Source organism: Cornus florida, unplaced genomic scaffold, assembly GCF_030987335.1.
Source record: "Cornus florida cultivar Cherokee Brave unplaced genomic scaffold, ASM3098733v1 CherokeeBrave_3.0.0_Hap2_Chr07, whole genome shotgun sequence".
In the NCBI taxonomy this organism is placed as follows: Eukaryota; Viridiplantae; Streptophyta; class Magnoliopsida; order Cornales; family Cornaceae; genus Cornus; species Cornus florida.
Window position 1 is genome coordinate 51163772 of NW_026775577.1, and position 72089 is coordinate 51235860.

Below are 72089 nucleotides of genomic sequence, written 5' to 3' on the forward strand. Positions count from 1 at the left end.
TAATCCTTCTACAAATGGTTTACACATATCATACATGCTTAAATCAATAAACCCTAAGTCAAGATGTGAGGGTTTCCTAAAATATGCAAGACTATCATATTAAAAGCATGTATACAATATATATTAAACCCCAAGGATTATAAAACACTTAAAATATAAACATACTACTACCCCTACCTCAATAAAGAATCGAATCTCTATAATCCAAGCAACCGAGCTCAAAATGTAAAACAAGTTTAGGGTTATTGAAGAGGAGAGTGAGAGGAATCTTTTCTCGCCCAAGGTTTTTACTCTAAGGTGAATGGAAGTGAGCCAAATTGAAGGGATAAGCTATAATCTAAGTTTTCCTCCAATGGTGAATTGGCTAGAGTTCATGAGAGACAATGAAATGAAAAAGGTAAAGTGTAAAATGGTGAGTGGAAGGGCTAGAAATCCTCCACTCACTACGTGCTCTTGCACTACCTCTCTCTCACACATAATGCAAGACTAAATCTTGATCCTACACTTGTCACTAATCTAATGCTCCACCCTAGGCTTAATCTTAAGCCTACCCTTGTTACAAATCATTGGCTACATGTGCACTAATCTAAGGCCAACAAGTGGGTGAATCTCCACCCTCCAAATGTCAAGAGTTATGGTGCCAAGTCTCTTCACCCAAATGCCAACAAATGGCTCCATGAGAGTGTGACACTTGTCACACTTTCCAAAAATTACAAAATCGTCATTTTTTAAAATATCTTCCAAAATAAATTACAAAATTGTCCCTAAGACGAAAAATAATTATTTTACATAATTATACTAAAACCCCAAAAGTTATGAATAATTATACTAAAGTATGCATTCATGCCCTTTATGAATAAAGTAAGCAACTAGCATGCTTTTCAACAAAAGTAAAAATACCAATGTCATGGAAATCAAATATCATGAATGCATGCAAAACCGGAATCAAATCCGAACACTAGAAGTGAGGTTATGTAAGGAAAAACGATAAACGGGAAAAAGATGAAAAAAAAGAAAAGACAAAATAGGAAAAAGACGAAAAAAGAAAATCACCGAAAATGGAAAAGGAGGAAAAAGACCGGGTCATTACAACCTACCCTCCTTAAAAGGATTTCATCCCCGAAATCGAGTCGTACCTGAAAGAGAAAACAAATGGGGATACCTAGAGCGAACCTCCTGTTCGAGCTCTGAGGTAGCCTCCTTAACGTCGTGATGTCTCCACAAGACCTTAATCAATGTAATGGTCTTAGTCCGCAAAACCTGTTCCCGTGCATCAAGAATCTGGACCGGACCCTCCTCGTAGGTCGTGTCCTCATCAGCAACAACATTTGTCCACCGTAAAACATATGATGGATCTGGCTCGTACTTCCTCAGCATAGATACATAGAAAATGTCGTGAACCCTATCCAGGTCTGGCGGCAATGCTAAACGATAAGCAACTTCACCGACGCACTCCAAAATCTGAAATGGTCCAATGAACCTAGGAGACAACTTGCCTGTCTGCCAAAATCTCAGAAGTCCCTTCCGTGGAGAAATCTTGAGAAAGACGTGGTCCCTTACCTCAAAAGACAAGGATCTCATCCTCTTATCAGTATAACTCTTCTGCCTGCTCTGAGCTGTAGCCAACCGCTGCCGAATCAACTTAATCTTCTCTATAGTCTCAAAGACAATGTCAGGACCTAACGTAACTGTATCACCTACTTCGGTCCAACAAACTGGAGATCTACAAAGTCTGCCATACAACGCCTCAAAAGGTGCCATGCCAATACTGGTTTGGTAATTGTTGTTGTAGGAAAACTCAACCAAGGGTAAGTAGTCCTCCCAACTACCCCCAAAATCCAAAATGCAAGCCCGTAGCATATCCTCCAACATCTAAATGGTACGCTTCGACTGACCATCAGTATGAGGATGGAATGCTGTGCTGAAATGAAGCCCCATGTCAAGAGCCTCCTGAAAACTCTGCCAAAAGTGAGATGTGAACCTGGGATCCCTATCCGAAACAATGGACACTAGAACCCCGTGAAGCCTGACAATCTGCCCCACATACAGTCCACTAAGTCTCTCTGCATCATCTATCACTGCCATAGGCAAAAAGTGAATCGTCTTAGTCAATCTATCAACAATGACCTAAACGACATCATTCCCTGCCTTGGATCTCAGAAGCCCGTCACGAAATCCATAGAGATGTGCTCCCACTTCCACTCTACCACTGGTAGTGGTTGCAACAAACCTACCAGTCTCTGATGCTCTGCCTTCACTTGTTGACAAGTAAGGCATTTAGCCACGAACTAGGAAACATCCCGTTTCATGCCTTTCCACCAAAATTGTCTCCACAAATTATGATACATCTTCGTACCACCAGTACGAACTACAAGTCGAGAATGGTGAAAATCCCGAAGAACAACGTCACGACAAGACAAAGGAACAACCATCTTCCCTCTGTACCTGAGACCACCGTTCGAATGCAAGGTCTAACCCTCTACATTCTCGCCGCCTAAAATTCAATCGTGGATGGACTTCATCTCCCTATCCTCCTATTGTGCCTCAAAAACTCTAATAACAAGAGCCGGTTGAGCCACAAGGCTAAACAAAATGGCCGGTGAAACATCCTCATACAACTGCAAACCAAGGTCTGCAAGCTCTTCTAGCATTTTCCATCTGTGAATGCAAATGCTAGCAGAGTACCCCGTGACTTCCTACTCAATGCATCAGCCACCACATTCGCCTTCCCTAGATGATACTGTAACACAAAGTCATAGTCTTCCATGAACTCAACCCATCTGCGCTGTCTCAAGTTCAAATCCTTCTGAGAGAAGAGATACTTGAGACTCTTGTGATCGGAGAAAACTTCGAACTTCTCCCCGTACAAATAATGTCTCCACCCTTTCAGGGCAAAGATAACTACTGCCAACTCCAAGTCATGTGTCGGATTGTTTAACTCATGAGTCTTCAACTGTCGAGACCCATAAGCAACTACTCATTCTGTCTGCATCAAGACACAACCTAAACCTTCTCGCGAAACATCACAATAGACCACGTAACCCAAACCACGTTCAGGTATGATCAAAACTGGAGCCGATGTCAATCTAACCTTCAACTCCTAGAAAGCAAAATCACAAGCCTCATTCCATATGAACATGACACCCTTACGAGTAAGTCGAGTCATAGGTGCCGCTAAACGAGAGAAATCCCGAACAAACCTCCTGTAACAGCCGGCTAGGCCAAGAAAGCTCCGAATCTCAAACACTATATTTAGACGTTCCCAATCCATCACAGACTCAATCTTTGACGGATCCACTGTAACACCACCCCCTGACACAACGTATCTAAGGAATTTCACCTCTGGTAGCCAAAATTCGCATTTCTCGAACTTGGCATATAATTAGTTCTCCCTAAGGATCTTCAAAACTGCTCTCAAGTGATACTCATGCTCCTCCCTTGAAGCTGAGTACACGAGAATGTCATCAACGAACACCATCACAAACTTATCAAGATAGTCATTGAATACATGGTTCATCAAATCCATGAAAGCTACTGGAGCATTGGTCAAACCAAATGGCATCACCAGAAACTCATAATGGCCATACCGTGTACGAAAAGCGGTCTTAGATATATCCTCATCCTTAACCCTCAACTGATAGTAACCTGATCTTAAATCAATCTTTGAAAAGCATGTCGCTCCCTTCAACTGATCAAACAAGTCATCAATCCTAGGCAAATGATATCTGTTCTTGATCATAGCATGATTCAACTTACGATAATCGATGCAAAGTCTCAAAGACCCATCCTTCTTCTTCACAAAAAGAACCAGTGCTCCCTATAGTGAAGCACTACGATGAATAAAGCCCTTAGCTTTCATATCATCCAACTGACTTTTCAGCTCATCAAGCTCTGCCGGTGTCATATGGTACGGTGCCATAGAGATGGGCGCTGTACCATGAATGACATCAATGGCAAAAATAACTTCCCTTAAAGGAGGTAACTCTGTCAGTTCCTCTGGAAAAACATCAACAAAATCCTCAATAACTGCCGGAAAAACAAGGCCCAAACTGCTATCCTCTTCAACTAGCAAACTAGCCAAGTAGGATCTGTGGCGACTCCAGTCACCAATACTGAAAACCATCGTTGGGTGGGAACCACTCCGATCTCCCACAAAATGGAAATAATCTCCCTTGGGAGTGCAAACGGACACCCTCCCGCAGAAGCAATCAATCGTAGCCCGAAAGAATGACAACCAATCTATCCCGAGAATGACGTCAAAACCCGTCATGTTGAGAAAAAACAAAATCAAACTCTAAGGTCTGCCTAACTATCTCAATAGCACAACCCCGACAAACATAATCCAAAGACACTGGACCCCCAACTGGTGTGTCAACACAAAGAAGACTATCTCAAAGTGTGACCTCCAAACCCAATGAACATGCAAATGATGAAGAAATGAAAGAATGTGATGGACCCATGTCAACAAGAACTCGTGCCCAAGAACTAAAAACCGAAAAGATACATCGAACTGAAGAGGTGCTTGTGAAAGCATTCGCCTGTGGAAGAGCATAGGATCGTCCCTGAGTCCTTGAGCCCTGCTGTGAACTGCCCTGATAGCCTGACTGATGTGTAAAAGTAGTAGGTGTAGAACCCCTGGCTGGATAAGTGCCAATTGGCGCCACTGGCTGTGGTGCCTGAGGAACTCTGAAACCAGACTAAACCACTGCAGACTGTCCCGATACCATCTGTGAATCTGTGCCACCACATGACTTATTCAAAAACCTTGGACAATCTTTCTTGAGATGACCTGGCCGCTTGCAATAGAAGCAAGCTCCCTGCCCTGTTTTTGTAGAAACTGAAGTCTGACTAGCCTGTGCCCGAAGCTGTGAGCAGCAGGGCTTGATGTGCCCCGGCTACTAACAATGGTAACAAACCACTCCCTGGGCTGATCCCAAAGATATAGGAACTGTAGGTGCAGAACGATTTTGCTGTGATGCCCCCTGTGAGTGAGTATTGTTCCCTGCCCTGGCCTTCTTCCACTGACCCCCGGAAGATGATGGGTTATCTCCACAAGGCTGCTTGTGTGAACCCCTAATCCGTAACTAATCCCGTTCCTCTGCTTCAACTAGCATAGCCCTCTGGACCACTTCTCTATAAGTCCTTAAATCAAGAATTGAGACCCGTAGCCTAATGTCAAGATGTAGCCCATCCTGAAACTTCATTGTCCTGGCCTCGTCTGTTGCTACCATATCCTCGGCATAACGAGAGAGAGAAGTAAATCGTGTCTCATACTCAATGACACTCATAGTGCCCTGATAAAGACCTGCGAACTGTGTCCTCATCTCCCGCCTTATAGCCCTAGGAAAGAAGCGCTCGAAAAATAAATCTCTGAACTCGTTCCAAGTCATCAACTCAACGTTGTGGACATTGGTCATAGACCTCCACCAAATATCTGTATCCCCCATGAACAAAGAAGCAGTCAAAGAAATCCTCAACCTATCCGTGGGTACCGCCATACTGTCTGACTTGCGAACCATAAGGTCCAACCAAGCTTCCGAGACTAGCGGATCTGAATTCCCCGTAAATGGATCAATCTTGACCCTCTGTAGTCGCATAAAGTGCTCTAGTGCCTCATTGACTATTGGTGCCGGTGCCGGTGCTGGAATCTATACCCTTGCCACCTGCTTGCGTATCAACTCCTGTAAGGATTCAGCGATTCCCTGATTGATTCCCTGAGCAACCCGCTCCTCATAAGTCGGTGCCCGCGGCGGATTAGCATCCATGCCACAAACTGAAATCCTGGGCCTTCCCAGATCCCATGTGAACTCGATGTTAGCCACCTACTCCTCAGTGCCCTAACGTAAAGACTCTCCACATGTGACAACCATGATGATAAACGTACAAAAGAAAGATAGCCAACAATAACACAAGTTATTATGACCAAGTGCAACTCACCCTATGAATGCACGAAACACAAAGCAAGACAAGGCATGTAACATGCTGTCATGCTAAAGCAACTAAAGAAAGCTCTTAAAACAATTAAGCACTTAAGCAATTAAGCATACATGTCAAATAAGGACACTCTTAACCACATAGGCATATAAGCATAAAGACATGTCATACTACCAAGTGTGTTATCAAGAAACACCTAAACATGTTATGATGCCAAAACATGTAATTAAAAGCATGTGAATGCATCAAAGTATATCAATAAAAGCATGATATGCACCCAAAACACGTCGTCCTAAGGTATTCAAACCTATGAGCTCTGATACCACTTGTGACGGCCCAAGTTTTATAAACTAGGTGCGTCTGTGATGACCGAAAGATGACCCGATGATAGATCCAAAATGCAGAAGCAAACTGTTAAACTGACCTCTAGAGATGTATGTCATCCCTAAGGCACCAAAATAACTCTCCATGAATTCATGGAACTCATATGGGCCAAGCAATGAAGCAAGAATGTCAAACTCCATAAGAAATGAACCAAGGATAAAATGGTCATTTAAACTAAAATGGATGCCACCGTGCATACCGGTGGAAAGATAACGAAAAATTAACAAAGATGGACTCAAGAATCACTTGATTCGGAGTCTAGACAGCAAAGATATCAAGTCTTGAAGTCGAAGGAAGAAAAATCATATCCCGGTTCGAGCCAAAAACTGACACACCTCCACTAAAATTTGAATATCTTAAGCTAAAAAAGGAATCTAAAACTCTAATTGGTACCATTGGAAAGCTTATTTCAATGCGGTCAGTTTAGACTTGAGAACGGACCAATTCGGAGTTAAAACAAGGAAGAAATGACAATTTGAAGTTAAAGCTGCAGTGCTGAAAAAGGGATGGACGAGCGCTCGTACAAGAACTACGAGCGCTCATACGGTGCACGCCCAGGGGCAAAAACCTACTATCCCAAATGCGAGCGTTCATCCCCATGCACGAGCGCTCATCCTGCAGACAAGCTTAGCAGCTTTTAGGACTTAAAATGTGATTTTAAGGACTTTCTGGGCCTTTTTTGGAAAAAATTTGTGAAGTAACCCCCTTAAAATCATGTTTTTTGGTTAACCATGTCAAGACCAACATTTATTTTTCAAGTAAAATACCAAAAATACCCTTGAGGTCTAATTTAGTAAAAATGTGAAAATGAATGCTACTCTAAGTGTTCATTTCATCAAAAATGGTGTTGTGTGCCAAAATGAACATGCACGCATATGTAAAATGAATAAATGCACGTGGTCCAATAGCCCATGGCCATATAGCATGTCATATACAAAATACAACCTATCAAACCTCGAATTCTCATAATTTCATAAGACAAACTATGGGATTAAACTAGCATACATGTGATATAAATGTACATGGCACTTGGCATCATGTTATGTATACAAAATAGACATCTTCAAGTATTCTTAGATATACATTACACATCAACGAAGCCATCTTAGCTTCTACAATACCATACATCCGTGGTATACAAAATTTAACATCCAAAAAGTAAAGTTTCAATATCATTGCAAGATCAATATAAACGAATATAAGGGAGCATTCCACTTAACGTCTATGTTCAAGGTATTCTAAGGGATCATCCTAAACTAACTTGAATGATTATTTAGCAATACATATCAATATCAATGTACTTAACAACATCAATTCGCCAATAATAAGAATTTCAAGCTACAATTAAGCATTGGTTGTCAACTTGAAATTTAATGCAAAATCAATTAGTGGAATACTTGGACATCATGTCTTGGACTAAACCAAGAACAAAATGGTTATTCAGGGCATTAACCCGCTGGGAAGACCACCCTAGTGTGCACTATCTCAATTAGGGAGAACTCATACCTCCCGTACTAAAGCCAAACTTTAGCCATGTCACTTAAACAATGTCCCAAGATAATCCAAAATACATCAAGTTCAAAACTCATATATATAGATAATAAAGCATATCAACCACCTTACAAGCACAAGTACTTTGAAACCACACAAACCATGTCTTAGGGTTCCAAGTCTAGAATGGCATGCTAAATGACAAGTACTCTTCATGATATTATGCACAATACAATACCACTAACTTATCAATTCAAGTCATGCCTCAACAATAAGCTTATATACTAATTATCAACATTTTAGCAATAAGTTTCTAAATTAATCACAATTTGTAATTGACAAGAATATAGAATTATTATCACAACAAATATAGCAATTCAAGTCAATAGAATTTGCATAAACATTTATAATTCTACAAGAGTTTTATATCACAACACATGTGAAATTATTAGAATTTGGCATATCACTAAATTATATAATCCTTCTACAAATGGTTTACACATATCATACATGCTTAAATCAATAAACCCTAAGTCAAGATGTGAGGGTTTCCTATAATATGCAAGACTATCATATTAAAAGCATGTATATAATATATATTAAACCCAAAGGATTATAAAACACTTAAAATATAAACATACTACCACCCCTACCTTAATAGAGAATCTAATCTCTATAATCCAAGCAACTAAGCTCAAAATGTAAAACAAGTTTAGGGTTATTGAAGAGGAGAGTGAGAGGAATCTTTTCTCTCCCAAGGTTTTTACTCTAAGGTGAATGGAAGTGAGCCAAATTGAAGGGATAAGATATGAACTAAGCTTTCCTCCAATGGTGGATTGGCTAGGGTTCATGAGAGACACTGAAATGAAAAATATAAAGTGTAAAATAGTGAGTGGAAGGGCTAGAAATCCTCCACTCACTATGTGCTCTTGCACTACCTCTCTCACACACACAATGCAAGACTAAATCTTGATCCTACACTTGTCACTAATCTAATGCTCCACCCTAGGCTTAATCTTAAGCCTACACTTGTCACTAATCTAATGCTCCACCCTAGGCTTAATCTTAAGCCTACACTTGTCACAAATCAATGGCTACATATGCACTAATCTAATGCCAACAAGTGGGTGAATCTCCACCCTTCAAATGTCAAGAAGTCATGGTGCCAAGTCTCTTCATCCAAATGCCAACAAATGGCTTCAGGAGAGTATGACACTTGTCACACTTTCCAAAAATTGCAAAATGGTCCTTTTTCAAAATATCTTCCAAAATAAATTGCAAAAAGGTCCCTAAGATGAAAAATAATTATTTTACATAATTATACTAAAACCCCAAAAGTTATGAATAATTACACTAAAGTATGCATTCATGCCCTTTATGAATAAAGTAAGCAACTAGCATGCTTTTCAACAAAAGTAAACATACCAATGTCATGGAAATCAAATATTATGAATGCATACAAAACCGGAATCAAATCCGAACACTAGAAGTGAGGTTACGCAAGGAAAAACGATAAATGGGAAAAAGACGAAAAAAAAAAAAAAAAAAAAAAAAAAAGACAAAATAGGAAAAAGACGAAAAAAGAAAATCGCCGAAAATGGAAAAGGAGGAAAAAGATCAGGTCATTACATGACCCTTTTGAACTATTTCATGTTAGTCTAAAAATTTGAAAGAAATCGAGTTGATGCATGCTCATTCTCTACCAGTAAACTTGTTTACTCACCCCGAAGTTACTAGGGGATTTGTTCAGGTACGAAGACTTGGTTCGTGATGCTTGTCGTTCATTGGGATGGCTTCTAGCTTTGAGTTTCCATTTCATGCAAGTGTTAGCATGAAGTGCCATTATTGTAGCCTTTTGTATCAAACTTGTATTCTTTGATTCCATTTGTGTAATATGTACATAAGTACACTCTTTTCATTGTATTCGACATGTATAACATGAGGCCAAGGGCCAAGCATGTTCATATTTGCACTTGAACTCATTTGGAACCACATTTTGTTTTGAAATGTATATTTTATCAACTTTGGAGGTTCGGCATGTCAAATCTTGTAAATGGAATATAATGAGGTCGTAGGTCATTGTAGCATGTTTAAAATGCCATATTACACTTGCGTGTATGTTCACATCATCACACATTAGCTTCTAATGCAAATTGATCATGCCATGGGGGATTCAAATAAGACTTAGAGTCTCTTATTCATTTTTGGTGCATAACAGGTTCATATGCACATTTTCGACCAGTTTCGGTCGACCGGTGGCTTGTTTCGGTCGACCAAACCCCTTTTGATTTCAATTGTTCAACAAAAACTCCAATTCCAGTAGCTATTTTCACTATCGAGGCCCATTTCGGTTGACCAGTTCTCTACATCGATCGAACGAAACTCATTTTTATCTCGAGCCTCAAACCGATCGACCGGTTTGTCACTTTGGTCGACCGAACTGGGAGCTCTTTCTTCTCTTTTCTCTTTACTCATTTCGGCAGACCGATGCTCCATTTCGGTGACCGAAATGGAGCTGCCTTGTGAGTTTGTTTGGTTTGTTGCCTAGACAGGTTAACCTTGTTTGATTCGTTCCCACTTGACCTTGTTGATCTTATTCAAGCCATTAATGAAGTACATGATCTAGTTTGAACTAGATCTTGTCCTCTTGGGTGTCATTGGTGCCATAAGGTATCATTTAACCTTTTTATCCTAGTTTTCGCTTTCGGTTATTTCCTTGAGTTCCGTGACTTCATGGAAAGTCACTTTTGTGTCCTAGGGATGGTTCATATCTCTAGAAGCCTAGGTTTATCCTTTGCTCCCACGTTTTAGTTTCCTTTGAGTTCTTTGACCTCATGGAAGGTCATCTTAGTGTCTTAGAGGTGTGTTATGCCTTGGGAGACCAATGTCTTGTTTCTTGCTTTCGCATCAGGATCCGTTATCAGGTCAATCTTCAGTTCATCACTGATCCACCAGATTGAATAAAAACCTGGGTCATTATATTAGTGGTGTCTCTATGCCCCAAGACCTCTTCTTATATCTTTTCCCTACTTTCTAGATTGCTTGTTACTTGTATTAATCTTTAATTGCATTGTAGTTTAACTAAACAACCATCAATCATCTTTGATCACTCGACCTACTAATTCGACATTAATTTCCATCACAAACACACCTCTGATCCCTTGGGACGATCCCTACTCACGCTAGCTATATTTTTTGTCATGACCCGGTCATTTTCCTTCCTTTCATTTTCTCAGATTTTCACGTGTATTTTTTTTTTTTTCCGTTGATCCTTTCTTTTCTGAGTTCGGTTTCTCACCACTTAGTGTCATCTTAAGTGCCTTGGGATGGTATTCGAGACTTTGTTCCTTGGATTGACAACTTCCTTTAAGGATCGAGTCATTTCCATATTTTCACTTTTTGGACACTATTCATTTTTCGTCCTTTTCCCTATTTTATCTTTTCCCCGTTTGTCACTTTGTTGGCATAACCACACTTTTTGTGTTCGGAGTTGGTTTTTAACTTTATATATCTTCATTCTAAGTGGTTTCCATGAAATACGTATCTTTACTTTTGCAGAAAAGTACTCTGGTTGCTCCCGGTGTCCATAGGGGCATGGATGCACAGTCCTTCAAAAACATTTTCCTTTCTTGGGGTGTTTTTCGTAAATATCTTTTGAAGATATTTTATTTCAGGAGTTTTTAAGAAAATATTTTTGGAAGATATTTTCATTCTGGGTTATTAGTGCAGCTTTCACTTTTTGAAAGGCCATTGTGTAATTAATGAAAGTTATTGCTATGCCTTGTTTTATGTCTGAATCCTCGTACGGGATTCATTTTCACATTTCGTCAAGTCGTGTACTCATAGAATTTTCTTCTTATTGTTTTTCTCCAGTTTCAGGGTTTTTGGCCCCAGTTGCCACCGAACTTGTTCAGGGCATATCTTTCTCCTCAGGACTCGATTTTTGACATCGTTTCTTCCATTATTCATCTTTTCTTATTTTTGTTCTTTTTCGTTCTACAAAGTTTCGCCGTTTGAGCGCGTCTGCTAAAATTTCACTTCTCCAAACCCGGCGGGGCCCGTTCGGGGCACTTTTTGAGTTTTTGTATAAATAGGGGGTTTCAGTTAGAAAAATCAGATTTTTTTTCTCTCTCTCCTCTCTCTTGGCCGGATTCCATGGCAGCCATGGGCCCACCCTCTCTCTCCTCTTTTGAGCTTCTTCCCTTCAATAAAACGTCGTAGTGCCTTAGTGTTTTATGTTCGTCTTGGCGAGGCCTTCGATTCCACCGATTGGAATCTCATTTTGGCCATTTCTTAAGTTCGGGCTTGAAGTCAAGTTGTGATTTTTATGGGGCTTCCTTGGGGTTCTTGTTCACCGTGTTGTCCCCGATGAAACCTCGAAGTATCGTCAAATTCGGAGCGGTTTCATTTTGGTGGCTTTTGAGATTTTCATCTCAAATTGAGGTAGGTAGTGTCTTAGGTTTATATTCATGTTGTATTGATGATTTTAGAAACTTTAATAACTTATATGCATGATTTGGTTTCAGTCCTAGAATTTAATTTAATTAATTTCTATGGTTAAGATTAATTTCTCATGATGATATATAACATAGAATTAAATTGTGGCATGCTAGAAAGTTTGGCTTTGGTATGTTAGTTAACATATATTAAATTGGAATTATTTGAATAAGAATTGCAATTTTTATTTAATAATTATCTTTGGTGAAAGTTTAATTCTCATGGACGCACTTTGCATGAAATTAACTTGTAATATGCTTTTAAATTGAGTTTGGACATGTTCTTTAACATACTTTAATTTGAAAGCATTTGGATGAGTATGAAAATTTAGAGATTTTAATTAAAAGGATTAATTAAAATCTATTTAATGGGTCCATTGGCTTAATTAAGTTTTTAACTTGATATTTGTGATGACTGGGACTTGTATACAACATATATATTAAATTGGGACCATTTAGAGTTGTTTTAGAAGTTAGAAATTTAATTATCATGTTTTAATTAAATTCTACTTTATTGTTCCATTAGTCTAATTAAGATTTTTAATGAATATATGAAATAAACATGCCATGTTGTTTGACATATATTAATTGTGAATTATTTAATTGAGAATTGAAACCTAGAGAAATTAATCAGTTTATTTAATTAATTTTCATTTCTATTGCATTAATGATTTAATCATGTATTTGACATTGGTTATATGTTTAAATCATGATTTTAGACTTATATTAGATTCTTCAGTTTATGTTTTCAATATTGAATGAAATTGTTATAGCATGTAACGAATCACATACTGAAGATTCGACATGTGATGTTATTATAGCGTGTAACGAATCGCACTCTGAAGATTCGACATTTGTTATCCTATAGTAGTTGTGGATTTAGAGCATGTATTGTGTGGTTCCAACCTACTTGTGCATGAAGGTAGTTTCTTGTATTATTTAATACGTATATAAGTTGTTAACTTATTTATTTTGGAGTCACTTGGGACATTGTTACAATGATATGGCTAGAGTTTGGCTCTAGTGCGGGAGGTATGAGTTCTCCCCATTTGAGATAGTGCGCACTAAGGTGGTCTTCCCAGCGGGTTAATGCCTAGAATAACCGTTATGATCTTGGTTTATTCTGAGACGTGATGTCCAAGTCTTTCACTATTTGTTTTCAAATTCAATTCCAAGTTGACAACCGATATCTAATTGTGACTTGTGGTTTTGGTTATTGGCGATTTAATGTTATTAAGTACATTTATGCATTATGTAAGGAATCATCGCATGCTTTTAATGTTGTTAAGTACATTTATGCATTATGATTTGTAAGGAATCATTGCATGTTATTAATGTTGTGAAGTACATTTATGCCTTTAATGTTCAAATGTAGCTTAGGAATGATCCTATAAATTCATTTGGAACATGGATGTTAGGTAGCATAACCCACTCTTGTTGCATTCGTATTTTAGATTTCAAGTTGATGGCTTTGAGAATCTATATCTTATTGCTTTGAATAGCACGCCCTTATATTGTTTGAAATTGTATGAATGATGTGATTATGCTAGAAATAATCTAAGGTAGCTTAGAATGCTCCTTGAGTCTCACCTTTGACATAGACGCTACGTGGAATGAACCACAATGATTAAATTATGCAAACTTGTAAAATGTTAGGTCTGCATGCTCATTTCCTACGAGTAGCTTTATGTTACTCACCCCGAAGTTACTGGGGATATTGTTTCAAGTATAGGAATCAAGGTTGAGATTCTCATTGTGCTTGGGCGATTAGTGGACTTGAAGGTTCCATTTTTGTAAAGGTTGGCTTGAAATGCCATTTGTAGTCTTATTTGTCAAAATGTGTATATTTGACTCTAAACATGTAATGTGTACATTAGTACACTCTTGGCAATGTATTTGATATATATGACATGAGGCCAAGGGCCACAAACTTTAAAGTTCAAGTGTATGTATTTAAATTTCAAGTTTAGCCTTTGAAATGTAATTTTCCTAACTTTGGAGGTTTGGCATGTCAAATGTTGTAAATAAATTGTAGTAAGGCCATAGGCCATTGTAGCATGTTTAAAATGCCATATTACACTTGCGTGTATGTTCACATCATCGCACAATAGCATATAATGCAATTTAATCATACTATGGGCGGATCTATTTGAGGCTTAGGAACTTCTCATCATTTTTGGTGCATAGCAAGTTCATTCTTCACCTTTTTGACCTATTTCAGTCGACCGGTAGCTTGTTTCGGTCGATCAGCACATATTTTAAATTTTAATTGAATAGTAAAGTCGAATTACAGTAGCCATTTTCCATTCTGGGCCATAAACCGGTCAACCGGTTTGTCATTTTGGTCGACTGAAATGAAGGCTCATTTCCTTTCTTTTCTTGGCTCACTTTGGTCGACTGAAGCATCATTTCGGACGACCGAAATGATGCTGCCTTGTGGGTTTTGTTTAGTTTGTTGCCTAGATAGGTTAACTCCATTTGTTTGTTCCCACAGGATCTTGTTTATCTTGTTTAAGCCATAGAATGGCATACGTGGTCTAGTTTGAACTAGATCTTGTTCCTTTGGTTGTCATTGGTGCCATAGGGTACCATTGACTCTTTCTATTCTAGCTTTCGCTTCCAGTTATTTCTTTGAGTTCCGTGACTTCATGGAAGGTCACACTGGTGTCATGAGGATGATCTATATCTCTAAAGACTTTGGTTTATCTTTCACTTCCGCATTTCGGATCCATTACCGGGTCAACTTTTGGGTCATCACTGACGCACCAGGTTGCAAAACTTGGGCTGTCACATTTTTAGTTGGAAGTGGTTATGGCATTTTACAAATTTAATCTTGGCCACATTTTATCGCGCATACGATGAGGCCACACCAAGTTTTGGCGCCGTTGCCGAGAATTAGCACCGTCGTGTTTGGAAATTAATTAAGAATTAGTACTCTTTTGATCTTGTTTTTATTTTTATTTTATTTTGGTTACTTATTGTGTTTGTTCTTGATTGGCTAGGTGCATTGAGCTAAGAAGGCGAAGCAAAGGGAATTAAAGAAGCAAAGAAGCCAAGTGAAGCTAAGCAAGAGCATAAAAAGCTCAAAAATAATAAAAAAATTGCAAAGCAAGCAAGGCAAAAAAAAAAAAAATTAAAAATCATTTGAAGTTGCTTAAGGACTCTTTGTGAGCTTTTCTAAACTCAATCTCTAGTTAAATCGTGAGCCCGCGTGAAGGCAAGTTTTTCATTTCTTAGATAGATCGTGAGCCCTCGTGGAGGCAATTTAATTTTCCTTGCATATTGTTGAAAGCATGGGAGTATGGGATCATTGTATGTAAAGGATTGTTGATTATTAATTTGTTGTGGAGGCGAAGTGATTGCTACTTGCTTGTTGCTTGTTTTTGTTTTGCTTGTGCATGCATAATCGTAAATCATTAAATCCTACTCTTGTCCCACTTAATTTGAATCTTGAATCCATTGTTCGTAATTCTAAGGGAAGGGGTAATTCTAGTCACTCTATTTCATCAATGGAGGAGCAAAATGAGGACCATGTGGAGGACCTTGGTCACATAGACCAATAAGGCATCCTCCACCCTAATGTGCATTATGACAATATTCAAGTACCATTAGGCATGCTGAGACCTTTCATTCCTCCACAACAACAAGGCCAAGTTCCATTGGAAATGTCTCGGCCAATTTTTGCTCCACAGGCTCCCATTATTCAAAGGAATCAAGGTGTTTATGTTGTACCCCCAATTGTGAATCATTTTCTTGCTTTGCGTGATCTTTATGTGCCAAATGAATATAATGTACCTACATGCATTCAATTGCCCCCTTTTAGAGCACATCACTATGAAATTAAACCGCAAACTATTCAAATGCTTCCTAACTACCATAGACTTCCAAGTGAAGAACCTTACAAGCATTTGGATGAGTTTCTTAAAGTATGCTCCACCGTGAAATACATGGACATGGCGGAAGAGGTTTTGAGATTAAAACTTTTTCCTTTCACCCTTAAGGACAAGGCAAAATATTAGTTCAATAATCTTAGGCCTTTTTCAATAACTTCTTGGGCGGAAATGCAACAAGAGTTCTTGAAAAAGTATTATCCGGTTTCCAAGACCAATGCTATGAGAACTTCCATTAGAGAATTTTCTCAAGGGGATGGGAAATTGTTTCATGAGGCATGGGAAAGATTTAATGACTTGCTTAGGAAGTGTCCACATCATGACATGCCTAAGTGGCAATTAGTTCAATACTTTTTTGAAAGTTTGTCGGATAATCACAAGGGTATGGTAGATGCATCTATGGGTGGTTCTTATCTTAATAAGCATGAAAATGAAGTTTGGCAATTGTATGAAAGTATGAGTGAGAATTCAATGCATAGATCCTTGTCTTCCAAGAATGGTAGAAACTTAGGTGGAAGGAAGAATGTTGGCTTGTATCAAGTTGAAAATTCCAATGACATAGCTGCCAAAATGAAATCATTGTCTCAAAGGTTTGATCAATTTTTTATCAACCAAAATTCGGTGAATCAAGTATCTTCTTCCCCTAGTCATATTCATCATGTTTCAAATGAATCTTGCACGACTTAATCTAGTGTTTTACATTCTACTTCCAATTGTCCCCATGGACATGTGCAAAATGAGCACCAAGAACAAGTAAATGCCACTTTTGTTCACCAAGGGAATAATCCCTATGGCACACATTACAATCCCGGATGGAGGAAACATCCAAACTTCTCTTGGAAAAGCCAAGTGGAAGGCTCAAACCCTCCCCAAGGTGATTTTCAAGCAAAGTATGTTCCACCTCCAATGCAAAGCCAAGGTTCCCAAGGTTATAGATCATTTCAATCATCACATGGAAACCAATTCTCAAATTCTCATTTTCTTAATTAATATTCTTACTCTTAAGGAAATTCTAGGAGTCCCACTTTTGAGGAAAAAGTGTTGACCGCGTTAGGTACTTGAGAGGCCAATACTTAATTAATTCATTCCCATTCTCAATCCATTGCTAAGCTAGAAACCTAAGTCAGGCAAATAACTAGTACCTTGAATGCTAGAGAGAAAGGGAAGATGCCTCTAAATACCACACCAAAGTAATAATTTGTGGTGGAGACCAATTCCTCATCGGAGGGTGTGATAACCCGGATTTTAAGAATTTAAAAATCAATTATATCTTAGGATTTTTATTGTCAAAGATTGGCTGTTTAATTTTATTTGGTGATTTTCCCAATTGAGATTTAATGAGTTGATTTTATGATTCATGTATATATATATATTGCTTAGCTTCAGATGGATTAATGAAGCTACTGCCCAAAATTAGAAGCATGATTGAAATGGGTATTTGATTAATTCATGATTATATTATATGGTGAATTTTGTATATAATTTATGATATATACATATATTTTGGTCAGATGAGATTTGATACATGCAGGCTACCGAATTTTGAAAGGAAAAGAATGAATTTTGTGATTTTAGTCCCAGTCGAATTATGAAAGGAAGGGGTTGAAATGGTGAGGCTAGTGCGGGACATACGAGGAGAGTTATTGGGTTGGTTTTGTTACATTGAATGTATGTATATGATTTATATATATATATATATATTTATGTAATCTGTGATGATGGAAGGTGCACCAGCCGAGATTTGAGAAGAGAAAAAATTGTGAAATGATATTTTGTGGGGCTATTAGGAAATGTTAATGGGTTTTTTTCCATTGATATATATATATATATAGATTGATATATATATATATTATGTAATTGAATGGAAATTTTGAGATAAAAAATGAAATGGATGCTGCCAGTGAAATGATAAGAAGAGTGAGGAATTAGTGTTGATTTTGGTGCGGGTCCCACTTGAGAATAAATGGGTTTGATTTTTGTTGGCAATTTTATGCATTGTATATATTTATATATTCATTGTTGGTTTAAAGAATGCAATGAATCAAATAAGGGAAAAGAGGATAGCTGATCCGTGGAAACTGGTAAATGAGAAAGAAAATTTATGATGATGGTGGTGGGCCATTAGGTGACTTTTAGGCCAAGAATTCTTGGTGTTTGGTTTATGTACGTGGCTGAATTAGTTATTTGCAAAGTGATATATATAGAAATAATGAAAATATATGAAGTGATAAGGAAAAGTAAGAGATAAAGGTGGTGGCGGGTCCCCTAATGTTTTGTTGTCTCCTAAAGCAATTGAATTGATTAATTGATATTTGTATAATTGCATGGTGGAGCAGATTAAGATATTGTGTCGGTGGAAAAATGTGTTTAGTATTGATATTTTGTTGGTTGTCGGTACAATTGTATTATATAAGGAGTGTTTGTGCATGAATGATATTCATACATAGAGAAAGAAAAATAAAGGAAACAAGCACAGAGAGTGCCGAGATGGACAGAGGAGCCCGAAGCCTTGGAAACTTGATTGTCCAGTGATAATATTTATTTTGCAGTGTAGGGATCATCATACGTTGAATGGCTTGGATGATTTGTTTCAAATATTTTATGATTGCTCTTTTATTTAAATTGCATATACGTATTTCTGGTTAAATATATATATATATATATATTTGTGAAATTAATTTTGCATGAAACTTCTTGAAATCCTTGTTATGGTTTTTGTGACGGCCCAAGTTTTTCAACCCGGTGCGTCAGTGATGAACCGAAAGTGATCCGATAACGGATCCGAAATGCGGAAGCTAAAGGTAAACCAAGGTCTCTAGAGATAGGAGTCACTCCTAAGACACAAATGTGACCCTCCATGAGGTCACAGAACTTAAAGAGAACAAAAACGGAAACAAAGGTTAAAAAGAACAAAATTTGCTATCCAAGGGGTAAAAAGGTCAATTTACTATTAAAAGGAGAAACTTGACTCTAAACAAGTCAAACAAGGTTAATACAACCTAATCTAATCATTTTGAAACATTCCAAAAAGGTTCCGTGAACATTGGCTAAGAATCCCACAAAATGCCCGTCCCGGTTGAAGTGAAAACTGACACTACTTCACTAAAACATATATAACTCCCACTATATTTCGAATTTGAGAATGGGATTGCTACCATTGGAAATATGACTCAAAATCCTTGAGTTTAGACTCAATAATCACCCCATTTGGATTAGAAACGAAGAAGTTATGACCCGTTGAAGTCGGATGATCAGTGCTGAAACTCAACAGCGGCAAGGCTCGGGTTCTAGCTATTTTGGTCGACCGAAATGGAAGTGCTGAGACCTGAAATCATGAAGAAAAGATACAATTCATTTTGGTAGACCGAAATAAGGGTTCGGTCGACCGAATGGGCTTTGAACAGTTGATTTGGCTACTGGAATGTGATGTTACTGTACAAATACCAAACCATTAACCATCGGTCAATTGAAATAAAGTTTCGGTCAACTGAAACACCATGAAATGCTGCTGAAAAAGCTGCTAATAGCCTAAGGTGCTAAGGTCCAACCCAAATGTGAATTCCATGATGATTTGATTCAAATATGAATGTGTAAAACTGATATTTCATGAGTTTTGAGAATGTAAACATGTCAACAACTTTGATATGAGTAAATGAATATAAAACAATGGCCCATGGCCCCATACACATCATTTACAAGATTTTGACCTCTCAAACCTCAAAGTTTGATTAAAAGACATTTGAAATGAAACTTTGTTACCAAAAGTGTCTAAGTACAAAAATAGACATGTTTGGCCCTTGGCCTCATTACATACATACTTAAAATGTCAAAAGCAAATATTTGAGTGTTATTACATATCAAGAAAGCTACTAAAGCTCCAAAAGTACCATACACTCATGGCATTCAAAATATGATATCAAAAGTCAAGTCATGTTAAACACTTGCATGTTAATATACAAAAATGTTTCAAATAGCTCAAAAGCTTCTAAAGATGATGATCATCCATGAATATGGTCTCCTTACCTGAAAAACAACCCAAACCACTAGGGTGAGTAATCAAGTTACTCGTAGGAGAAGCATATGCGTATACCCTAAAGTTTCAATATCATTGCAAGATCAATATAGACGAATACAAGGGATCATTCCACTTAATATCTATGTTTGAGGTATTCTAAGGGATCATCTTAAACTAACTTAAATGATTCTTTAGCAACATAATTAATTATCAAAGTACTCAACAACATCAATTCGCCAATAACAATAATTTCAAGCTACAATTAAACATTGGTTGTCAACTTGAAATTTAATGCGAAAATAAGTAATGGAAGACTTGGACATCACGTCTCGGACTTCACCAAGATCAATACGGTTATTCCGGGCATTAACCCGCTGGGAAGACCACCCTAGTGCACACTATCTCTATTGGGGAGAACTCATACCTCCGGCACTAAAGCCAAACTTTAGCCATGTCACATGAAACAATGTCCCAAGAGATTCCAAAATAAATATCAAGTTCAAAACTTATATATATATAATAAGGCATACAAACCACCTTCCATGCACAAGTATTTTGAAACCATACAAACCATGTCTTAGGGTTCCAAATCTAGAATGGCATGCCAAATGACAAATTCACATCATGATATTATGCACAATACAATATCACAAATTTATCAATTCAACTCATGCCTCAATAACAAGCTCTATATACTAATTATCAACATCCTAGCAATAGGCTCCTAAATAATTACAATTAGTAATTCACAAGGGCATAGAATTATTGTAACAGCAAATATAGCAATTCATATCAATAGAGATTGCATATAACATCAATAATTCTACAAGTGTCCCACATCACTAACACATGTGAAATTTCTAGAATTTAGCATGTTACTAAATTATATAATCCTCCTACACAAGGTTTACACATATCATATATGCTTAAATTAATAAACCCTAAGTCAAGAAGTGAGGGTTTCCTATAATATGCAATACTATCATATCAAAAGCATGTACACAATATATATTAAACCACAAGGACTATAAAACACTTAGAATATAAACATACTACCACCCCTACCTCAATAGAGAATTGAATCTCTATAATCCAAGCTACCAAACACAAAAAGGAAAACAAGGTTAGGATTCTTGAAGAGGAGAGTGAAAGGAATCTTTTCTCTCCTAAGGTCAAAGGTCTAGGGTGAGTGGAAGAGTGTCAAATGTGAAGTCAAAGTTCTATACTAAGCTTTCCTCTAATGGAGTCTTTGCTAGGGTTCATGAGACATAATGGAATGAAGAAGGTAAAGTGTAAAAATGGTGAGTGGAAGGGCTAAAAATCCTCCACTCACTATGTGTTCTTGCACTACCTCTCTCACACACACAATGCAAGACTAAATGGTGAACGTACACTTATTACTAATCCAATGCCTCTTCCAAGACTAAATCCCAAGCCCACACTTGTCACAAATCAATGGTTACATGTGCACCAATCTAAGGACAACACATGGATGAATCTCCACCCACCAAATGTCAAGAAGTCATGGTGCCAAGTCTTTTCACCTAAATGCCAACAAATGGCTCCATGAGAGTGTGACACTTGTCACACTTTCCAAAAATTGCAAAATGGTCCTTTTTCAAAATATCTTCCAAAATAAATTGCAAAATGGTTCCCAAGACAAAAAATAATTATTTTACATAATTACACTAAAACCCCAAAAGTTATAAATAATTACACATTCATGCCCTTTACAAGAAAAGTACTAATCTAGCATGCTTTTCAAGAAAAGTAAAAATACCAATGTCATGGGAATCAAATATCATGAATGCATGCAAAATCGGAATCAAATCCGAGCACAACAAGTGAGGTTATGCAAGGAAAAATGAAAAACGACTAAATAACGAAATAAGGAAAAGACAAAATAGGAAAAAGACAAAAAAAGAAAATCGCCGAAAATGGAAAAGGAGGAAATACACCGGGTCATTACAGTTTTTTCTACTGTCTTACCCCTCTACAGTTTCAGGTATCGAGGATGAGCTTGGATTGATAGTAGCGGGTTAAGTAGAAGAATTGGCATTGAGGAATTATTTATTTATTTAGGGAATTTTGTCTATTTATTTGAGGAAATTGATTATGTATCAATAAAGAGTTTCTTTTTTAGATCCTGGGTGTCTTTTACTGATGTATTTTGATTTAATGAAATCGAGGATTTTATTTAGAAAAATTCAGGGTGTTACAGAATGGTATCAGAGGCTGTACCCAACCGGAAGTGTGAGTTTAGTGATGATGTTGTCGGGTGTGTGTGGGCGAGTGTTTAGTATTGACTAGCTACCACTCGTAGCCGGGTCTGTCTGTCCAATGTTGTTCACTGGCAGCTATTAGGATGATTAATATAGGTGATTAGGGGCAGGTATCCCTAGATCACTATCGGTTTTATTTTGTGGGCGGGTGACGACATCGTCTAGTTACCACAACGGTTACAGAGTGTGTGGGCGGGTAACTAGCACTGTCAGCTACCACAATATATTTTTTTTCATGTCACTGAATTCCACATCGCCTGGGGTACGGATTTTTGGATTTTGTTTTGCCACTTTTGATGTTTTTGGGTATGCGAAAACCGTTGGATTTGAATTTCGGGACGAAATTCTTTTTAAGTGGTGGAGAATGTGATAACCCGGATTTTTAAGAATTTAAAAATCAATTCTATTTTATGATTTTTATTGTCAAAGATTGACTGTTTAATTTTATTTGGTGATTTTCCCAATTGAGATTTAATGAGTTGATTTTATGATTCATGTATATATATATATTGTTTAACTTCAGATGGATTAATGAAGCTACTGCCCAAAATTAGAAGCATGATTGAAATGGGTATTTGATTAATTCATGATTATATCATATGGTGACTTTTGTATATAATTTATGATATATACATATATTTTGGTTAGATGAGATTTGATGCATGCAGGCTGCCGAATTTTGAAAGGAAAAGAATGAATTTTGTGATTTCAGTCCCAGCCGAATTATGAAAGGAAGGGGTTGAAATGGTGAGGCTAATGCGGGACCTACGAGGAGAGTTATTGGGTTGGTTTTGTTACATTGAATGTATATATATGATTTATATATATATTTATGTAATCTGTGATGATGGAAGGTACACCAGCCGAGATTTGAGAAAAGAAAGAATTGCAAAATGATATTTTGTGGGGCTATTAGGAAATGTTAATGGGTTTTTTTCCATTGATATATATATATATATATATATATATATATATATATATATAATGTAACTGAATGGAAACTTTGAGATAAAAAATGAAATGGATGCTGCCAACAAAATGATAAGAAGAGTGAGGAATTAGTGTTGATTTTGGTGCGGGTCCCACTTGAGAATAAATGGGTTTGATTTTTGTTGGCAATTTTATGCATTGTATATATTTATATATTCATCATTGATTTAAAGAATGCAATGAATCAAATAAGGGAAAAGAGGATAGCTGATCCGTGGGAAGTGGTAAATGAGAAAGAAAAATTATGATGATGGTGGTGGACCATTAGGTGACTTTGAGGCCAAGAATTCTTGGTGTTTGGTTTATGTACATGGCTGAATTAGTTATTTGGAAAGTGATATATATAGAAATAATGAAAATATATGAAGTGATAAGGAAAAGTAAGAGATAAAGGTGGTGGCAGGTCCCCTAATGTTTTGTTGTCTCATAAAGCAATTGAATTGATTAATTGATATTTGTATAATTGCATGGTGGAGCAGATTGAGATATTGTGTCGGTGGAAAAATGTGTGCAGTATTGATATTTTGTTGGTTGTTGGCACAATTGTATTATATAATGAGTGTTTATGCATGAATGATATTGATACACAGAGAAAGAAAAATAAAGGAAACAAGCACAGAGAGTGCCGAGATGGACAGAGGAGCCCGAAGCCTTGGAAACTTGATTGTCCAATGATAATATTTATTTTGCAGTGTAGGGATCATCATACCTTGAATGGCTTGGATGATTTGTTTCAAATATTTTATGATTGCTCTTTTGTTTAAATTGCATATACGTATTTCTGTTTATATATATATATATATATATATATATATATTTGTGAAATTAATTTTGCATGAAACTTCTTGAAATCCTTGTTATGGTTTTTCCTACTGTCTCACCCCCCTACAGTTTCAGGTATCGAGGATGAGCTTGGATTGATAGTAGCGGGTTAAGTAGAAGAATTGACGTTGAGGAATTATTTATTTATTTAGAGAATTTTGTCTATTTATTTGAGGAAATTGATTCTATATCTATAAAGAGTTTCTTTTTGAGATCCTGGGTGTCTTTTACTGATGTATTTTGATTTAATGAAATCAAGGATGTTATTTAGAAAAATTCGGGGTGTTACAGAGGGTCACACAATTGAACATGTTAATGCGGTGACAACCATAAGGAGTGGAAAAAATGTTGACAACTAAGTAGGTGTTTCTAATGAAGAAAGTGAACCGGTGCAACCAAAAGTTGACACCCGTCCCGTTTCACATTTTATTCCTCCTTCATTGCATATGTATGAACCCTTTGTTGAGAAAGTATTGAAAAATGATTTGAACAATGATTTGAAAAAGGATTTGAAAAATTCTTGTGTTGAAGATGTTTTGAAGAAAGACTTTGACATGGTTTTTGAGCCAAAGGCTCCATTTTCGGATGCCTTGAAAGGATCCATTTCTATTGATAAACAAAAGACCAAAGTGAATGAAATAATTGAAGTACCAATAGGCCTATGGCCTAGCGATATAAGGCTCCTACTTCCCAAAGGGAGGTTAGGGGTTCGAACCTCAGAGAAGGCAGTGTGTGTGAGTCCTAACTAGGAAAAAAATATATGAAATTATTAAAGTGTTTAGGCAAATGAAGATCAATCTTCCACTTTTGGATGTAATTAAGCAAATTCTGGCTTATGCCAAGTTTTTGAAAGATCTTTGCACCCAAAAGAGGAAGAACAAGAGCCAAGCACCCAAGAAAGTGGTCTTGACCGAGCAAGTAAGCTCCATTTTGCAACACAACACTCTCCCAAAATTTAAGGACCCTGGTTCACCTACTACTTCTTGCATCATTGGTGACCATGTCATTAATCGGGCTCTTCTTGATTTAGGAGCAAGTGTTAATTTTTTTCCTTATTCGTTGTATGTTAAATTGGGCTTAGGAGACTTGAAACCGACGTCGGTAGTTTTGTAATTTGACCACCGATCCATCAAAAAGTCCCAGGGTATCATTGAGGATGTATTGATTAAAATTGATAAAAAAAAAAAAAAAAATTCGCGGTTGATTTTGTTGTCATTGACATGGAACCGGTCCAAAATCCCAAGAATCAAATTCCCATTATCCTTGGTCGCCCATTCTTGGCAACTGCCATTGCCAACATCAATTGTAGGACAGGGATAATGAAATTTTCATTTGGGCACATGAAGGTGAAATTGAATATATTTAATCCAACCCCAAGTTCAATGGATAAGCATGAAGAAGTGTGTGTTGTGGAGAAGTGTCTTGAAAATGAATTTGATAAAGTTGAGTCTTTGCTTGAAAGTGGAATTTCAAAAAGGTCATCTTCTAAAATGATTTCAAAGAAAGTTGTTTCAAAAACAAAGTTTGAAAGGGCATGGAAGCCCAAAAATTGTATTGACAAAGGACCATCAATTTCCTTTGAATCAAATCCAATAAGTTCTCTAGCGAACCATTTGTTGGGTGGGATTTAAAAATCCATTCACCCCATTAAGGAGTGGATGCATCATAAGATTTTTTATTCGGGCTAAAACGTCTTGCTAGAGACGTTAAAGACTAGTGCATTTCATACATTAAGGACTTATACAACAACCTTATTCCTCCATCATTTCTGTTTTTACATGTTTCTGCGTCATCTAGATATAAGTTGATTTGAAAAATCCGGCTTGAGAGCCATTTTCTGCATTTTGAGTACTACTAGGGACATTTCGATCGATTAAACTCAAGTTCGATGGATAGAAGTCCTACTTTGATCAATCGAATCACTTGTATTGGGGATTTTTGACATTTCATTTCGATCGATCAAAGGTAAGTTCAATCGATCAAAATCCATATTGGATCGAACAAAGTTAAGGGTTCGATTGATCGAAGTTCTTCGATCGATCGAAAATGCACCATTTGAAAATTTTCAGCTTCCTATTTCTCTTTTCCTTTTTCTTTTTCTTTTCTCCCTATTTTTCCTTATTCTTTTCTTTTTCTTTTTCCTTTTCTCTTTATTTTTCATTTTCTTTCCTATTCATCTTTTTCCTCTCTTCTAAACCATAGCTACCACCATCTTTTCTCTCTCCCCGAATCCATCTCCACCTCCTCCCTCTTAATCCATCTCATTCTCCCTCATCCTTTCTCCCTCAACCTCGCCATCTTGCTCTCATTCCAGCGAAGAATTCGAGAGCCCAAGCTTCCCGCCGCAAACCTCCATAGTCGTCAGTGGTGCTTTTGGCCATTCAGCCAAGCTCTTCTCTCCAATCTTTCTATTTTTCTCTCGGGTAGCATCAAAAACACCATTTCCGGCTGATTTAGGCCAAAGAAATCCCAAATCAAACTCCGGCGGCACCTGTAGATTCCAGCGAGTCTCCGGTCACTTTCTTCGGCACCGGTGAGGTTCTAAAATCTCCGTTTTGCTCCAGATTTCTCCCTTTTCTCCCCTCTACTCTCTAAAATTGTTGGGTAAGTTCTAATTTGTAGATTTTTATTTTATTTTGCTTCATTTTATTTTTATTTTTATTCTGTTTCTTGCTTTTTTTTTGCATTTTAAATTTTTCACTTTAATTTTCTTTTTGTACATAATTTTGTTTATATAATTTGAATACCAAAAACAAATAAAAATAGAAAAATAAAAATAACAAAAGAAAAATAAATTTCTTGTTGAAAATTGTTGCTTAACAAAAATATTTGGAACCAACTGATTTGGGACTGAATTCTGATGTATGTTGAATGTTGATGAGAGCAAATGAATATGGATTGTGGTTGTTGATGGTAGTTGTTAGAAGGAGAACGGGCAAATTGCATTGGATTTGTGGATTATTGTGGGTGGTGTCCCTAATTGATTGTTGAATTGTGGATTGTTAATGATTTAAATGTTTAAACTGATTGTTAATGGATGTTTGTTGTGTTTACAAATTTTGGGATGTCCATTTTTTAAGGGGAAACCATGCTGGATTTTCGTAAAATTTCTACACTTTGATTTTAAAATCCAAAACAGCATGTAGTTTGATTTTTGTACTTTAAAATGGAATTTAAAAAGAACTTTAAAGTTGGTTTTGGAACAAGAAGAAAGAAAATGTTCAAATGTTTTCCAAGCTGAGCTATTGATGTTAATTTTGAAATGGCATTGAAAAATTGACTTGTTGTGAGCATAGTTCCATCTTGTTTCTTTTACTTATCTTGAATATGAAGTGCATGGATGTGTTTCAAGTTGTCTAAATTGCTTACAAGCATGATTTGACTTGAACTCTTTGAAAATTGAAAATGCTAAGTCTTGTCTTAATGTATCAAATGTTTCAATGGACCTCTTTGCAAAGTTTTAGTTGGATTGAGTGCATTATTTTGGTAAAATGATCTCTTATTGTTGACATGCTTTGTGATCACACTTGTTGGGTTTCAAATGATTCAAAAAGGAAAATTTTGAAGTTGAATTACATGATTTCTTCAATTGATTTTCATTCATTGCTTGATTCTTGTCATGAAGTTTTTTTACAATGCTTGAATGTCTTGACCCCAAAGTTTTCAAAAATTCTAATTTTGCCCACAAGTGTTGAAAAATTCCAAAGTTGACCAAAATGCCCTTGACTAAGTTAAAATTTGTTCCATTCAATTCTTTTACATCCATTTGCATGTCCTAAGTGCCTTTGAACTTGTATATGATCCAATTCTTGATTCTTGCCAGGCTAGGGCACTAGTTTGATGCTTTTGACATTCTTTTTCATAATTTTGATCTTATTGTGCTTAATAATTTTTAGACCTACCAAATGAGGTTTTTGATAAAGTATGGGGGTGTCTTTCAGATTCTTGGAATTTCAAGTTCATAATTTTGATGTTGTACCTATTCTTTGGCCTTAGTTGAGATTTTGAATTGAAATGTGAACCAAGTTAGGACTGTGTTTCCCTTGATTTTGCTATTTATCTGATTCCATGCCATTGTCTCGATATCTTATACACTTGTGATCATTCTTGACGACCGAGGTTTTGTCAAGTCCAGACTTAAAGATGGTAAGCTTCTTGTATTCTTGATATTTATTCATTCTCTGCTTCATCTAAGCATCAAAGGAGGTCACGAGCGATGAGTGATCATAGGATGTTGATTTTGTTGCATTACAAGTATAGGATATTTCTTTGTCTGGAGTTGTTCTTACTTGTGCGTCATTCTGATATATGCCATCTAGTTGCATACTATGTCTAGGATTCTTTCTTGAACTTACCTGTCATAACATGCCTTGGATTGCTGTGTTTTGCAACCGTGCATTTCACTTAGTCTTTATTACATGACATGCCTGTTTCTTGAGTCCTAGGTCGACATTTGCCATGCCTATATGCTCTATGTTATCCTGTTGCTCTATTTGCTCTTCATTGTTGCACTTGTAGACATTCTTGCTAGGAATTGATACGATGTCATCCTGGAGTCTACTTGTCATATCATTGCAGCATTTTCTTAAGTTTTAGGTTTGTGAATACATGTTGCATTCTTTATGCACATCACTGCCTATGCTTGTTCTGTTGATCACGTTTTTGTTCAGATTGTTCCATATGTGACTTTTCTGCCCTCTATGCCATCATTGCATATCTGATCTGTTTTGTTTTGCTGAAACATATTTTAATCTAATTCTGAAGCTTTCTTATTCACTTCTTACACAAGTATGATCCTATTTTTCTATTATTTGCTTTTACTTAATTCAGGCATGCTTTATGTTTCCTTCTCATTTGCTTACCTTATCCTTTACCTATGCACTAATTTAAAGCTATTTTTGTATATGCAACGTAAAAGAAAGACTCTTGCTAGGAAACAAGTTTCCCCAATGCCACAGCACCGAGATGTCTGCCATACTGCAGCATATTGCTGACATGCTTACCCCGGATCCTACCATCTGATCCTATTTTCTCTCTCATACTCATGATCTCTATTGCTCTACATATGATATTTTTGCATCATATTTGGATATTTGCACTGGTTTGGATATATTTTTCTGGATATTTATTTGGATATATTTAGATATTTCTTGGATAGTTATTTGAATATTTTCATATTTTAATGGATATTATTGATTCTATGGATATTAAATCTTGCACTTATTCTCTATATTTGGAGTTTTGGATACTTGATATTAGTTTTGGATGTTATGAGCTTTAAATTGCTAGATGCCATGATTTTTGCCTAGTTCTCATTTTTACTTCTCGTTTATATCATTGATGCATATGCTTTGACAGTTGTTAGTGTGACCATTTTCAGACAAGTTTTTGGAATCTAAGTTTGGGGGTGCACCTTCCAAAGCTAAGCTTCTATTGCGGGGTCCCTTTTGCTTCACCCATTTGGTATATTCTTTCCATTATCTATTGCTTCATTACATATTGAGGACAATGCACAGTTTAAGTTTAGGGGTGTATTAGCATATCTTATATGTCGCACTTCATTTCTATGCATGTGGTATGATTTGAGAATCTGGACTATGATTTTGATTTTTTGAGGACCATGATACTTAGAATTTAAAAATTGCTTGACTTGAGAGTCCAATACTCCTTGTATGCCTTGTGGATGCCATTTAGGAGTAAATTTTTCAAAAGATTGATATCATACTTGCATTTGTGGTCCACATCATCCTGATTTTGTGATTGTTTTGAGATTCACTCTAGGATTCTACACTAGCATAGGCGCACACTAGCATTCATTTGTGGGGTACATGCTTTGTTGATTATTGAATTGGTTATATCCCAATTAAGCTAGTAGTGCATTGAAAGCTTTCATCTTGACAAAAGTGGATAACAATCCCTTTTCATCGAGTAGCCGGAATTCTAGCCTCATCAAGCACTGAATTTCTCGCGCTGAAAGGTAGAGGGCCCAAACTCTAGGTTAATAATTAAACTTGATCTCTATAAAATAAAATAAAATAAAATAAGTTGAAGCCGTTCGGTTTGGGAGTCATTGACCTAACGCTCGACCTCATGAATCGCTAGAAAGCTTAATAGATCAACACATTGCACCATGTTTCTATCTTTGATCCTTTAGGTTAGTAAAGAAAAAAAAATCGAGTGAAAAGAATAAGCGCACCTAGAACAATAAAGCTTTAATAAAAGGTCCACTCTTTGTTTTGATGATCGGTACTAGATTTGTGTGCTAGTTTGAACGTAAGGATGTGATCATTTCTTTAGTTGGCTCAGATAGTAACATATTTGATGCCAATTCACTCAAAAAGGATTCTAGTGTTGTTTTGATTTGCATGATCATTTTTTTGATGTGTGGAGGACCATATTTGCTTACTTGATATTGAGATTTTGGGAGATTGCTTGAAAAGGGTTGAAAAATTGCATACTTGAGGTAGTTTTCTCCTAATGCTTGTTTTGTATATTGGTGCCTCTTTAGTGAGAAAGAGCTCAATGTTTGTGGGTATCATTTCTGAAAACCCTCACGAGACTTCACTCGTCCACTAGGGGTAACCTAGGGGTTTAAATGGCTTATTGCATATGCTAAATGCAATCGTGTTCCCTACGAAAGTGGCGTTATCCTTTTATTGCTTTCTAGTTCATAGATGTATAGTTGTTTCTTTCTTTCTTTTCCTTGTAGTTCACTGTTAAGGACTAGCAATATCTAAGTTTGGGGGTGTGATGAGTGCTCAAATGTGACGCATTTTAGCACCTAAGCTAGGGTATTCTAGTCCAATCATCTATCTTATTTTCATGTCTTAGATACTTATTTGTGTTATTGCTTATTTTAGGTGAATAATGTTCAAATAGGCTAACAAGAGCCATTTAGATCGTTTTTGGAGCTAAGGAGCAAAGTTAGAAAGAAGCTAAGAAAAATGCATCAGGGCAACTTCGATCGATCGAAAAGGAGTCATGATCGATCGAAGTGATCTTCAATCGATCGAAATCAAGGCGGTGCCAGCTCAACCATTTGGATAAAGTCTTAATATATTTTGTGCCACGTCAGCTTCGATCGATCGATCGAAGCCCAAGTGTTTGATGATCGAACATCTTTGATCGATCAAAAATGCTGCTGGCAGTGAGTTGTCTAATTCCAAAGTGCGCTGTTTTCCACCTACCTTGTATAGTTGCGAATTTCCTCTAATCACAAGCTATTATTCTGACTTGGTCCTTACTCAAAAGAGTGTGTAATTAATTTATTGAACAATTATTGTAAGAGATAATTTTTTATTACCAATTATAGAATAGAAAATTTTCCTCTCTAGAACTAGGGTTGGGGAAGAAAGTAAGATGATGATGCCAACCTCCAAGCTAGCCCTTGAGGGTTCCATGTCTACTACCATGAGTGGCTAAATCCTACTCTTGAGGCTAGAGATGGCCCCTAGGCTTTCTTCTCAAACTTAGCCTTTATATATTTTTGGGGATTTTAATTGTAATGAATGTTTTGACAATGAATAGATATAGATCTTGTAATCTCTACTTGATTTGTATGATTTAATGCTTTTAATTAATCATTTCGCTTTAGTCATATGTCTATGTATACTAAAATTGATGTTCATGTGTTTTTCTCTAGATTTAATGGAATTGATGCATGTCTATGTGTGTTGATGATGCTAGTCAAGTGATGGTCAAGGTATAGTACTTAATTGAACACTCTTGAGATTTATTTGATGGTACACACTTGTTTTATTGATGGATTGTATCCCATCTCTAGTTTAATTAGTTTAATTTCATGTCTCTAGTCTAGTGTAGTGTAATTGCTTTAAATTCTTAGGTAGGTGAACAATCCATGCTTGTTTCTCGGTGTTCCATACTTGTGAATACAAATAGTGTTTTTCTCTAAATTTTTGTGCGTAAATTAATTGTGGTTTGATTGAATGGATTTTGGTCTCATTTGATAGGTTATGCTATTTATTTAATTGACTAGACAAATTATACTTATTTGCCTTCCATGCTTAGTTTCAATTAATGTCACACACACCCAAGTTACAATTTAAATTTCCCCATTAATGTATAATTGCTAGTGTTTGATGAAGTGAAGCTTAGTGGTGTCTCTATGCCCTAAGACCTCTTCTTATATCTTTTCCCTATTTTCTAAATTGCTTGTTACTTGCATTAATCTTTAATTGCATTGTAGTTTAACTAAACAACCACCAATCATCTTTGATCACTTGACCTACTAATCCAACATTAATTTTTGCCACAAACACACCTCCGATCCCTTGGGACGATCCCTACTCATGCTAGTTATATTTTTAATTAGAAGTGGTAGTGGCATTTTACAAATTTAAACTTGGCCACATTTTATCGTACATACGACGAGGCCACACCAACGAGGAAAGGAATCATCCCCCCAATGACCACTAAGTCCTCGAGATATAGGGTCAGCAAGTCCTTCCCAAGACCAACTCATACCCCGATGGAATCCCAACATTACACGAAATAGACAACAACGAAATGGATAGCCCCAATGCTAACCGTTACGAGACATCAACAAGAAAACCCCCAATCTAAGATGCCAGCGAGTTCGATGGGAACTCTACAAGATTCTACCAGAACCCTAACACAACGCCCCAAGTCTCCAAAGATAAGGGAGAGTAATTAATTGCACTAGCGTAATTAATTACACAAAACCTTTCCCATCCCAACTGTAGCTCGTAAGAGCTGTCCAAGGCAACACAAGAAGGATCCTAGGTCAACACACCCTCCAAATCCTAAAACAATCATCCTAAGAAAACAAGACACGAAAACCTCGCCCTGAAGCTCACAAAGCAACTCCCGACTCCCAAAGGAAGGATTCGAGTCAATACTGACTCATCGTCCCATGACTTTGGAAACAAAGACCTCAATGACATCATGATGTCAAGACCACTAGGAAGTCCTAAGAGATGACACCGGCACCTCTAACACCACCATGACTACATCACAAAAAAGATAAAAGTAAGTGAGACGAAACAATGCCTTCTTGGCCCACGTCTCATCTCGCCAGACGGAGACTACAACCCTACGTTCACCTAAGTCTTAATGAGAAGACTCTCTATGAGTCAAGACTGTGATGTTATATGTGTGAAAAGGAAATGAGATCAATAATAACACAAGTTATTATGATTGAATGGAACTCGCTCAGTGAATGCATTAAAAAAAGTAGCACCTCAATGTATGCAACATATAGTCATAATAAAGTAGATAAGCATATACAACATGCTAAACAGATAATGAAAACTTCTAAGTACTTAAACACCTAAGCACGTATCAAACCAGGATGCTTTTAAACACATAAGCATATAAGTACAGAAAACATCTCATCATATCGAGCATGTTATCAAAAGGCACGTAAACATGTTTTCAAAAAGCATGTTATGACGACCCTGGTTTTTAAGCCAGCATGTCCTGTGATGAACCGAAGATTGACCCGATAACGGATCCGATATGCGGAAGCGAAAACAGAAAATAAGACTCTAAAAAGTCAAAGTGACCTCCCATGAGGTCGTGGAACTCAATGAGAACTGATGCAGAAGCAAAAGATCGAAAATATGACAAATAAGCCCCTAGGGGCAAAATAGTTATTTTTGAAAATATGGATTCCAGTGCCACCAAGCATACCAATGGAAAGACAATGAAAAACTAACCAAGTTAGACCCAAGAATCACTTGATTCGGGGTCCCGATGAAGATGATATGAAACTCCAAAGTTTCATAAAATCAAACTTTTGAGTTAAAATCAATGCGGCAAGGATACTTTACAAGGGGTAAATTGGTCCATTAAGATAAAACTAGATGCAATTGAGCATATAGTTAGATATACGAGGAAAATTTAATAAATCTAGACTCAAGAATCACTTGATTCGGAGTCCGGGTAAAGAAGATATGAACCTTCAAAGTTTCAAAAAAATAGACTTATGGGTTCAAATCAATGTGGCAAGGGTACTTTGCAAGGGGTAAAATGGTCTTTTTCAGATAAAATTGGACGCAACCATCCATACCGTTGGATGGACAAGCAAAAGTTAATAAACTTAGACTCAAAAATTAATTGATTTGGAGTCAGGACGAAGGAGATATGAAGCTTCAAAGTTTAAAAACAAAACTAACTTTTCCAGGTTCAAAAATCTGGGCAGGAATAGTGTTTTGACAGAAAGCAACTTTTCAATTTTTTTTCCAGAACTGAGGCTAGAAACGGACCCTTAAACGAATTTTTCTGCAAAAACACGAAGAAGAAACCCCCATTAAAATCACGTTTTCTACCTGACATTGTGAAAGAAACCAAAAAAAAACACGATGTAAAGTCCCTAAAATGCCCCTTGAACAGCATAGGTCAAGATTGACCCAAAAAGCTGCTACATGAATTTTTTTTCCAGAAACAGCCAGAACAGAGAGTAAAAACAGGCTAGTAGATGAATTTTTCTAGGAAAACACAAAGAAAAAACCTCCCTCAAAATTGAGTTTTCTACATGACTCGTGAGAGAATTCAAAAAAAACTCACTGTAAAATGCCCAAAATGCCCCTAGCTCAGTAAGGAGTCAAAAACTCAAAAAAATGCAACTTTTCTGCACCAAGTATGCATTTGGCCCTAAATGCATTTCTAGGTTGAAACGAATGTGCACGCAAGTGTATTTAGTGTTTTTAAGTGTGCAGGAATGGTCCGCAGCTCCTTAGAAGACCCGATGCAAAATCCGACCCCCCAAATGCCAAATAGGCAAAAATGCACAAGAATTGGGAAACTTGAAAACCAAAATTAACAAATGATTTCAAATTACTGTTTGGCCCTTGGCCACACTTCATATATGAATAATGAGACCCTACGAAAGAATAAAAATGAAATTCCCACACCCGATGCAAAAGTTATGACACAATGTCTAAGCATTTTTCAACATTTTCATATTAAGCCTTGAAAACGAAAGTGCATAGAAAGCAAGATACATGTCATTGGCTTCCAACCTCATCTCATACATGTTAAATACATTGAAAAGAGTGTACTCATACACACTTTACATACATAGAATCAAAAGATACAAGCTTTGTCAAAATAAACAAAAGCAAACATGATATGCTAACATATGCATATTCAATGTCATCAAAAATACTTCAAGACTTCTAGCATGTCTAAGAGTGTTGTGTATCCCACAACAAAGCTTCTTTACTTACAAAACACCCAGTAACTTCAGGGTGAATAAACAAGACTAACAAGTTTATTCGCAGGGGATGAGCATGCATCGACTCGATTTCTTTAGAGATTTTTAGGACTAACATGATATAATTCAAAAGGGATCATGCCACCTAACGTCTATGTCAAAGATTAGACTCAGGGATTATCCTAAGCTACCATGGAGTATAAGCAACAAGAATCATGATATATGTACATATATAAAACAAGTCAAAGTTGGGATAATCTAAGAACACGATGAGAAGGATACTTGAACATAGGTTAACATGAATTGCATTATCAATACAATTAAGCAAAGTTTAGAATAATCCCATACAACAAGACAAAAGGATACTAGAATACAAGTATCACATTATTAATGGAGTTGAACAAGGTTTGGAACATATCAATTAACACGATAAGAAATATACTCGAATACAAGTTAACACGAATTACATCTATCAATGTAATTTACATGCTTAGAGCATTCCAATTAACACGATAGAAGTAATACACGAAATGAAGAACAAGACATAATATCTATGCAATTTAAAAAGAATGGAACATTCCATGAAACACAAAAAGGACTATACATGAATCAAGAACAAGGCATAATATATATGCAAGTAAACAAGATTGGAGCATTTCACATACACAACAAGTTTAAATATTCAAGGAATAGCAACTTTAAATTTAAAGAGTGAAATCAACCAATGTGGAAACTCGGATATCGCCCAGATTAAAACCGTACTCTTGAGATCACTTTAGGGCTACTAATCCATGGGTACCTTTCCCCTAGTGCGCACTATAGTGTAGGAGGACATTCCCCTGTACTAGAACCAAGTCCTAGCCATGTCAATTCTTAATTGATATCCCAAGTCCCAAAATCAACAAGTTGTGCAAACCAATATAGTATCAAAATACTAGAAATGCATTATCCGCGTCTCATACACAACCAAGATTTTAGAACACACAAGTCATGCCCTAAGTTCATCAACTATCATGGCATGTGAAATGTCGAGAAATCATAGTGTGCATCTATATAGATTACAACCAAGATATATATAGCACATGGAATCCATTGATGTAAATATACCACAAGTATAAGATTAATGATTTAATTAACTACTAAACAACACGTGTAATTAAATCATTCCAAGACAAATATGCATGTTCATTAAGTACTTTAACAAAACCAAGATACAAAGGGTCACGATGCTTGATAAAAGGATACAAGTCCATGATTTACAAGTCAAATTCACAAATTTAACAAGAGTTCAATTTCAAGGCATGATTAACTCAATGGAAGCATTAAAATGGAATTTAATCTACTTAAAGGATTAAATTATCAAGATTTCAAGGTGAGTCAAAATGTTCTATGAACAAGTTATTTCAAGGGTCATGTCAAGGCCAAGTTCATTGTCAAGTTACAAGTTCATTTCATATAAGACACAACCATGTGGATTTGGTTCCAAACAAAGGAAATAATTAAGTATAAATTTCAAAACTTATCCGATTATTCTCAAATTGATACACGTGAAGGAACTTGTCAAAAAAATCATGAATACAAGGTTAGAAACTTAATTAAGCTCATGGAAGCATTGAATGGATTTTAATTAATTCATTTAATTAAAACCTCTAGATTTTGATATTCATCCAAATGATCTTAAATTAATATATGTTATGCAACATGTCAAAACTTGATTTACTAGCACGATACAAGTGATTTCCATGCAATGTACGGCCATGAGTATTAAACTTTAATACTAGAAAAATAATAATTGAAAGGTTTCAAAACCTAATCAAATATTCTAGATTTAATATATATGAAACTATATGCCATGCACATCAAGAATTTCAAGTCAGAATTTCAATGGAGTGAATAGTGCACTCGGAGCAATTTAATTAATCTAATTAATTAAATATTACTAGATTTCAAAACTTCTCCGATTACTCTCAAATTAATCTATGTTGAAGAGCATGCTAGGCCTAATATAATATGCTATCACATGTTGATTTAAAGCTAGATAAGGCCACATTATTTAATATTTTATTCAAGATAAATATTAAATAAAATCTTCATTACTTGTCCAAATAATCTAGATTTAATATATGTCAATCTACATATCAAGGGGTAATATTCTATCATGCCACATGATTAAACAAAGTTACGGACAACCGGGTAAATTAAATCCTTCACAAGAAAAATAATTAATAAAATCTCTAGATTTTACATCCAAGCATGTAATCAAGTTGTATAAGCATCACAAGCATGTAATATAGCAAGAATTTAAATTATAACACCCCCTATCTCAATTTGAGATGAAAATCCCAAATCCCCACCGAAAAAAAAGTGTCCCGAATCCGCCGAGATCGAAGGGTTTTGTCGGGGACAACACGATCTATATGAATCCCCAAGAAGCCCCATGAAAATCACAACTTGACTTTAAACCCAAACTCAAGAAATGGTCAGAAATGAATTTTAATAAGGGGGAACGGTAGAACACATCGAGGGGAACAATAAATGTAAAGGCCGAAGGATTTCTACCAAGGAAATCAAGTGGAGGAGAAGGAGAAAGGGTGGCATCCAAGGAGCTCCCATGGCTGCCGGCCAAGAGGTGGAAAAGATGAGGGAAAAAGTGATTTTTCACTTTAAGACTTTCTATTTAGTAAGTCTCAAAAAGTGCCCCGAAAGGGCCCCGTCGGGTCCGGAAAAGTGGATTTTAAGTAAACGTACTCAAACAGAAAAACTCCATGAACAAAAAAGTTTCAAAATAAGAAAATATGAACAACGGAAGAAACAGTGTCAAAAACCGAGTCCCAAACAGAAAGTTATGCCCCAAACAAGTTTGGCGGCAACTAGGTCCAAAAACTCTGAAACTGGAGAAAAATGACCAGAACGGAATTCTAAGAGTCCACGACTTGATGAAATGTGAAAATGAATCCCGTACGAGGATCCAAGCTCCAGATGAGACATTTTTGCAATAACTTTCGTTAATTGCACAATGGCCCCTACAAAAAGGGTTAACTGCGAAACTGCCCCAGAATGAAATATCTTCCAAAAGATATTTTCTTAGATACCCCTGAAATAAAATATCTTCAAAAGATATTTATGAAAAATACCCCAAGAAATGAAAAAGATTTTAAAGAATTGTGCATCCATGCCCCTATGGACACCGGGAGCAACTAGAATACTTTCTTGCAAAAGTAAAGATACGTATTTTGAGGAAACCACTCAAGATGAAAGCACGAAAAGTCAAAAACCAACTCCAAGTATGAGAAGTGAGGTTGTGCCAACAATGTAACAAATGGGGAAAAGACAGAATAGGAAAAAAGACGAAACAGGGAAAATGACGAAAGGCGCATAGTGTCCGAAAAGTGAAAATGCGAAAATGACTCTGTCCTCAAAGGAAGTTGTCAATTCACATGAAAGAGTCTCAGAAACCAATTCCGAGCACTCGAAATAGAGCTCAGAAAAGAAAATTAAACGAAAAAAATTCATTCGTAAAATTTCAGGAAAAATGAAAAGGAGGCAAATGACCGGGTCGTTACATATGTGAATACATCAAAGCAAATTAACAAAAGCATGTAATGCACCCAAAACCTATCATCCAAGGTATTCAAACCTAGGAGCTCTGATACCACTTGTAACGGCCCAAATTTTATAACCCGGTGCGTCAGTGATGAACCGAAAGTTAACCCGATAACGGGTCCGAAATGCAGAAACGAAAGATAAACCAAAGTCTCTAGAGATATAAACCATCTCTAAGACACCAATGTGACCTTCCATGAAGTCATGGAGCTCAAGGTAAATGAAAGAACAAATGAGAGTCAAAACGTGCAAAATCCGTTAACCAAGAGGCAAAATGGTCAATTCACTAATAAAAAGAGAAACTTGACACTAAACAAGTCAAACAAGGTGAAAACAACCTAATATAATCATTTCACAACATTCCAAGAGGTTCTAAGAACTTTGGCCAAGAATCCCACAAAAAACCCATTCTCGGTTTAAGCAAAAACTAACACTGTCTCACTAAAACTTGAATAACTCCTACTGTGATTTGAATCTAAGAATGAAATTAGTACCATTGGAAATCTGACTCAAAATCCATGAATTTAGGCTCAAGAATCACCCCATTTGGATTAGAATGAAGAAGATATAACTGTTTGAAGTCGGAACAACAGTGCTGAAACAAAACTAAAGAGGCAACTAAATGAGTGCTATTTAGGTCGACCGAAATGGCATTTCAGTCAACCAAAATGACCAGAAATTTTCCTAAAACTGACTTTTTAAGTGAAGGTTACTTAGGTAGACCGAAATAAAGCATCGGTTGACCAAAATGAGCTAAAATAATACCTAAGCTACTGGAAAATGCACTTAAGGTTCAAAACGGTTATTCTGGGTATTAACCCGCTGGGAAGACCACCCTAGTGCGCACTATAAAATGGGGAGAACTCATACCTCCTGCACTAGTGCCAAACTCTAGCCATACCTCTATAATAATGTCCCAAGTGACTCCAAAATAAATAAGTTAACAACTTATATACGTATTAAATAGTACACGAAACTACCTTTATGCACAAGTAATGCATACTCTAAATCCACAAATACTATAGATGACAATGTCGAATCTTCAGAGTGTAATTCGTTAAACGCTATAACAATATCACATGTCGAATCTTCAGTGTGCGATTCATTACACGCTATAATAATATAATTTAATATTGAAAACATAAACTCATGGATCCATTACAAGTCTAAAATCATGATTTAAATATACAGTCAATGTCAAACACATGATTAAATCATTAACGCAATAGAAACGGAAATTAATTATATAACCTAATTAATTTCTTCAAGTTTCAAATCTCAATTAAATGATCTCTAATTAATATATGTTAAACAATATAGCATGGTCATTACATATATTCATTCAAAATCTCAATTAGGCCAATGGAACAACAAGGTAGAATTTGAATAAATCGTGATAATTAAATCTGTAACTTCTAAAGCAACTTCAAATGGTCCCAATTTAATATATACTAGTAAACAAGTCCTAGTCATTACAAATGTCAAGTTAAAAACTCAATTAAGCCAATGGGAACTAAGTGGGAATAGTGAAGAAAGAAAAGCGAAAGAAGCGGGGTAGAGGAAATTGGTTAACTCATCAGGCTCATGACCTAAAGACTGCAGGTTCAAATCCTGTCCCCACCTAATCCATTGAGATGATGGGGGAGAGGGTAAGGTGTGAGATACTACCAAGGAACAAACCCACCAATTTTTATGCAAATAAGAAAGACACTGAAACAAAGAAGGTTTGGAATACCCAACGAGGATAGACCCTGTGATTCATTTCCTTACTGACGCCCTTGAACTTCTTTCGGCTCCACCTCCCTTGGCATCTTTTAATTAAAATCTCTAGATTTTCAAACTCATCCAAATGCTTTCAAATTAAAGTATGTTAAAGAACATGCCAAAACTTAATTTAATAGCATATCACAAATTATTTCCATGCAAGGTACGACCATGAGAATTAAACTTTCACAAAAGAAAATTATTAAATAAAAGTTGCAATCCTTTTTCAAATAATCAAATTTAATATATTAACAAACGTAAAAAAGCCTAATTTACTAGCATGCCACAATTTAATTCTAAGTTGTACACCATCATGAGAATTAAATCTTAAACATAGAAAATATTTACATTAAATTCTAGATTATGAACAATAGCATGCATACAAGTTGTATAAGCATCAAAAGCATACAAGACAACAAAAATGTAAACTATAACATCCCCTACCTCCATTTGAGATGAAATCTCAAATCCCCACCGAAAGAGAAGTGTTCCAAATCCTAAAATACTCTTAGTTTTTGTCGGGGATAACAAGGTGATCATTAAACACCAAGGAGGTACCATGTAAAACCCAAATCGGCTTCAAACCCAAACTCAAAAAATGGACAGAAATAGGTTCTAATAAGGGGGAAAGGTATAGCACGTCAAGGCGAACATAAAACACTAAGGCACTACGACTTTTTACTAAAGGGAAGTGGCCGAAAAAGAAAAGAGAAGGGTGGCAGCACCTTGGCTACTATGGCTGCCAGCCAAGAGAGAGGAGAGAGAGAGAAAAAAAAAAATTAGACTTTTCATCTTCTAACCCTCTATTTATAGAAAAACCCTAAAAGTGCCCCGAATGGGTCCCGCCGGGTCTGGAAAAGTGAAATTTGGGCAGACGCTCTCAAACAGCAAAACACCATGAACGAAAAAAAACTAAAATGAGATAAAATGAACAACAGAAGAAACGGCGTCATAAATTGAGTCCCGAGCAGAGAGGAGATGGCAGCACCCCTTGGGCTGCCATGGGAGCTCCAGGTCGTGCATGAAGAGGGGAGAAGATGAAAAATGAAATATCTCGCCCCCCTTTTATAGAAATCTCAAAAAGTGCCCCGAACAGGCCCCGTCGGGTCCGAAAAAGTAAAATTTGAGTAGACGCGCTCAAATGGCAAAACTTTGTAAATAAAAAAGATTAAAATGATAAAATATGAACAACGGAAGAAACGGTGTCAAAAACCGAGTCCCGAGCAGAAAGTTATGCCCAAAACAAGTTTGGCGCAAACTAGGGCCAGAAACCCTGAAACTGGAAAACATCGACCAGGAAGAAATTCCAAGAGTACACAACTCGATGAAATGTGAAAATGAATCCCATATGAGGATCCAGGCTCAAAACAAGACATTTTGCAATAACTTTCATTAATTACACAATGGCCCCTACAAAAAAGGTTAACTGCAAAATTGCCCCAGAATGAAAATATCTTCCAAAAGGTATTTTCTTAGATGCCCCTGAAATAAAATATCTTCAAAATATATTTACGAAAAACACCCCAAGAAATGAAAAAGATTCTGAAGAATTGTGCATCTATGCCCCTGTGGATACCGAGAGCAACCAGAGTACTTTCTTGCAAAAGTAAAGATACGTATTTCGAGAAAACCACTCAAGATGAAGGCACGTGAAGTCAAAAACCAACTCCGAGCATGAGAAATGAGGTTGTGCCAAAAACTGACAAACGGTGATGAGACAAAATAGGGAAAATGACAGAATAGGGAAAAGACTAAATAGCGCATAGTGTCTGAAAAACGAAAAATGAGAAAATGACTCGGTCCTCAAAGGAAGTTGTCAATTCACATAAAAGAGTCTCAGAAACCAATTCCGAGCACTCGAGATGACACTAAGCGACACGAAATAGAGCTCAGAAAAGAAAATTAAACGAAAAAAATTCATTCGTAAAATTTCAAGAAAAAGGAAAGGAAGGCAAATGACCTGGTCGTTACAAGTACTCACTCGCTGAACTTCTAAATAAGTTGGTAACCTTTGAAGGGAGAATCAAAAGTAAGGGTACATCTATCAACTATACTCAGTCAGCTGGACCATCCACTTCTAGGCCCAAGAGGAGGGGCAAATAAAAGAAGAAGCATGGTGCCAAAACTATGGTTGTACCAAACAAAGTGATCCAAAAGGATAAGGGAAAGAAGAAAGTGCGGGTTGAAGGCGAAGGAAATTGCTTCCATTACCGTCAACCGGGTCACTGGAAACCTAACTACCCAACACTTCGCGCGCAAGGCAAAGGAAAAGGTATATTCATTGTTGAGGCATGTTATGTGGTTGAATCTATAGATACCTGGTGCATAGATTCTGGAGCCACTGATCATTTATGCAATTTTTTATAGGGATTCCAGGAGTCCAGAAGCCTCAATGAAGGAGAGATATATTTGCATATGGGATCTAATGCCTAGGTGGAAGCTAAAGCAGTGGGAGTGGTTCATATGCAGTTTGATAGTGGGAGGAGTCTTATTTTAGAAGATTGTCTTTATGCACCAAATGTTAGACGCAATTTAATTTCAGTTTCTTCGTTGGTTTGCAAAAACTATATTTTTACTTTTGGGAAAACTGTTTTAATTAAATTGAATGGTTGTGTTATTACCTCTGGTGCATTGAAAGATAGTCTATACATTTTAACTCCTAACTCATATCAAATGAAAAATTATGAATTAAATACAACTTCATCTAGATTGAATGTTAAAAGAAAGGCAGTTTCTCCAAACTCATTGTATCATTGGCATTTACGATTGGGTCACATCAATTAAAATAGGATTCAAAGGTTGGTTAAAGAAGGTTTATTACCATGTGAGGCAGAGGAGGCTATGCCTAAGTGTGAATCCTGTATTGAAGGAAAGATGACTCGAAGGGCTTTCTCAGCGAAAGAATATAGAGCCAAAGAACAATTAGAATTGGTGCACAAAGACGTGTGTGGTCCTATAAACACCCAAGCGAGAGGAGGGTTTGAGTACTTTATCACTTTCATTGATGATTATTCACGTTTTGGATATATTTACCTAATGCGACACAAGTTAGAAGCTTATGGAAAATTCCGTGAGTTTCAGGCAGAAGTGGAGCGCAGATTAGGTAAACTTATCAAAACACTTCGATCTGATCGAGGAGGTGAATACCTCTTAGGGGAGTTTAAGGATCATATGGTCAATGAGGGTATTGGGCGCCAGTTATCCGCACCTGACTGCCTCCAACCTAATGGAGTGGCAGAAAGGAGAAACAAAACTTTGCTTAACATGGTTAAATCTATGATGAGTTTTGCCACATTACCTCTATCATTTTGGGGATTAGCTTTAGAATCAGCGATGTACATCCTAAACTGTGTTCCATCCAAGTCTATTTCAGGAACACCATATGAGCTATGGTTTGGACAGAAACCTAGTTTAAATCATATGCATATATGGGAGTGTCTAGCACACGTGCGTAAGAAACAGGCAAACAAGTTGGAAGCAAGATTAGATGCATACTTATTTGTTGGCTATCCTAAGGGCACTAGAGGTGGATTATTTTATAATCCTAAGGATAATAAGATTATTGTCAGCACTCACGCTGTATACCTGGAGGAGGATTATATTATGAACCACATACCTAGTAGCCGAATAGTGTTAGAGGAGATGGTTGGCACATCAAATATACCCCCTATGGACACACCTAATATAAATATTGAGAATGATGAGACACAAAAAGTCCCTGTTGAAATACCATCATCTAGTACATCGATTCCTACACCGGTCCTTCATCGTAGTGGGAGGACTATCATCTGACCCGACAAACTAATGCTTTTGGGTGAGGTCTATGAGGCCTTCCCCGATAAGCATGAGTCAGACCCAGTAAGCTATGCGGAAGCGTTGACCGATATAGATGCGAATCATTGGAAAGATGCCATGAAATCAGAGTTATAATCTATGTATTCTAACAAAGTCTGGGATATTGTAGAACTTCCTAGTGGGGTTCAGCCCATTGGTTATAAGTGGATCTATAAATGAAAGAGAGAAAAGGATGGGAATGTTGAGACATTTAAAGCTAGATTGGTTGCCAAAGGCTTCACTCAATGTGAAGGTATTGATTATGAGGATACATTCTCACCAGTTGCAATACTTAAATCTATTCGCATTCTTTTGGCCATTAGTGCTCATTATGACTATGAGATATGGCAGATGGATGTTAAGACAACATTTTTAAATGGCCATCTTGAACAAGACATCTAAATGCAGCAACCAGATAGTTTCGTGATAAAAAGTCGTGAGGACTATGTGTGTAAGTTGAATAGGTCTATTTATGGACTTAAGCAAGCTTCACGCACATGGAACATCAGTTTTGATCAGGCAATCAAATTATTTGGCTTTAAATAAAACGTGTTTGAACCTTGCATTTGTAAGAAAAAATAGGGTAATGTCATCATGATTCTCGTTTTATATGTTGATGACATCTTTCTCATTGGTAATGATGTAGAGGCTTTGTCATCAGTTAAAAGGTGGTTGTTCAATAAATTTGAGAAGAAAGATCTTGGAGAAGCAAGCTATATTCTTAGGATCAAACTTTTGTGAGATCGGGTTAAAAAAAAAATAGGCTTGTCTCAAGAGTCTTACATTGACAAAGTTCTAACCAGGTTTGGAATGGAAAACTCTAAGAAAGGGTTTTTACCATTTAGATATGGATTGGCTGGCTCTTTCCAATAACCAGTCTCCCAAGACTGATAAGGAAATTGAGTAAATGAGCCAGATACCATATGCTTCAGCAGTTGGCAATCTCATGTATGCCATGGTCTGTACCAGACCAGACATCTGCTACTCCGTAGGGATTGTCAGTAGATATCAGTTCAATCCTAGACTTGATCATTGGTCAGCTGTGAAGAATACCTTAGAGCAATCTCATGCTCATTTATGGAGGTGATGATCTGGTTCGAATCGGATATACGGATTTTGATTTTCAATCGGATCCAGATACCAGGAGAACCACATATGGATATGTGTTCAAACTCAATGGAGGGGCAGTTAGTTGAAAGAGTGTAAAGTATGGTTGTATTGCTGACTCAACCATGGAAGCAAAATACATTGCAGCCTCTGAGGCAGCAAAAGAAGCTGTTTGGTTGAGAAACTTTTTAATTAAACTGGAGGTTATGGAGCATATAGATCGGCCTATGACGCTTCATTGCTATAATAGTGCGGCTATAGCCCAAACCAAGGACCCAAAATTTCATAAAGGAATAACACACATTCAGAGGAAACATCATGTTGTTCATGATATAGTAAAGCGAGGAGATATACTTGTGGCCATGATTGCATCGAAACACAACCTTGCTAATCCATTCACAAAGGCTTTATCGATCAAGATTTTTTATCATCATATGGAAAACATGGGAGTTAGATGTGATTAGAATAGGATATAAGGGCAAGTGGGAGCTATTAGGATATGTGTGCCCTAGCATAGCAATATTTGGATTGTAAAAGTCATGGTTCCTTATCTGAATATTATTATTAAAGCATTATACAATTGGTGAATAAAATGTATTATTTTTTTGATTCATTATGGAATTGATTGTGTCCACTTGATTACAAGATATATTTATATATATATATATATATATATATATATATATATATATATGTAATGGTAATTAATACTAAGTTATAAATTAGTAATCATAAATGGTTCAAAGTTGGTAATTATGAATGGACATTTAATTAACTAAGACTTGAACCGAGTCCATGATAGGTTGAGATATATTGCGAGAGCCGTCATATGCAATTACTCTCTATCACAATCATAACTTTTGACTCTCAAGCATGAGAGAAGTATAGACTCTTTTATGAATTAATAATTACTTTGATTTGTTCGGCGGATACTTTGAGATCCATAAATCGGCACTTTGGGTAGTTATGTAATTAATAGTTAGAGGGTTATATTCTCAATATTTGCATCAGTGATACTTGTATTTATTTTGTATTGATTATGGTTGATCATAAATTAAATTCGAAGGCCTTCGTATGTTTTAGACAAAATATTTTCTATATATTTATTTAGTAAATTATTATTTTTGTCAAACAAATATTTTATATTGTGATCAAACCGAAAATGATCAAAGGTAACAAAATAATTATATTAATTATGTTGTTGAATTGATGGCTTTATAATTCGATAAATAATTATGCATAGATGGGTTAAAGTGCAACATTGACTTGGAGGTTGTTTACTATTTAATTAGAGTGTAATTAATTTCTTTTAGTGGAGTAGAAATTAATTTATGAATTAATTGAATTGGGTCAATGGTTTAATAGATCAGACCAATTATTAATTTATAATAACCAAGAAAATAATAAGCCCAAAAAGATTCTCACCCATAGTCCAAGTTGATATTGGAGTCCTATTAGAATTGAGATATTTGAATTAGAGATGGAGAAGGATTTATTGTTTCTTTTTCTTATCTTTATTTTACCTATATATACATAGGTCCATTTATATTTTAGAGGTGACTTTTTGAAAAGGAAAAAGAAATAGATTTTCTCTCTAGTTTTAGGGTTTTCTTTTCTTTTCTAAAGGAGACTACCACAAGCCTTGCCTCCAATGTCATTTATCGAAGTATATTGGTGATTCCTAAAGGGAAGAGTACCATCAAGAAGAATGAGAAATGATCTTGTTAAGGGATCTACAATAAGTGAGAACATTCAATCACTTTAGAAGAAAGATTTAAAGGTTTACTCAGACCTTTGATATAAGTATTCAATTTATTAATTGAATGATATATCGTATTTTATTTTTGCATAAAACATGTCTCTATATGATGAATCAAGATTTATGTATGAAAATCCCTCAAAAAGTTTTTAAAACTGGTACATTTCCCAACAAATAATTAACTAAACTGAAAAGGGAGAAAATAGGGCATTACCCAGAAACCTAGTTGGTAAAGCGTCTCACTTTCCCGAGTAGGTATGCTCATGTTCGAGTGCCCCTCCCCTAGTTTGTCGGATATTATAGAAAAAAAATTTAAAAAGAGAAAATAAATGCAACAATGGTGGTCACCACCATGAATGGTCAACAACAAACACCTCAACGTTGCTGATAATGTAAAATGAGGATACTCCAAAAAAGGTAGTTTCTTTGATATTTGTACTAGGCTTGAATAGTGCTTTGGGTATACTTAGTTATTTTTTTATAATTTTTTCAAATTATCATAAGAAATCCTTGTACTATGCTACAGAGTCGAGCCCAAATGGTTTCGAACTAAATTGGATTAAAAAACGTTAGACTTTTTAGTTCAACTTATCTTTGCTCATTTGAAAATCTATATTCAGTATTGAAGAATTGCAATTAAGAGAGAAAAAGATGGTCCCTTGTCTGAAAATGGAAGTACATCAATAAGCCAAACTACTTGAGAGTGAAGAACTGAAAAAAAAAATATTCAGCTTCACTCTCTATTGCTGCACTTGAAAGCACCGAATTCGCGACTCATTTACTAATTTATTTTGAAAATAATGATAGAAAGCAAAATCCAAGTTTAGTAGACAAAATTGATTAACTAAATGCTTCTTGTGATTTTTGCATTCTCATCCATTTTAGCAACTTCGGGGTTCAGGGTGATGGCCAATGGTGTGTTGGTGCCTCGTACATGGAGTGTTGGTGCTTTTGTACGTGGAGTATGCTATTTAAGCCAAAATCTGCTAATGTCCGGTAAACACATAATTCCACCACATCATTAGTGTGGGGTCCACCACAATGGTAGTGGATCCCACACCCACTTGCCTATTTTCTCTAATTACACATACGTACATTTAGTGTGATGAGTTGTAATATATATTTGACCTTCTTGTTGTGGTCTATGCACTTTGATGCATTTCATAAAACTCCTACAGTAAATACAATAAAGACGATAGCTCTCACAAATGGGGTGGTGGCGCAGTTGGCTAGCGCGTAGGTCTCATAGCTTCTGAGTTATCCTGAGGTCGAGAGTTCGAGCCTCTCTCACCCCATTCTTCTTTATTTTAATTACACCTGTTTTTAGTTGCTCCAGAACTGGCCATAATGGGCCAAACGAGCATGAAAGAAGAGAACCCATTAAAGAATACTAAAAGAAGGTCCATTAACTCCTCTAACCAAAATCAGTCATAATAAAAATTATACTTGTAACTTTTTAGCTATCAATTCCAAATTCTAAGAACGAGCATGAAAGAAGAGAACCTATTAAAGAAAACTAAGGGCCTGTTTGGTATCTATTTTGCTTCATGTGTTTTTGTTGCAGGCCTGCTACATTAGTAATTTTTTAGCCCAAAACATGTTTGGTTCGGTCTACTTTGTTGCCAATACTATCAAAACAGATTCAATTTTTGGGCCAAAAAGTAAAACACCATTTTGGTGTTTTACCGTGTTTTGGGTACTGTTGACCCAAATAATCACTATAGGGGAGGAAGTAAAAACACCACTTAAACCAAACATTTCAGTCATTTTCTAGGGTTTCTAGAGAGCTCGAGCGGAGGCGATTTTGGGGCGACCGTGCTGTGTGTGCTTGTTTGGCTCAAATCCACCGAACCAACCACCGATCTTTGCTCTTTTGTTGTCTTGGTCGAAGAACAAGGCAGGAATCGGAGAATCTCAAGCGTTTGTGGCTCAAAAATGGGTCGTCGTATAAACGATTGTGGCGATTTTGTGGCGACTCTACACTATGTGCTTGTTTGGCTGAAAACGATGACCGATCCTTGCTTTCAGTAGTGTTTTTGCTCAATCTAACCACCGATCTTTACCAATTTGTTGTCTTCGTCGAAGATCAAGGCAGGTTTGAGCAAATTTTGCCTTTTTATTTTTTAAACATTTAAGTTCATTGATTTGAAACCCTATTTTTTTTTTCTTCTGAAAAACGACCACAAATGCAAGTTTTCTGAGGTTCGATTTGGTTCATTAAAGTTCATAGATATAATTTTATATGCACGGCAATTTTTCAATTTTGGGAAATTGAGTAATCTCTCTTTTGGGCAATTTTTCAATTTTGGGAAATTGAGTAGTCTCTCAACTCTCAAGCCCTCTCTCTGCAACTGCTAACTTGTATGTATGGGTTTTGTTTTAATTTTTTTTTAGCAATCAATTAATCAAGTTCTGTAATTCTTGTTTTGCAAACTAAATCCTATTTGGTGAAATTTTTTTACCTTCTTTTTTATTATTTCTTGCATAATGTGGTTGCCCTCGAAATCAAACATTATTTTGCCATAAAACCTCATCCACAGATCGAATTCGTTGGTGTTGAAATTGTTGTTGAGGTGCATTTTTCCCATTCTCTTTGTTGTTTTATAGCTTCAGAGGCTTTCAAAAAGTAGACAAATTCTTGCACTTTTTGTATACTTGTAATTATGAAACTTCAGTTGATGGTTGCAGTGACCCTCGTATATTTCTAGTTTCTGGCAAAATTAAACCTGTTTATGAGAAGGCATTGGTGTTGTATACTGGCACCTCAAGCTTTATCACTTGATGCAACTTGTAAGTGGTTTTCCTCTCTAGGATTCATAACTCTAGATTACATATTTCCTATGCGTGTATATTTTAGTTTAAAGTGATTGGTTGAATTTGAATTCTGCATAACCATATATACTTTTTACTGTTATTCTGAAACAATTAACGCTGGTAGAATTAAAGAAGAAAGATACTATAGCATGTGAATTGAACAAGGCTATGTAGTTAAATAGAAGACTGTGTTGATTAATCAATGAATGTGAGGTTTCAATTTTCAGTTGAGTATTGAGGAGTACTATTTCCAGTTCCACTTCACTTCTAATGTACTTACCAATTGTGTGCTATGTAAAATGCAAATGGCTTTAGATGATCCTCTTGATGTATTTTTAACAAATTTAACCCAAAATCTTTGCTTTGTTTTTTGTTTTATTTTTCTCTTGATATTGGCATGTTCATTCAATACCACTTTGGAATCAGTCTCTCACAATCTATGTCTATGTATCAAGATATCAAACTTGGTCGAAATCTCGATGTTTGTCAATACTGACATATGTCCTCTCCAGTTTCAGTTGTCTAGTAGAATTGTGCGACCAAACAAATTGGATGCTCTTATATGCCAGACGGGAGCCTGTATTAAATAAATTATGACCTAGTTTTTATTTGTGTTTTGGCATGCCAAATTTCTTACCTATTGATGCTGTTTCTGCAAATTTAGTTCAGGGAATAGGAGTTCTTTTTAATACTTAAACATGATGTTATAGCCCATAGATGGTTAATGATCTGTTTTCCTATCCGTGGTGTGTCTGTGTAACAGGGAGTTCATGATATATTCCAAGGTTCACCGGATCGGTTGTGGCGTCCAGATGAACCAAGAATAAACAAGATTGTGTTCATTGGGAAAAACTTAGATGGACAGGAATTAGAGAAAGGTTTCAAGTCTTGTTTACTGTAATAGTAGTATCTAATTAAACATTTAGAATTGAGATTTTTTCTGGTTTGACATATTGTACTCTGTCACAAGTGGATATGTACTGGGACTTGGGGATAAATTGTTGCTGTCAATAAGAACCTCAAGTTTCCTGGATTTTTTGAAGAATGATTAATATAATATATGCAGTAAGCCATTAACTTTTTATGTGTTTGGTTATTTGTTTTGGTATACTAATCTGTTTGCATAATGGATTTATTTAGTCAGTTTCTATATAAATGCCAGATTCTCAGGACAGGATTTTTTTTGCCATTGTATATATATATACAAGGCAAGTGACATAAACAGCTTAGATATGCCGAGCCTATAATTTTTTTGCCATTGTGTATATATACACATGTTTGTGCGTTCAAATTTCAATATATTTATTAAAAATATATAGACTATTTATATAGAAATAAATTTATAAATATATTTAAAATAAATTAAAAACAATGATAACCAAACATGTTTTTTGTTTCTGCTTTTTTTTTTTTTTTTTTTTACAGCAGTTGGAGTTACCAAATATGTTTTGTTTTCAAAATTCTTGAAACGCATGGCTTACCAAACATGTTTTTTATGTTTCTGTTTTTAACATTTTCACAACAAAATATCGTTCCCAACCGTGTTTTCGATTTTTGCCAAAACATTCCAATAGTAAAAATACTGTTTCTATTTTACCCAAAAACAAAACATCTAAAGCAAAATGCACGCCAAACGGGCCCTAAAAGAAGGTCCATTAACTCCTCTAACGAAAATCAGTCATAATAAAAATTATACTTGTTACTTTTTAGCTATCAATTCCAAATTCTCAGTGTAATTAAAATATTGGTTAATAATATTTTTCTTATTTTGCTGTTATCTATGCATGAAAAAACTTAGCCCCAATCACCGCCCAAAAGGGGGAGTTTATATAAGCATGAAACTTAGCCCAATACACAATCCAAGAAAACATCACCCAGAAATGGGCCTAGGTCCATACATCATCCAATACTACCTATCAACTGTCCATGATAAATAGCAAGAGTTAGATGGATGCTGGGAAATAACAATATTCAAAACAACGAGTCGGACATTAGCCCAAATGGTATAAATCTCTATTTACTCTTCAAATGGAGTTCCGAGTGTTTTGAGCCTTGGTATTGATGGTATTATTTGTACTCCCCAAAGAGAGTTTCAAAAGAGTCAGAACACCAATGGACATTAGTTCAGATGGTATGATCTCTACTCTCCAAATGAAGTTCCAAGTATTTGAGTCTTGGTACTAATGGTATGATTTCTACTCCCCAAAGGGAGTTTGAGTGTTCGAGCTTTAATAGGGGCAATATTGGGTGCACGTGCATTTGCTTGAATTTTCAAAAAACAAGGACCAGAAGGATGACACCAACAGAAACAGGGACCAACAAATAGCATCCAGCAGATGGCAAAGTATGCGACAACTGATATTAAGAACTTAATCACAGAAGCAGACCTTTATTCACCTAATTCCGTGTAAAAATAAATATATACATTGACATATAAATTGTTTACAAGTAGTTACAGAACGTGAATATCAACATAATCCAGGGACTTCACCATAGATACATACGTATGCATATACTCAAAAGAGGACCGAGTATACCCTTTTAATACTTTCTCTGCAACCTTCTCACCTTTTCTTCCTGAAGTGCTATGCAGTGCAACAATGGACTTGCTCCCGTGAACAATTTAGTCATGTTTTTATTGACATGAATCACGATCAATCTTCACAATCTCATCAAATGCATGCTTGATAAAATGCCGATAATTTACAAATGCTTATATTATGTATATTAGAAGTAAACACGAAAAAAATAGAGAGCTTCAATAACCTCCATGTGGAAAGATAGTTCGTCTCCCACGAGGGGACTTTGTGTCCATGATATCTGATCCTTCAAAAATTCAGGAAAAGGAATCAGAAGAAAGAAGAAAACAACTTGTACTTTTACAACAGCGATCAAGCCAAGATTTTTTGTTGATCTGGCAAAACTTCCTGGGAAGCAATGAAATGTTTTCTGTGCAAGTGTTTATAAGCAATAAGCAGCGACTTTAGTCCAAGAGATGTAGGGGAAACTGAGAAGCTAGCAGCTCTTGATTTGATTTCCATTTTTTCTCTAAACTTTTTAGTCCACCTTACGGCTGCTGCTGTTGTTTTTGTGCTCCTGGGGCGGGAGAGTATCAATAAGGAATGCCTTCAAGTGTTTGTATAGCTCTTTTGGCTTCTCTGCATTGATAGCGTGCCCTGCATTCTTTATGATTTCTAGTTGGGCATTCTCACCCAGATGCCTGCACAAAACAAAACAAACAACTCAAAATCCGAAACTTGAAACAAATATCATAAGGCTGGAAAAGAAAATCAATTTACTTGTTGCTGAGAAAATGAAGGACACTCAAAATCTGAAAATGTGAAGATTCCGATTATCTTTGTATCACCGCCCTCTTTTCAGAAATCAAGCAAAGCACCAAAGCAATTAACAAAAGAAATACAATTACTCAATAAATATTTCAGCTTGACCTTTTTAATCTGTGTCCCAATTCAAGTGGGAACACTTGATCGTGTTCTCCCCAGATTATTAGTGTGGGCTGCATACCATAGAAATCTTACCATTAGAGGATGCTCATCAAATAAGGAATTTAGAGATAATAACTGGAGATACATGCTGAGTATGCGAAAACTAGATATACAGGAACCTGGGTAATCCTTGGTAGATCAGAGAGTTTTCTGTTCTCATGCAATGCTTGGATCAATTCTTTTCTTTCTTGAAGGTATTCCGTACACATCACCTGAACGCACAACCAAATTACAGCCAGAACACATTATTGGTTCCCAATTATAAAATCAATTCAAAAAGATCCATTGTTTGGGAAAATAAAGGAAAAGACACTAATTATAATTGATCATACATTTGTCATTCATATCAATTCTAAATTCAGAACCTAGAAAATGACTTCTTGATAGACAACTACTAATCTCAGTATTTCAAGATAGCAAGTAGTTTGTTATCAGTAACATTCGATGCCCGTCAAGCCTTCATCCGCCTTTAATTCCTCCATTTATTTTAGTCAATCTTAACTCGCATAAAATCCTTTTGACGTCACAAGTGTTTCATTCATTTTTGTAATGTCTTAGTCTCAGCTTTATTCTCACATAACATTGATGCCTTAATCTGGTTTTTTGGCACAAATCAAACAACCTCTTGTTATATTGGACTTGGCATTACTTTTTTTTTTTTGATAAAGTAAAAAATATATAAAAAGGCATTCAAAAAGAGACTTGGCATTACTTTTACAGCCCCAGAATAAATTACTTGATGCTATAGTGAACATATAAGCAGAAATCATGGATTAAATAACCTCTATAGAAGTTTCATGGCCTATTAAAACCACATTTATTGAGATGAGATGGTAGAAGAACCTCAATTCACAAAGGACGTAGTTGAACAGGAGTTATTTCAATGAGTAATTAAATCACAGATCGACACAACACTCCTAAATGATTAGGGTTGAAAACTCCTTTATACATGGTATCCTTAGTAGAACTGGCTAAAAATTTTCAAAAGGGAAACAAAAAACAGGTGCTAGAGGTCATAATAGTGCCAGTTTTTATTCTTTTATTTTTTTTTTACCTTTTTTTTTTTTTTATGTAATGTCCATCTCCGTTTTTCTCTTACAATTGGATTGAACTCTATCAAAACTAAATAAGAACTATCCAACTCTTTTGCATCACTAATGACCAACATCAAAATGCTAAATCCATTATAAGATAAAACAAAATAAAATAAAGACCGTACAATGAATGGAAGACTACTAAACTAAGATTTCAAATGCTCAAAATGCATTCAACTATTAGGAAGCAAAACACCTAGTCTAAATTATAGTCAAATATAGGAAAATGAAAAGAAGATACGATCCGAAGGCCCCAACAACAAAAGTTGTTTACTTTTCTTTGTTGAGAATAACTCATATACACATCTTGTTCACATTGAAGAAGAGACTATTTAGGTGACTTCATCAAACATTATTGAGCAGTGCTAGGAACATGACCCGAGTTAGAAGCTAGTTTTGGCATTAAAAAGTGCAATTATGTTGATGACAAAAAAAGCTTGTGAAGCATTAAATATGATCTACAAAAAACTTTATTGATTACACCCAATATCGCTCCTGTGCACCATTATTACCATATATGCAGAAAGTGTCTCGGCACTCATACTCATGTTGTCCTATTTTTTAATCACATCATCAATAAATGACCCCACTGCCCAAGTTTCCAAATGAAGAGTAACAATATTCAATATGTGACCATTTCAAAAACTCAACAATTAAATTACAACCATATGTCAATTCAACCAAGGGCTTATTCCCATTAGTATCTCCTGTTCCTGAAAGGTTAATGGTTTGAATCTCAAGAAGACAATAATGGGTGTGTACATGTGACTTACCTACCAAATATATGTGTGTATCAATTCATTATCAAACCTTATTAATTACAATCTATATCGCCCCCATTTAGCACTATTACCAGGTATGCATAAAGTGACTGCTCTCAACAGTCAAACTCATGTTGTCCTTGTTTTTTTTTATCACTGCATCAATCAATGACCCAACTGCCCAAGTTTCCAAATGAAAATAACAATTTTCAATATGTGACCATTTAAAAAAATTAAACAATTTCACTGCAACTATATATCAATTCAACCAAGGGCTTAGTCCAATTGATATCCCCTCTTCTTTCTAAATAAAAATTTGAGAATTTGAATATTCAATAAAACAATAAATGGGTGTGTGCTCATTAAATATGGCCTAAATGAGGATCCCACTTTAGTGGGTGAGTCAGATACGCACAGTTTTATCTCTGTGCAAGAGACGTTTCCGTTTCTAAACCTTGACTTCCAAATCACAATGCAGCAAAATTTACAATTGCGCCGAGGCCCGCCCTCATAAATGTATCAATTCAAAATCAAAGGAATTGAGCAAATTGAAGTTTAGTGACTTACATCTATGAAATCAGTAAGAAAACAAGATGGCATGTTCTTGGCCGGCTTGAAGAAGGAAATCCGCATCAACTCCCTCAACTTCTCCGGCGTCTGCGGCAGCAATATACTGGCCGCCTCATCCACACTCCCCACACTAAACATACCATCCTCCATGTCCTTCTCTTCCATGCACACCCCAGCGCATCCAATCACCACCCTCTCCACCGCCTCCGGGAACTGCGCCGCCAAGCTGTACCCAACAAACCCACCGTAGCTGAGCCCCACCACGCTCATTCTCCGCACCCCATGAGCGTCCATCGTCCTCATGAAGCACTGAGCCTGGAACAACTCGGTCCGATCAAGCCGGTCCGTGTACGAGTCCCCGAAAAACACCAAGTCCGGGACATAGACGTTGAATTGGGAAACCAGTGGGGATATGAAATCGTTCCATTGCCACATCGCGTTGGCTCCGATTCCATGGATGAGGAGCAAATTGGGCTTGGTGGGGTTGTGGGTTTTGGGGACCCAGCAGTGGATGACCGTGCCGTCGCCGAGATCGGTGGTGGTCGATTTCAGACCGGCATTGCTGAATGAATATCTGTAGCACCAGTCTTGCAATGCCGTGAAGCTGAAACACTTGGACATTTACCAAAGAATTGGGGGATCAATTCCAATTTGAAAATGGTGGGTTTGGAATCGAATCTGTTGATAATTCAAACAGAAACTTAGAATTGGAAATGATTGAGATTCGGCTTTAGATTGGGAAGAACCTTGGGAGATAGTTGGGAACGGCATTGCCGGCATAGTCAATTCTGCTGACGTGTTCAAGTCTTATTGGTCATCAATGTTTATAAAGCCTTGCTGACATTATGTGTATAATATACAGAACGGTAGGTGATTAGTGGGACCTAAAGCATTTATGCTTTCACTTTGAGATTTGAATGGTTGGAAGCATTTATTTAACGTCAGATAATTATTAGCAGACTTCATAAATATAGGCCAAGCGGCCCGAGTCACATAGAGAAAAGCTATAAAAAGAAACCAATCTCATTAGCCACATTGCTGGATTGATAAGTATTTTTGTGCTGACATGATGAGATCAACTTTTGGTTGATAACAGCGTCTCGAATATATTCTTTAAAATTAGACATTTTGAATTGGTCACATTAATATTTTTTAATAATTACATCAGTATTTCTTATAACTATGTTGATTTTTTAGAACATTTCCAATACACTCTCTAAAATTAGGTTCTCCAAATTTACTACATCAGTATTTTTCAATAGTGACATCAACATTTCTCATAACCACGTTAGCGTTTTAGAGTATCTATAATAGACTCTCTAAAATTAGGCTCCCCGAATTTGTTACATCAGCATTATTCAATAGCCACATCAGCATTTTTCATAGCCACGTCAGCGTTTTAGAGTCTAAATTTTAGCTATCGCATGTACTATTTTCGCTCTCCAAAAACATTAATACTTTTAAATTTTTAAATAAAATTTATTTTTAACTTTTTCCTAACGACTATATTTTTCATATTATATAAACAACCATTTGGTCATCTTATCATCATTACATTCATCTTAACTTATTCTAGCAAAATATCAATTCACATCTCTTTCAATCTCAAAATTCCAATGGCTTCTTCATCACGATTTTTTCCTTTGTCAGGCTCTAATTCTTCATCTTCTTCATCATCCTCTTCATCAAATAACCTTATTGACTCGATGATTCAACGTAATCAAGACGCCTTTTGTGAGATTTTGAATTCAGTGAACCCAGAGATAGTAAAGCAAGTTTTTAAACCGCGTAAGAGGCGGTACATTCATCGTGATCGAAAGGGAAGCCACCGTTAACTAATGAAAGACTACTTTGACGAGAATTGCACATATCCACCGGAGTACTTTCACAGATGATTCAGGATGCGACGAGAACTATTTCTTCGTATCCTGAATGATGTTAAAGCTTATGACAACTACTTCATCCAAAAAAAGGGATGCAACAGGTCATTTGGGGTTGTTGCTAACTTCATTCAAAGTGAACCGGACCATTTTCCAATTCACATTTCCTTTTGATGCTTCAATAATCCAAATATACTTGCTTAGATAATTGTTATCATTGAAACAACAAGATATAAGCAATACATATTCATTGCTGCAGGTTTAGAGTTTCAAAGATGACAACTGTAATACGTATACTTACATATGGTTTTGCAGCCAATCATTGTGATGAGTATATTAAAATCGGCGAGAGCACTACCATTGAAACTCTGATGACATTTTGTAAAGCTGTTATTGGTGTGTATGGGGAAGAGTACATGTGCCCACCCAACGAAGCCGACATAACACGACTACTTCTAGAAGGGTAGGAGAGAAGATTCCCTGGTATGCTTAGTTCTATCGACTGTATGCACTGGGAGTGGAAAAATTATCCGGTGGCATGGCATGGCACGCACAAAGGACGCTCTCATACGCCTACGCTCATATTGGAGGCGATTGCCTCAAAAGATTTGTAGATCTGGAATGCATTCTTTGAAATGTCGAGTTCACACAATGATATTAATGTACTGGATCATTCTCCGGTATTTGACAGCACCGTTACCGGCCAAATTCCTCCGGTTAATTTCGTTGTGAATGGCCATTACCATACAATGGGGTATTACCTATCTGATGGTATATACCTTAAGTGGGCAACTTTGATGCAGACAATCCCTTACCCAACTACAGCAAAAGAAAAACTTTTTGCTCAGAGACAAGAGGCTTGTAGGAAAGAGCTTTTGGGGTCTTGCAGAGCAAGTGGGAAAAAACGCAAGGACCAGTGCATTTTTGGGATAAAGGGGACTTATGCGTTATAATGAAAACGTGCATCATCCTTCACAACATGATCATTGAAGATGAGCGCCATGCCAATGTTGGAAGATGGACTCCGCCGCCAAAGGAGACAATCTCGATTCCCACTTTAATTCAAAATCCATCAATCTTAGTGGCACACATCTATTCTCGCCAAGTCCAAATTCGCAACAAAGAGTCAAATACGCGGTTGAGGAAAGATTTAATTGAAAATTTGTGGAATCGCTTTAGTGAAGAACGTGTTTAATTTATGTTGCATTATTTTATTTTTAAATTGTTATGAAATTTATGTAATGGAATATTTATTGTATAATGTTTTATTTTGAAAAAAATAATTAAATTGTTTGTTGATTAAATTATTTAGCCAATATGTATGAAATCTTGTAAACAATACAATATCTAATATCATTTGATTTATTAATTTATAATGAAAACAAAGACACATTATTTTTAATAAAAAAAATTATATTTTAAAATATATTTCAATTTGTTAGGGAAATAAAATAAAATAAAAAAATAAAAATTGTTTGGTTAGCCAATATAGTCGTTAAAGCACTGTTTAGGTCGCCAAACAGTACCTAGATCGGCTATGATGTCAATAGGAACATTGGAATATTTGAAAAGGAAAAAAAAAAATCACTTTGTTTCAATTTTTTAAAACTTTTTTTTTTACCCAAAAAAGCCTTTAAGGCACTGTTTGTGTTAGCCAAACAGTGCCTTAACGGTTCTTTTGTTCAATTATTTTAATTATAAAAAAAAAAGACCAAAAAAAGCCAAAAATCTAAATTTTAGCTTTTATTTCAGCCAAACATGCCCGTAAGATTTGTGTTCTGGATTGGTAAAGTGTTCTCGGCCCGAATTAAAAAAATAAAAGAAAACAAAAATGAGCCCACAAAAAGTGAGCCACAATCGCCTTCCCAATCGCTCTTTTTGGCAACCTGCTTAGCGATCAAAAATTGGTGGCCCACTTTTCTCATATTCCATTAGAGCAAACAGTCTCCAAATTTTGGGCCATTTTAGCCAAACGGAGCACTAATGGAGCTGCTCTTAGAGTCTCCAAATTTTAGCCATCGCATGTACTCCAATGGTGCATTTTTGATCTCCAAAAATTTTAATATTTTAATATTTTTAAATTGTTAATAAATTATTTTTTTCTATTTGTTAGGGAAAAAAATTGTTTGGTTAGCCAATATAGCCGTTAAACAGTACAACAGTACCTAAAACGGATATAATGTCAATAGAAACATTAAAATTTTTGAAAAGGAAAAAAAATTCACTTTTTTCCAATTTTTTAAAACATTTTTTAGCCTAAAAAAAGCCTTTAAGGCACTGTTTGTGTTAGCCAAACAGTGCCTTAACGGCTTTTTAGTTCAATTATGTTGAGGGAAAAAAAAAAAAAACTGATTTTTGGAATTTTTTTCACTGCCAAACACGCCTTTAAATGTATTCTAGGCTACAGTGTTGTATTCTAGGCTACAGTGTTATTGGGCTACAATATTGCTGGGCCACAAAAGTTAAAAATCCAAAAAAAGGTGGGTCTGCATGTCAGAAGCCTGCAATCGCTAACTGGGTCGCCAAAAAGGGCGACTCATTTCACGACCCAAAACATGGGGCCCATTTTTTGGAAACCCTATTAGAGAAATCCAATAGCTAAAAAAGGCTCAGAATCTCTAAATTCTGAGTCGTTGGAGCTACTCTAATAAAAGGTTTGGTTGATAATAAAAGGATACGTATAGGCATTATCCAGTTGGTAGAATGCCCGATTTTCTGAGTAAGTATACCCATATTCAAGTCTTTCTTTTCTTAGTTTGTTAGATAAAAAATAATAATAAAATAATAAAATTAGATAATTACACTTATATTTCCTCTAAATTGCCTAAATAACAAGAACCTCTTTTGTGTTGATTTTGACTCGAATTTGTTAAATTACTATTGTACCCATTACACTTTTTATTGTTTTTTAATGTAAAATATCTATTACTTATGAACAAAATAGTTTTTTTAAACTTTCTAATGGCATTATCGGATTTTAAGTAAATATTAAGAATAAAATTAGCAGACAAGAGTGTCAGATTTTATGGCAGGGGAAGTTAGTGTTACTCAAACCTAAATTAGATGAAAGATCAATTTATACCTGAAACTATAGGAGAAGCTTTTGTTATTTAGGCAATCTATCCTGCAATTGGTCGTCCGGCACTGGCATGACTCCGGTCAATGCCTACGCCACTCTAGACACGCAGAGCCTAATAAGTCCCCTAAACAGTCGTAATCAACACGCTTCCTCGGACTATAGCTGACTACCTGAAATACACATCTATAACTCATAGACTACATTCGTGACTCAAACAACCTCAATTACACCCACCATAAACCGGTTCGAAGGGAAACTTAATACCAAATCGTGACCTAAGTCACAAACGCTAACCCCTAAAAGTCATACATACCTCACGAAAACCTCACATTGCACACCTGAGCTTCCTGGTCACAAAACCCATACACTAACACCTGAAACTCATACGTCTCACCCTTGACATCGCACTGTGCCAAATGCAATCGTTCGAAAGTTATGCCTCAAGCACTATGCCCTAAAAATAACGAGAAAACTGAAGCAACCATGCACTAAATAGGTCGATCCATGAGCTAAAAGTTCACACCATTTGTTCGATAAGAACCGACACCTAAATAACCTTGGAGCAACCGAATTCCTCGCCTACTCAGGGTCAAAACTCACATAACCATCAATGCCGCAATAAGTACTCTACCATACTAGCAACCACCTCGTACTGTACACACATGAACACACATTTATATATAAAATAATCGTATCCCATACCATGATACAATCGTGTCCCTTCATTTAAAATTTAATTACCCCATCTTTCATTTAAAAAAAAATTACTTTTATAAACTATGCCTAAATACCCGTCACAATACCATATGAAACATGCTTACATGTACCGTGCTCACTACTTGCCACATTATCATTTAAAACAAAACTACACAAATGGTGCCTACCACTTGCCATTACCATACTCCTCATACTTATCATCTTATCAAAATCAACATGCTTTTAATCACTTTCACATTTCATTTACATGGTTAGATTACATAATTATTCTGCATACATGGACATGTAACATACATTTCAGCATTTAAATATGTAAACATGTGAACACTTAACAAGAAAGTATGTTTTTCAAAACCGTGAACACATAAGCACCTAGTCACATAAGCAAGTAAACAGATAAACATGTTTTTCAAGCAACTAACTTTAACACATAAACACATAGACAATGCAACACAACCCTAGATAAGCCTCTACCTATCGTCCTAATGGTTTTGGAACAATCGCTCAGATTCCAAATTTGAGACGACCAGAACCCGAGGATCCGAACCGCTAACTGGTCCTTACCCAAACCCGAGGTCATCTAAGGGCATTACAGTCCTTTCCTATGTCAATGCATAATATATATATACGTCATCCCAAGACTCTTAGTACATCATATCTCTAACATCATAGAAAACTCACAAATGCAGGTGGATAAGGCTACGTCGACCGCCACTTCCTTCCCGTGACCTGAAAATAGTAATATAATGGGGTAAGCACAACCGCTCAATAGGAGGTGCCTAAGACACACATCTTAATGACCCCGTTAATCCACATAAAACATAGAATAAAGATATACGGGATCATATCATAAGTAAAAACACAATAATCACAACAACAATAATAATGCAAGTCATTCAGCCATATGTATACAATGCATGCCAATGTAATGCAATGACATGCCAATGTCGCTCCCCATTTCTGAAACATTTCCGCTTTACCGTTCCAAACCGTTAATGCAACCCAACCCATGGCAACTCTACGGCGTCACGAGAGAAGGATTGGCTAGCTATCCCCGACCACATGGCAACTCCAATGCGTCGTTTCGGACTTAGATAACTCAACCACGCTAGGGTCTCTCCCTAATTCCCTCCAGATCACATTAACGCCATAAACCACTAGGCAACTCCTAAGCACCCGGGTTTTCACAAACCATTTTCAAAACATTTCCCCAAAATAATTTTAACATTTGTTTTTCACAACGGATTTTTCCTTTCTTTCTCAATGAAATGCATGAATGCTTCATACCATACAAAACTGTGACGATATATATTCATTTCCATAATTCACATTCGACCACAACAATATAACATGCTTTCAAGAAAAACTCACAATGAATTATATCATGTTTTGACATAATGAAATTTCAGCATTTATAATTGTACAAGGCAAACTATAATTTCAGTTTAGCGTGCTTCATCACATAATTCCAATTAACATACATTTTCAATCAAATAGTCGCATAAATCACATTGGTACATAAAACCCTTAATACCATAAGCAAAATAATTAAATAAAGCATGCTTAAATTCAATTTAAAGAGAAAAATTCACTAAAATCAAATAAATTGTGTATTAGAACACCTCTACCTCAAATAGAAGAGCAATTCAAGTAAACCCCCAAATTTTTTAAAATCAAAAAGTGGTCCAAATGGGGCTTTGCTCCAATCAATACGAAGCCCTCGTTACACTCGTCGACTTTGCCTTCAGTGGCAAGATCAAATTCTTAATGGTGTAACCTAGATCTAAGGTTGAATTTGTGAAAAAGAGAAAAAGAAAAAAGAAAAAAGAAAACTGAGGGAGAGAGAATTCTGGCATGGAGAGAGAAAGAATAAGGATCAGTTATGATCTAAAGTCGTTTGTAATGACTTAAAATGCTGGTGGGTCCCACAGCTTTAATAATACACTTTTAACATTATATATATACACACTAACTACTTTACAACCACAATTTCAAATATACAACCAAATAATTATGCACAAAATAATAATGCATGAAATGCAATAAACCCGAAAAATAATCTCCGTGAGCCACAACTCCGGTTACGGGTCCCACTTGGTACCTCCTGGCCCGAAAAATGAAAAAATGCCGAAATGGCAACCAATGCATTTTTAAGAGTCCTGAACTCAAGGAAATGCTCAACCAACCCTTGCACACACCCGGCACACCCCACAGTGTCTGGCACGCAAACGAGATAAAATGAAAATAACCCAAAAAATTCGAAAAAATCCCAGAAAATGAAAAATAATAAAAATCGAAAACATTACAGCAGCAAGGTTGACAAATTGGTTTAGTTTTCTAATTTTTTGGGATAATGTTTAGGCTGACGTTTTGAATGCTATTGGTTTTCTAGTAGGTGCCTTATGTTATTGATATGTTCTTGGTTGTTTGTTGCCTTGCTTGTGCGCATTTGATTATTTCTATTATTTTTGTGTATGCATGGTCATCCAAATATAGTTTACATTTACAGTTGACATGTAGTAAATGCGTGTACCCAACATAAGCAGTGTTTTACCAATGGTATTGTTTCACATTTATTGTGTATAAGCCATTCAAATTTACATATAATTTCAATATACTAGCTCCTGATAATATAAAGTAATGACTAAAGTAAGAAATGCAAGAGTAAATAAAACAATGTTGCATAACAATATTGCATTTATCATCGCAATACAAGCATCAGTTGGAGGAGGTGCAACAACTAAATTAGGCGGAGGTGCTAGCTCCCACCAATGAAAAAAACCCGCAAGATCCTTTCAAACATGGAAAATAAAGTGTTTTTTTTTTTTTTTTTTTTTTTTTTTTCTTGTGAGGTCCCTCACTTTTCCTATTTTCCAGGCATTTTTCGCATTTATGTGTTTATATTTATTTTATTGCCGAAATCATTATTATTATTTACTTTAGTGTGATCATTTTTAATGTATGTTATTTGTTTATTTCATAAAGGATAGTATGGACTTTTACTATGTTAATAGTGTATTGGTGATTCAATGATGTGAGGAGGGCATTTTAGTCTTTTGTTATGGTCACCCTTTTGACCGTTTGCGAGCTTGACACCTAAACATGCACTTGGCATGTTTCCTACATGCATTGTAGGACTCATCCAAGCAGCAAATTCAGAATTGGAAATTTCGCCTTACACAATTTTTTTTTCTTTTTCCTCCAACATCATCCCCCTTGAAGGATAGTTAAACTCCATTTTAGAAGACAGTGAGAATTAGAGAGAGTTGTTTGAATGAAAATTACTCCCAAGAGGAAGAGTTTTTTGTTGGTGTAAACTTTGCACTCCTCTCTTCAACACTGTTTTTCAGAAAATCCATTAGAATGTGAAGTTTTGTTGTGCTTCACAAAGGGCTCTTTGTTCTTCATCTCTTCCTTAATTTAGTGGCTGTTTTAGGGGCTGTTTAGTGGCTGTGGTTGGGGCTGTTTAATGGCTGTTTTTGGGCCTGTTCAGTGGCTAAATTGGAGGCTGTTTTGGTGGGCTGTTGGTGGTTGTTTTATTGGCTGTTTTGGGAGATCTTACTTGGTTTGAGGTAGGGGTTCCTCTAAAGCCTATAACCTTTGCTTTTGGTGAATTAATTCTTTGAACTTGAACTACTAAATTGTCTAGAATTTAACATTATACTAAGCATGTTTTGTGTAGTTTAAAACTGAAATTTCGTAGCTTCTATATTAGTGCGTGACTTGTACTTAGAAACTAAATTTTGTGCTCCTCTAATATTAGCTATGTCCTATATGCTTAAACTAAAAATTCATGCTTAAGTGTATTATATGAAGTGGCACAAATGTTGAAGTAACATATGTCGTTAGGCTTAATATGCCTTAGTAATTGCTGCTGATTTTTTGCATGAATAACTGTGTTGTTGTGATATAAAAAACTACTATGAGTTATGTTAATTTTCTGCATAAATGTGAATTACATTATCTTGAAATCTGCTATGTTAGTTTGCTGCCAAAATGTGGTTTATAGAACTGAAATTAGACCTGGAAATGTTATGGTATTACAACATTGATTAGCATGTGTTAGTCACACACTTACATTGGGCATTATTAGGCAAAAACAAATTTTTGTAGAGGAGGAGTTTTGAAAAGACGAAAACAAATTTTTGGGGAAAGATGTTGAATTATTGTTTGCGAAAACCGGATGACGCGGATTACTTAGTGTCCGTATTGTTAATGTATCTAGAGGGGACGTAGGGAAACACCCTACTCGTGATTGAGTCACTAGGCCCCAAATGATGCTAGAGCTTGCTCTAGGTCAGGGATAGATGACCAGTCATTTTCTCGTGGTGTTGGGGCTTACTTTAGGGTGGGTACATTAACAGTTTGACTTATGAGGCGTTGGATGGAATTGTGTAAAATGGGGAATGACATTGGCATTGACATTGCATTGCATACATTTCATCTTATTATATGATATTATCTCCCAGAGCATGATCCCTTTATCCAATTATTGTTCCTTATTTGGATTCATGGAGGTATTAAGGAGTGCGTTCTAGGTAACTACTATTGAGCTGTTGTGCCCATTCCTATTTTGTATACATCTTTTCAGGTCATAGAAAGGCTGTCATTGAGGACGTCCCTCCACAGACTTAGGCTGACTATGGACGGTCTTTTATAGCTTTTCTTTTATGTAAATGGCAGTGTATATTATGAGACAAACACGTGTAGGAAGTTTTATTTTCAGAAACATGTTGTTAAGGCATGTAATCAAACGGATTTTAAGGACGCTAAGTATGTATGTATATCATTCAGAGCTTGGTTATTTTCATGCTTATTTATTTTCGTGTATCACGTGATTATATGGATGTAAATTGGGTAATGCATGGTTTGGGGCAGGTTAGTTGTTTGTTCACAACCCGGACTCTAGTCTAGGGGTGTGACAAAGGTGGTATCAGAGCATGGTTCTTTTAACCTAGAGACGATAGGTAGAGGTCTATCTACGATTACGTGTTTAGTGGCTTGCATTGTTTACTTGCTTATATGTTTACCTGTTACTTGTTTTGCAAGCATGCCTAATTGCTTATGTGGCTACGTATTTATCTATTTATGATGGTATCATTTACGCATGATATGTGTTTAAAGGCTTTCATTTATGTTGAGTCAGTTCGGGACTATTATTAGTGTCACTGTTTCTTGACTTGTATTCCTTTTATAGTATCATGCCACCTAAAAGGAAGAGCCAGACACACGGCGGCCTTGGAAATAGGCCGATTATAGGACATGTTGGGGAGAGCTCAGTTTCTCACCCTGTGAGATGGGAAGATATTCCACCACCCGCAGATGAGGGTAAAGGGGCAGCTAGGCAGGTGCTGACTACTTTATTTCAGGATGCTATGAGGGCCACGGTTGTTACTGTTCCGCAGTCGGCGCCCCAACCAGTGCCACAGCCAAAGGAAACCGAGACAGAGAAACGCCTTAAGCTTATCTCTAGGTTTGTTAAGTTCATGCCCACGTTGTTTGAAAGTGGGGCAGATCCAATGCTGGCAGATGACTGGTTCGACCAGGTAGAGAAACATTATTTACATTGGCAGTGTCAAGTGATCATTTGAAGATTCTTTTGGTTACCTATAATTTCTCTAAAGATGCTAAGCTATGGTGGAAGTCTATGTCCAACAGGCTTAATGTGGAGACATTGTCATAGGATGATTTTAAGGAATTGTTCTATGACAAGTACTTTCCAGTGATAGAGAGATGGGAACTTCACAAAGAATTTGATTCTCTTTTCCAGAGTAACAATATGCCAATCACGGAATATGAGAATAGATTAACTTCTCTTTCTCGCTTTGCCCCGGAGGTGGAAAGTAAAGAAGAGGACAAGTTCCGTAGGTTTGTACGTGGACTTCATTTTCTGATCAGGCCCATTGTGATTGCACAGTACTTGAAAACATATTCTGAGGTAGTTGAGAAAGCATTGATGCCATCAGGGTCGTGTAAGAGTGAAGTTGTATGTTTTTACTGTCAACAGCCCGGGCACATCAAGAAGGAGTGTCCACAGTTGACTGTTCCTTTAGGATGTTGTTTGGATGTGGTCAGTAGGGCCACAAGGTAAAGGACTGTTCGAGGAAAGCTGGGGTTTCAGGCAGTGGTAGGCTCGCACCAGAGGCCGTTACAGTCAGCTACGGTACAGTTAGGGTTTAGACCACCACCATCGCCACAGTCAGTTGTATCCTCATAGGGATCGAGGCCAGTTAGGAGAGATACTCCTATTTTTACTAGGCAACAGTCAGGGGTTCAGGCTGGTGTTTCTCAGGCCCAGAATCCATAGGGTCGTGTATATACAGTTGTCCATGAGTCATCTTCTGGTCCTTCAGTGGTGCAGGGTATGTTTCCAGTATTTGGTTCATGGGTTCGTAGTTTGTTTAATTCTGGTGCATCTCATTCATTCATCTCATGCACATTTGCACTTGCATCAGGGTTAGAGATCAGTTTTCTGGACCGAGCGTTATATGTTAATACGTCAGTTAGTTGTTGATACGTCAGTTAGTGGTTCTTTGTTTTTTAGTAAAGTGGTGCGGGATTGCACTATTGTGATTGCTAGACGGACCCTTATTTTTTACCTTATCCTTCTTAAGATGACTGGGTTTGATGTCATTCTCGGTATGGATTAGTTGTCCACTTTTCATGCCACCATCGATTATTTCAGAGGCAGAGTTTCAGTTTGTACGCCTAAGGGGGATTGTTTCGTCTTTGTGGGAAATCGGAGTGATTTCTACACTTTACCTTGTTATTGTATTCATGGACGAGATCATTGTGATTACTTCTTGGCTAACATTCTAGCTGAAGAAGATAGGGTTATGGAGACATGTATCTGTTAGTTATTTGTGACTTCTTGGACATTTTTTCGGATGATTTGTCGAGCTTACCACCTAGAAGAGAGGTTGAGTTTGTTATTGATTTGATGTCTAGTACCACGCTGATTTCTGTGGCACTATATCGTATGACACCAGCTGAATTGGAAGAATTAAAGAAGCAGTTTGATGAGTTAAGACTGACGGGTTTTATTCGGCCTAGTGTTTCACCATGGGGCGCACCCGTCTATAAGGTTGTACGTTGATTATCGGAAACTGAATCATGCTACCATCAAGAACAAGTATCATTTATTACGGATTGATGATTTATTTGATTAGTTGAAGGGAGTTGTTTGTATTTCCAAAATTGACTTGAGGTTAGGTTATTATCAGTAGTGAGTTCGGGATGAGGATATTTCGAAAACTGCTTTCCATACACTGTATGACCATTATGAGTTACTTATGATACCTTTTGGTTTGACTAATGCACCAGCAGCATCCATGGATATGATGTATCGTATCTTCCACAACTACCAGGGCCAGTTTGTGGTAGTGTTTGTGGATAACATTCTTGTGTATTCACGATCTCGGGAAGAGCACGAGATCTATTTGAGGACAGTATTACAGACGTTGAGAGAACACCGTTTGTATGCCAAGTACTCAAAATGTGAATTTTGGCTACAGAAGTTGAAGTTTCTACGGCATGTTGTTTCAGGAAATGGCGTATCAGTTGATCCTTTAAAGATAAAAGTTGTTCTAAATTGGGAATGTCCCAAGACTGTGTTTGAGATTTGGAGTTTCCTGGGTTTAACAGGTTGCTGCCGGAGGTTTGTGAGAGATTTTTCTCGCTTAGCCACTCCTATGACTCGGTTGACCTGAAAGGGAGTCAGATTTATATGGGATGAAACCTGTGAGTCATCCTTTTAGGAGTTGAAGACGAGATTGACTATGGCTCCAGTGTTGGTGATACTTGAGTGTGGCTTAGGTTGTATAATCTTTTGCGATGCTTCGAGAGATGGTTTGGGATGTATGCTGATGCAGGGTGGCAAAGCAGTGGCTTATGAATCTAGACAATTGAAGATTCACGAGCTTAACTACCCCACTCATGTAATACCCCTAATTTCAAAATGATAGTCCTGGTATTTAATTTATTATTTAAGTTGCATTTTTATTTATTTTATTGCATTTTTATTTGTTCAATAGTTTATTTGCTTGTTATTTGAATTAATTGAATTATTTATTTAATTGACTTAATGGTAATTATTTGAATTATTTGTATTAATTAAATTATTGGATTTAAACTGTGTTATTATGTGAATTGATTTATTATAATTGGTTAATTGTGTAAATTAGTTAATGGGATTAATATAGGGTTTTGTTATTTTTTGCGTTATAGCCTACTTAGATATAATATGAATGGTTCTTTTTCCGTCTCTAAATTAAACTGGAATTAGGGTTTCTAGTGAAGCCTATAAATAGAACTGTATGGCAAGGGTTTGGAAACCCTGTTCACGTACACAGAGAGCGGAGAGAAACATAGAGAAACAGAGTACTTTGTTTAGGGTTTATCTAGGACTAAGGCTAAACCAAGGAGAGATTAAAGGGGTGTGTTCGAGGGTTGGACCAAGGAGAAGACGGAGAGAGAAAACAGAACGTTCGCCGGGAACCTTAGGAAGACGACGTTGAGATTTTGAACCGAAATCTCAAAGGTAAGTTCTATACCTAACTCTTTCTCTTTGACTCGTGTTTTTTACATGCCTAACACAACTCCAGGAGTAAATAGACATTAAAGATTAATCTGGTTCGCATGTTAATTTCAATTATAACAGTATGCCTTTACGTGAATTGGTGTTTGCTTGTTTGTAAATTTCCTTGCATAATTCATGTTTTAATTGATGTTATTTGATGCACAATGAATTTAATAAAATTGTTGGGACTGTCTGGAACCTAGAACAGAGGGTTAGTGGTGTGCCGCGAGACCAAAGCTTGCAAAGTGGACTAAGATGAGTGTGGCCAAGTTTTACATTTATAATTTGCCACTACTACCTTTCATTAAAAATATAGTTAAGGCGAGTAGAGATCATCCCAAGGGATTAGTGAGTCGTATTAGGTTGTGGAATCGAGATTAGGGTTAGTAGGTCGAGTAATCAAAAGATTGGTTGGTGATTGAATTATACTAAAATGCAATTTAAACTAAAGTAAACAATTAAATGCAATAGAAAGAAAATAAAAGAGAGAAAAATCTTAGGGTTTAGAGATCACCACTAAGCATAGCTTTTCTACACCCTTAATGAATGATTAATGAAGGGGAAAACATGTATTGCAACAATAGTGTATGTGTGTGGTTGTTTCAACAAGCATAGATGACTAATTAAGTATATATTGTCTAAGCAACATAGTGGATAGCACAATATATCAAACTAAGCCATTAATCCTTTCTTTAAGCTCACAATCCAAACACATCACAAGGTTAGAGACATATGCTACTTGTTTTCATAAGTATGAAACATCAAACAACAAGCATGGATTGTCCTCCCATTTAACATCTAAACTACAACTACACTATAATTAAGCTAAAGACATGAAATTAAACTAATTAAACTAAGGGAGAGGAACAATCCATCAAATAAACCACAAGAGCATTCTATTAAGCACTGTGTCTTGACAATCTCTAGATCTATAGCATCAATACACATAGACATGCAACAATAACACAAAATCTAGAGATAAACACATGAATATCTATTCTAGCATACATAGACATATAGATAGAATGAAATGATCAATTGGAAGCATTAAACCACACAAATCATTTAATAAACAAGATCTATGTATATAAAAATGTCAAAACATATATCACAATACAAATCCCCTCAAAAATACATAAATCAAAATGTAAAAAGCATGTTTAGGGCTAACTCTAGCCCCAAGAGGATGTCTAGGCACTCATGAATGGTGTCCTCCAACCCTCAAGGGCTAACTCTATGGTAGAAATTGCTCCTCTTCTTAGTTGATGGAAGAACTCCAAGGGGTGTCTCTAGTCTCCTCTCCTCTTTCCTTTCTCGCTAAGAATATGATATGGAAATTGTGTCAAAAGTCTTTTTGTAAAAGTGGCTCATATTCCTTATATAGGTAGGTCAAATGTCACACCTAATAGTCTTGGCTCGTACATCAATATTCCTCCACTGATTGCACCATGAGCCAACCTTTAATGAGCTGGATTTTGTCTTTTTTCGGGCTTGAGGAAGTTCGATCGATCGAACTTGTGGT

General features: G+C 36.3%; 1 protein-coding gene and 1 non-coding gene across 2 annotated transcripts; one reads left to right on the forward strand and one right to left on the reverse strand.

Moving 5' to 3' along the window:
* The first annotated feature begins 48778 nt into the window (after positions 1-48778).
* On the forward strand, positions 48779-48863 carry TRNAM-CAU (transfer RNA methionine (anticodon CAU)). Its single transcript is given in 2 exon segments — positions 48779-48816; positions 48828-48863. It is a non-coding gene; the product is annotated as a tRNA-Met (tRNA).
* A 4221-nt stretch (positions 48864-53084) lies between these two features.
* Positions 53085-57137, reverse strand: LOC132267182 (uncharacterized). The gene is made up of 4 exons (XM_059768261.1): positions 56311-57137; positions 54008-54100; positions 53832-53899; positions 53085-53602 (listed from the first exon to the last, which is right to left on the reverse strand). Exons 1-4 carry the CDS (start codon positions 56932-56934, stop codon positions 53440-53442), a joined length of 948 nt encoding a protein of 315 aa, XP_059624244.1. The 5' UTR covers positions 56935-57137; the 3' UTR covers positions 53085-53439.
* Between the last annotated feature and the right edge of the window lie 14952 nt (positions 57138-72089).

Excerpts from the sequence above, each read along its gene's own strand:
- LOC132267182 (XM_059768261.1), bottom strand. The coding sequence starts at position 56,934 with ATGTCCAAGTGTTTCAGCTTCACGGCATTGCAAGACTGGTGCTACAGA. Across the intron at positions 53,900-54,007 it reads ATCTACCAAGGATTACCCAG|CCCACACTAATAATCTGGGG; the intron begins GTTCCTGTATAT and ends TATGGTATGCAG. Across the intron at positions 53,603-53,831 it reads TTGGGACACAGATTAAAAAG|GCATCTGGGTGAGAATGCCC; the intron begins GTCAAGCTGAAA and ends TGTTTTGTGCAG.